Source organism: Panthera uncia (assembly GCF_023721935.1).
Source record: "Panthera uncia isolate 11264 chromosome A3 unlocalized genomic scaffold, Puncia_PCG_1.0 HiC_scaffold_12, whole genome shotgun sequence".
Classification (NCBI taxonomy): domain Eukaryota; kingdom Metazoa; phylum Chordata; class Mammalia; order Carnivora; family Felidae; genus Panthera; species Panthera uncia.
In genome coordinates, this window is record NW_026057579.1 from 23784182 (window position 1) to 23849598 (window position 65417).

Genomic DNA, 65417 nt, shown 5'->3' on the forward strand with positions numbered 1-65417 from the left:
AGATTGATATGATAGTCTCTATCCTTAATAAACATAATTAGGTATACTAATAAATTATATTGCATTCTTAGCACTATCTAGAGTGGGGTAGGGTAGGACCTCAATTAATAAATGTTTGCTGAATGAACAGTTAATTGAGTCTCTTTCTTTGGTTTAGGGTGATATTCAGAATGTAAAAGAGGAGCCATTTTTATAATCAGGTAGATAATATCCAGCATGGAATTAGGGAACCTTCCCATAATGAGTTTAGTCTGGAGAACAAAGATATAGCAAGCAGATGGTCCTTTTTTTTTTTCCTTGCATTTCTGATCCAAGCAGTCCAGAGATATTTACAGGAAAGCTTACTGGTGCAAAGTCTCCAAATAAAACTTTTCTTGTTTCAGAATTCTGTGCCTGCCCCAAAGGTCCAACTTAGTTCAGATTCCCAACAAAAATCTCTTAAGTGGGATATAATGAACAAATTGCAAACATTTTTGATGACTTTGAGCGATCCCTGAAAATATCCATCACTACACTCTATAAAAAAGAGGAAACCCAGAGCACATTTATAGTAAGCAAAAATCAGGAGGTCAACAACAGGAGCTACCATAGATACAGAGAAAAGGAACCCTTCTTCATTTTGAGAGTGTAAATTGATGCAACCATTGGGAAAGCAATCTGATAATGTTTTCTGAAACTAAGTATGCCCACACTCCTACAACCCCATTCATGGTCAAATACACTATAGAATGTTAACTTTAAGTTAGGACTAAAATAGAACTGTATGATGAAAATCCCAAAGCATAAACAGAAAGTAAAATACATGTTACATAAAATGAATCCTTTTTGTACAATGTAGTTCACTACCAAGCAGAAGATATTTACAGTGTCCCAAAATGACAAAGAAGTAATATCCATGCCTGCACTAATCCAGTACAGGAGCCACTATTTGCATGTGGCTATTTAAATTTAAACTAATTAAAATTTAAAAGTCAACTCCACAATCCAGTAGTTACTATGGCTCAATAGTTTACATATAGCTAGTGATCCTTGTAGTGGAAATACCAGAATAACATTTCCAACATCACAGAAAGTTCTATTGGATATTTCTGATCCAGAGTATACAAGAAACTCCTGCAAATCAGTAGGGGGTAGGGGGTAGGGGGAAGCCCAATAGTAAACTAGGAAAAGGACATGTAGGTTAACAAGAATTTTTTTTAATGCTCAAAAGTAGTAATAACACAACTAAAACCTAAAATACTGTATCATTATTATACCATTAATACTAAAAAAAATCAAAGTTGGGCAATGTCAAGTATTGATGAGAATGTGAAGGTACAGGAACAATCATGTAGAAGCGTACACTAGGGAAGCCATTCTGGAAAGCAATCTAACACTTCTCAAATATATGTATTCCTTCTCAGAAATCCTATTCATGACATATATTAAAAATTATCACCAAGATCCATCACTGGAACATGTAGGATTCATTAAAGAACTGTGGAAAAGGAAGAGGAAAAAGGACATATGAGGGAAGGGAGGCAGAGGGATAGAGAGTCAGGAAGAGAGATGGATACAGGTATCCATCATCCAAAATGATGACATTTGTCATCAGTGACAAAACTGAATGGCTTGGTTTTAACATCTGACGAAAGAATTGATGATCAAAAGTCACTGCTAGAAACTATCCAGAACACACAAAGAAGTTAAAACCATAGACGGTGGTTTTTAAAAGAAAACGGGTCTAGAATGAGAATATCTAATTTGTATCTAAATGAATTTCCTAAAGGAAGAGAGAATGGAGAAGAAATACTGGAAGAGAATATGGTGAGAATTTTTCAGACTTACAAATGACACCAATTTACAGATTCAAGAACACCAATGAATCTAGAAAATAACTGCAATGCAAATTAAGAAGTATTAGTATCCAAGGGTCACTGGGGTGGCTCAGTCAGTTAAGCATCTGACTCTTGATTCTGGCTCAGGTCTTGATCACACAGGTTCATGAGATTGAGCCCCGCACTGGCCTGCACACTGACAGTAAGGAACCTTCCTGGGATTCTCTCTCTCTCTCCCTCTCTTTCTCTGCCCCTCCTCCCCTCACACTCTCTCAAAATAAATGAGTAAGCTTTAAAAAAAATGTATTAGTATCTAAAATCAATACAAAAAAGACAACACAACTAGAAGGTGGGGGGCAGTGGGGGGAATAAAGGAACAGGGATTTTATTAAGGCAGTAGCATAAATAGGCAATAAGCCAAAGGTGTAACTAATTTATTATCTAAGAAATGCCCACTAAAACAACAGTGGGAACACAGCCATGGTGAGAAGATGGAGAGTTGGGCCTTTGTGGCCACCGTATCAGAAGAACTGGGGTGGTGAACATGACCTGCTGGTCAAGTGATTGGTTACTTAAAATGGGAGTGAACAATTAAGTAAATATACTGAGAATTAGTGGAGGCCGGTATCTCATTACAATTATGAAAAAGGGGAAGGTATAATTAGAGTTCAGTAAATACTTGGGACTTTCAATATTTAGAGAAGATATATGTAGAAGTGCATATGAATGTATATGTAGACATATACATGTTAATACAAATATAACTACCAACTGAAAGGGGTAGAAACAAGACAGACAGTATAAATCAACACACAAAAGTCCAGATCTCAGTTTATAATTATTATTCACTAAAAGATAGCAGGACTCCTTGAAATGGCTGATTCTAAGGTTAAGGTACTCTATGGTAAGGAAGGGTTCAAAGTATTATGGGTACATATTAAAATAGAGCAATCAGTTCAAAGGAGTTCACACTGGCCAGTCCTGTGACAATTTAGGGATCAAAATGCATAATGATAGTAATGAATTATAACTTTTAAAATAAAATAGAAATCCATGAGTCATTACTGATATGAGTACAGGAATGAATAAGTTAATAATAAATCTGTGTATCTAGAAGGAATGATGGAATTAGAAAATCATTTGGCAACCATTATAGTCATATTTGATTAAACAAGAATTAAGGATTACAAAACTAGTAGGTGAATGATGAATAAGAGGCTATTTATACAACCTTATAAAATAATTACAGCTACTCATTAATCAAACATAAAAATTACAGATAAATCTGGGAGACACTACCCTAGGAAAATGATATTAGGAAAATGATATAAGTTGACATCATCAGTAAGGGGACAAACTAATATTGTGTGCTTCCTCATAGAAGTACAGAAGAACAGAGCATCATTCCTATGGAATTCATGCCATGCCAAAATGCATACCAGAAACCTAATCACAAGAAAACATCAAACCCAAATTCAGAGTCATTCTACAAAAACTGGCCTGTGTTCTTCAAAACTCTCAAAGTCATGAATGTCAAGAAAATTGAGAAAGTGCTCCAGAATGAAGAAGACTAAGAAACATGACTACCAAGGGTGACATATGACTTAGATTTAATCCAAGATCAAAAAGAGAGCAATTATAAAGAACACCATTAGAATAATTGGCAAATTGTGAATGTAGGTCTATGGATTGGATTGTAGGGATTACATGTCCATTTCCTGATTTTATGCAGTGTCCTTGTTTACAGGAAATATACACTGAAGCATTAAAATTAACCATTTGAGAATAGGTTGCATATCTAAGTATATTTATATACATCCATATGCTATATACATACACACAAATCCATATATGTATGTACACATATACATACATACATATACAAACTCAGAAATATAGGGCAAGTATGGTAAATTGAGAAATCTGGGTGAAGATTTAAAAGGAAAAATTTGTAGAAGTATTTAATTTTAAAATTTCAAAATAAATTATGAAATTCATTTTACATCCAAATTAGTAAACATTAAATACCTATCAATATTAAGTGTTGGTGAGCATATTAAGAAATACCAATTTTCATAAACTGCTAGTATAATTTTAAAAATCTGTAAAATATCTGGCAGTAACTAATAAAATTGAACATTGCCACACAGTATGGCTTGGCAGCTACAGTCCTAGGAATAAACTCTAAGACACTCTTGCATATGTGCAGAGACCTATACAAAAATATCTTATGGCATCATTTGTAGAACACCAAAACTAGAAAAAAAAAACAATGTCCAAACAGAAAAACTGTGGTATATCCATATAGTAGGGTATCATACAGCAATTAGAATGAATGAGCTCTTCGGCAAATGGTGCTGGGAGAACTGGACAGCAACATGCAGAAGAATGAAACTGGACCACTTTCTTACAACATAAACAAAAATGAACTCAAAATGGATGAAAGACCTAAATGTGAGACAGGAAAGTATCAAAACCCTAGAGGCGAAAACAGGCAACAACCTCTTTGACCTCAGCCACAGCAACTTCTTACTCAACCAGTCTCCAAAGGCAAGGGAAGTAAAGGCAAAAATGAACTACTGGGACCCCTCAAGATAAAGAGCTTCTGAACAGCAAAGGAAACAATCAACAAAATTAACAGGCGACTGATGGAATGAGGAAAGATATTTGAAAATAACATATTAAAGAGTTAGTATCCAAAATCTATAAAGAACTTACTAAACTCAACATCCAAAAACAAATAATCCAGTGAAGAAATGGACAAAAGACATGAATAGACACTTTTCCAAAGAAGACATCCAGATGGCTAACAGACACATGAAAAGATGCTCAACACCACTCATCAGGGAAATACAAATTAAAACCACAATGAGATACCACCTCACACCTGTCAGAATGGCTAAAATTAACTCAGGAAACAACAGATGTTGGCAAAGATGTGGAGAAAGAGGATCTCTTTTGCACTGCTGGTGGGAACGCAAACTGGTATAGCCACTCTAGAAAACAGTATGGAGGTTCCTCAAAAAATTAAAAATAGAACTACCCTACAACTCAGCAATTGCACGACTAAGTATTCATCCAAGGGATACAGGTGTGCTATTTCGAAGGGGCACATGCACCCCTATGTTCTAGCAGCACTATCGACAACAGCCAAAGTATAGAAAGAGTCCAAATGTCCATCGATGAATGAATGGATAAAGAAGATGTGGTATACATGTATGTGTGTGTGTGTGTGTGTGTGTATACAAGCATATATGTGTGTGTGTGTATATATGTATGTGTGTATATATGTATACACACACATATACGTACAATGGAGTATTAGCAATCAAGAATGAAATCTTGCCATTTTCAACTATATGGATGGAACTAGAGGGTATTATGCTAGGCGAAATTAGAAAAAATAAGTATCATATGACTTCACTCATGAGGAGTTTAAGATACAAAACAGATGAACATAAGGGAACAGAAGCAAAAATAATATAAAAACAAGGAGGGGGACAAAACACAAGAGACTCTTAAATACAGAAAACAAACTGAGGGTTGCTGAAGGGGTTGTGCATGGGGGGATGGGCTATGAGTAAGGGGAATTAGGGAGGACACTTGTTGGAAAGAGCACTGGGTGTTATACATAGGAGATTAATCACTGGAATCTACTCCTGAAATCATTATTGCACTATATGCTAACTAACTTGGTTGTAAATAAATAACTTTTAAAGATAAATAAATAAACAAGTGCTTAAGAACAAAACAATGGGATTATGTCAAAGGAATACAAGAGGCAAGTGAAAGAGGGTTCAACAGCCAAAGCCGGAACAATTAGAATAATAAAGTACACAGCACTGGAATATAACCTAAAGTATGAAGTAAATATCCATGAGCCCACACTTATAAAAAGGAATGATGAAATATTTAAATGGGGGAGAAAAGACAAATATCTTCTACAGAAAAAAACCTTAAAAATTATAACACTTAATATATGAATACACCTAGAAATGTCTATTTAAAGATGTACAAGATTCTTTTGAAAATTATAAAATATTTTTAGAAGATTTTAAAGAAGCTAAGTTTAAGAACATACCATATTCACAGACTTGAAAATTCAATATTATGAAGCTGTAATTCTTCTCTAAATGATCTAGAGATTGAATGAAATTTCAATAAAAATCACAACAGTGTACTTTTATAGAAAATTAAAAAGCTAGGGGCGTCTGGGTGGCTCAGTTGGGTGAGCATCCCACTTTGGCTTGGGTCATGATCTCCAGGTTCCTGGGTTTGGGCCCCACATGGGGTTTTGTGCTGACAGCTCAGAGCCTGGAGCCTGCTTCAGGTTCTGTGTCTCCCTCTCTGCCCTACACCTGTTCATGCTCTGTCTCTGCCTCTCAAAAATGAATAAACGTTAAAAAAATTTTTATTTTAAAAAAGAAAAGATTAAAAAGCTATCATTAAAATGTTTATGGAAATGCAAAAGCCAACAAGGGCTAAGGCAATCTTTAAAAAGCTAGTGAATACAGGCAGCTTTCAAGATTTAGTGTAAGGTTACAATAATTAAATACAGTAGGGTCCTTAACTTTATGGTATTGTCAATGAAAGAAACACAAAGTCCAGAAACACATCCAGGATAGTAAACACTTGATTTATGTTCAAGAGGATTTATCAGTTCAACAGAGCATGTACAGCCTTTTTCAATAAATGCTATGAAGTCAAATGAATTTCTGTATGTAAAAAGTGAATATTGACCACTTTCCCATAACTAACATCAAAAATTTTAAGTGAATTGTAAATTGAACTCAATAAAATTCTTCTAGGAAACTGTTTCATTAATTTAGGGTATTTTAAGATTTCTTCAACAGGACACAAAAAGCACTAAATATAAAGGAAAATAAATGTAGAATTAAGAGCTTGCAATAATCATAAAATATGTACACCCATAAGAAGTTAAAAAAGAAAAGGATGACCAAAAGTGGAAGACAAAGGGCATGATTCAAAATATATAAAGAATTCCTATAAATCAATAAGAAAATGTCTGCCTAATAAGAAAGTGGCCCAGAAAGAACAATGAACAATTCTTAATTTAGTGACCACTGGGCATATGAAAAGTTGTTCTACTTTATCAGAAATGGAAACCAAAACTACAGTCAGATACCTGTAACCACCCATAAAGACAATGCTAAGTGTTGGTGAAGATGTGAAATGGAATTCTTACTCACTAGTAGAAGAATAAACTGGTACAATGACTTTGGAAAACTTCTGAGACAATAATTACTGACCTACTGAAGCTAGAAATCTACATGTTCTATGAGCCATCAGTTTCTCTCTGAAATATATATCCAACTGAAATATATGCACAAAGGCATCAAGAGTAATGTTCAAGAATGTTCATAGCCATATTCCATGTAGCCATTCACCGAAAAAGAAATCCAAATATCCATCAACAGTGGAATAATTACATATTCATACAATGGAATACCACACAGCAAGAACTGCTGCACACCACAATGTAGATCTCCCAATGAAATTTTAAGAAGACATCGAATATGAAAAATACACATTGTATTAATTTATATTAAGGTCAATGAGCAAAAAAACAACTGTAATGTTTAGGAATCCAGTTTAGGAGGCAAAAATAGGAACAAAATCAGGAAGGCAATGATCATAGATATCATGACAAGGATATCGAGGATAATGCAGTTTTAATAATTACAAAGAGACAAGAGGGGCACCTGAGTAACTTGTTTAAGCATCTGACTCCTGGTTTGGGCTCAGGTCATGATGTCCTAGTTTGTGGGATCTAGTCCCGCTTTGGGCTCTGCAATGACAGCACAGAGCCTGCTTGAGACTGTCTCTCTGTCCAGCTCTCTCTGCCCCTCCCCCACAAGAGCCAACACACGCATGTGTGCTCTCTCTCAAAATAAACTTTAAAAAAAAAATACAAATTATTCTCAGTGACTGGCTGGTGATTACATGGGTCTGTTTACTTTGGGATAATCCTTTAATACTGTACTTTGCTGTGTATATGTTATCTTTCAATTTTGAAAAGTTTAATAACTCCAGATGGATTAAGATTTAAACTTAAAACTCAGACAATAAAAACTTTGCAAAGTGAAAAAAAGGCAGGGAAGGAACTTGGAATATACAATCCATGTGTGAGAGAGACTTTAATTACATGCCTAGGAAATTCAGTGCCTGAAACAGATACACCTGTTTAATTGTATGAAGTGTTAAAACTTTGTTGGCTTGTGTACAAAATATTTGTAAACCGAGGTGATAAACAAGGGGTTAACATCTTACAATATACAAAGTGCAAGCATTAAAGTCAGAAAACTCAGAAAAATTCAGGATCAACACACATGTAAAGTTGTTCAAATTCTCTAGTAATCAGGAAATTAAATAATCATTTGACCTTCTTATACAGGCAGAAATGTTTAAAATGCTATAAAATGTATTAATGGTAATGTAGGGAAAAAGGTATTCTCATACACAGTTTTTAAAAGCAATATAGTAACATCTATTCAAACACGTATTCGATTAAAAATGTTATTTCACCCAGCAATCTCACTACTAAAAAGCTATCTCAGAGAAACAAAGTTACCCCTATATAATGATATACATCCACAGATATGTATCACAGTCATGTTCAAGGTGGCAAAAAAATGTCTATCAAAAGAGAAGTTGCTGAAAACAAAATTAAAATACATCTGTACTTTTTAAAATCACGCACACATTTAACAGAACTGCATTACTTCTTAGGTTTTTGATGTGCTAAGAAAAGTAACATGCAGAAAATTACGCGTGATCTTTTTTCTAAAACATAACAAAAGCACATACATTGTGTTTGTTTACATAATTATATTCATTCATTCACTGAATTATATGCACATGAAGAAAACCTAGACTTATGACCTACCTTAGGGCAGGAGTCAGAAATTCTATGGATGGAAAAATAAGGGGAACCCAAGCAAATGAAAATAAAGTGCAGGAAAAAAAAACATACCTAAGAATGAATAACATGGTCATATTTATTCATTTATATTAAATATATATATATATATATATATATATACATATATATGTGAGGCTTCTGTAGAATACAATGTTTCTTCAAAAAAATCTATCGTCTGTTTAGGCAGCTGAAATATATTTTTCCTTTAAAAGAAAAGTCTTAAGTATTGAGAAAATAATCCTAAAAGAGGAGTAGAAATAAAGCTAAAAGGAATTTAAACCACAGAAATGAATGCCACTAGATGGCAGTAAAACCCTCAAATTATAGAAACATTTTTATCTGCTAGAAAAACTTGCTTTTATCTTCATCTCATAAAAGTGTTCAAGTTATGTATATATAGATCACGAATAAAGTCCCTTAAAATATAGACTTTAACCCTTATTAATAAAAGAGGTTAACATTAATATATAATTACCTATATCCTAGGTCATCTATAAGTCATTTTCATTTTTTAAAACTCATGAATAATGCCCTCTAAAAAGTTGACAAAATATTTAATATGTATTCATCTCAAATCTATGTGTAAAATATTGAGGCAAACTGAAGGAATCATATTTATTGAGTTTTAAATCAAGTAGAACACAATGCAAACTAAATGGAATGTTTACAAATAAACTAGTACAGTGGCACATCTACTCTCTGGAATTCAGATAGCCAAAGGACTTAGCATCCCAAAACCAAATAAATGAATAAGCAAGCCATTAGGCAATAAAATGTGTCAGACTTTTTCACTGAAATTCACTTTACTCATTACCAGGCCTCTTTACTCTTACTATACACCAAGAACGCTGATGATTCTTTATAACATGGTTTATAAGTTATCCAGTTGTTCCAGTTACTACCTCGAGGCTTAGTGTATAAAACACAACTATTCTATTAAGTTTATGGGTCCTGAAGCTTAGGAATTTGGGTATGAACATGATGGAGCTGGCTTGTCTCTGTACAATACCCATGGCTTCAGCAAGGAAAACTCAAATGGCTGGGCTCTGGAACTGTTGACAGGAGCCCCTACACATTGCCTCCCCACATGGCTTGCGTTTCCTCACAACCTGGATGTGGTATTTGGATTTCTTGCATGATGGTCCAAGACACCAGGTACAAGTGTTCCAGAAAATAAGGTGAAATCTACGTTACCGTTTGTGAACTACCTTTTTAAGATCACACAGCATCACTTCTACTCTATGCTTTGGTCACAGCACTCATAAGCCTGCACAGATCCAAGGGAAGGATAATTATATTCCCCTTCTTGATGGGAACAGCTAAGTCAAAGTAGATGAAAGCTTAGAAAATATTACCGAGACAACCTTTGGATAATAAAGTGTGACGCAGTTTGCCCTCTGGCCCCAGTTCATATCATTCCCATATGTAGAATATACTACACCCTCCCCCAAGACCTCCAAAGTCTCAATCCATTATGGCATCAGAACAGTCTCAGACCTCATCATCTAATTCAGGTCCAAGTGTAGATTAGGCTCCCAGAAGTAGTTCCCCAAGGACAATCCTCTTGATCTGAAGACCTATGAAACAAAGTGGCATGTTAGCCCACACACATCCAACATACCACTGTGGGGCAAGCATAGAACAACTTCTATAGCACACTCATTCAAAACTAAGAATCAGAACACATGCAGTAATTGCTTGGAAATCTCTTGAATTTCCAAATTGCTTGGAAACTAAATCCTCAGTTCATTAGATAGATTTTCATGTTTTCCATACTATGGCAGTGGCAATTTTGCTAGATTTTCTTTAATATATATAACAAAGATTTCCAGTCTCCTTTCCTCCAGCTTTCAACATTTTCCTCAACTTCCTTAAAGCCCTCACAGACAGCCTCCTTGAGGACCTTCAGGTTTCCTTCCAGTTTCTGCCCACTCTTCAGTCCAAAAGTTATAGCAACATCTCATATCTGGTACCAAAGTCTACTCCATTTATTATTTATTTCCATGTAACAACTTATTCTGAAACCCAGTGATAAAAATAATAATATTATGTCACAGATCCTATGAGGCAGAAATTTGGAGAAAACATCGAAAAGTTGGCTTATCTGTGTTCCACAATGTCTGGGCCTTATCTAGGGAGACTCAAATGGTCCTACACTGGAACTATCAAAAAAAAAAAAAAAAAGATCTAAACATAACCTGTTCATGTAGCTTCAGTTCCCTCAAAGCATGGCGGCCTCAAGGTAATTGGATTACTTACATGGCAATGCAGCATTGAGCGTAACTATTCTAGTGAACAAGTCAGAGGTACATAGCCTAATATGACCCAACTTCACAAATCAAGCACCATCACTTCTCCATACTCTTTGAAGAGTATGGAGACAGGAGATAGTGTTGTGGCCAAATTCAGAAACTAAAATCCTCTCTGTCAGTTTATCTAGAAATGAGTGATGAAAACAAAGTACTACAGGCAATACGCACAATGACAGGAGGGAACACGAATGCTTGTAACACATGTGTTTTTTCTGTCTCTCAAAATCCTATTAAAATAACATGGAAAAAATAACATGGGAAAAAAAGCCACTTTGGGCTCCTCATGCACTGAACAAAGAATAAGAGTTGTATATATTGACTGAGGCGCCTGATCCAGCTTCTACTAGAGAACTAGGGCAGAAATTAAACAAGAGATGAGAAGACTATGCCCAGAATCCAAATGATTGCCTGTATTACCTCCAAGTGCTTCCTTATTGAATGCTAGAAGTTTAGTGACAAACTAGGGAAGTCTTGTCTTGGCTGCAAAAGTAACTGCCCTATGATAAACAACTGGACCCAAAACCTAGAGAACATATAAAACTGTTTGCAGGCGTTGCACAGCACCCATGGAAGGGCTACAATCCTTGAGAAAGGTAACATGCGTGATTCGTCCAAAATTATTTGAACCATGGGCAGGAAGTGAGGTCAAGCATGGAGCAGTTTTACTGAATTAAGGATGCAGAAATCAAAGGTCAAGGCTATTTATAGCAACTGGGATTTGTGTGCCACAGTTAGAGCCACAGAGAATGAAACCCAGAAGCTTGCATGGTAATTCTCCAGGTCCTCAGCGAACTCCTAGTCCACAAAGCTACAGGGCAAGACTCCATAGTTAGTGTAGCTATGTTAAGAGGTTGAAAGCTGAGAAGAGATTCTGGAGGCAACAGAGTGCTTGGGAGATTTTGCAGTTTGGGCCAAGCCAGAATAGAAGCACCCTGGAAAAACAACCCAGGCATTCAGTGGAGACCCCAGAAAAGTTATGCCATAGAAGATACAAAAAGCATGAGAACAAAATTAAATAGATGTGCCCTTAAACTAGATCTTGATAAAATCCAAGTGATCCATTAGCAATTTAACCACCTACCAGAACAAAAATTTTAAATCTTAAGAGGATAACATAATCCAAAACTACAATATACATACACAGTGTCTTCCATGTAATTAAAAAACAGGGGAAAAAAGAGGAAAAAGCGACATATAACCAAGAGAAATTATTAAAGTAGACATTAGTGATAAAAACTCTCAAACTTGGACTAGAAAATATCTTCCTCAACCTGATTAAAGGTTAAAACACCTATCACAAATATCATAATAGTGTAAGACAGAAGGCCTTTCTCCTAACATGGATGAGACATGGATGCCTGCTTTCACCACTTTTCAACGTTATACTGGAGTACTCTCTGCCAAGAAAAAAAAAGGGGGAAAGGATCCAAATGGAAAGGGAAAACTTAAATTTTACTTGCATCCAACATTCTATATGCAGAAAATCCAAAGAACTATACTCATACACATATAAATTAGAATAAACAAGTACAGAAAGGTTACAGAATACAAGGTCAAAATCCAAATCAATTGTATTCCAGTAAACAATGAACAATTAGAGAATTAAATCAACAATATATTTCATGCAACAAAGGAAGAAAATATCTAGAAATAAAGAGTAAGAGTTTCAAGACTTGTGCACTAAAACTTACAAACATTGTAGATGGAAATTAAAGATAAACACACGATATTCCCTGTTCATGGATTGGAAGATTCAATATTGTTAAGATAGCAAGTCTCCCCTAAAGAATCTATAGATTGAATCAACTGCTGTAAAATCTAGCTTTTTTGTATTTTTTAGAAATAAAAAATGATCCTTACATTCATGTGGAAATGTAATAGACCCAAAACAGCCAAAGCAATATGGAAAAAGAGAGAGAGAGAGAGAGAGAGAGAGAGAACTTACCCTTTGATTTCAAAAATATTCCAAAGCTAGAGTAATCACAACAGTGAAGTACAGGCAAGAGACTAGTCCCATAGATCAATGGAAGAGAATTAAGAGTCCATAAATAAATCATTTTGGGTCAAGTGATTTTGCCAAAGGTTCCACAACAACTCAGTGAACACAGAATAGCCTTTTAAAATAAATGGTGATGCCAAGAAGCATAAAATACCTAGGGATAAATCTAAACAAAGATGTAAAAGATCTGTATGCTGAAAACTATAGAAAGCTTATGAAGGAAATTGAAGAAGATATAAAGAAATGGAAAGACAGTCCGTGCTCATGGATTGGAAGAATAAATATTGTCAAAATGTCAATACTACCCAAAGCTATCTACACATTCAAAGCAATCCCTATCAAAATTGTACCAGCATTCTTCTCGAAGCTAGAACAAGCAATCCTAAAATTCATATGGAACCACAAAAGGCCCTGAATAGCCAACGTAATTTTGAAGAAGAAGACCAAAGCAGGAGGCATCACAATCCCAGGCTTTAGTCTCTACTACAAAGCTGTAATCATCAAGACAGCATGGTATTGGCACAAAAACAGACACACAGACCAATGGAATAGAATAGAAACCCCAGAACTAGACCCACAAATGTATGGCCAACTGATCTTTGACAAAGCAGGAAAGAACATCCAATGGAAAAAAGACAGTCTCTTTAACAAATGGTGCTGGGAGAACTGGACAGTAACACGCAGAAGAATGAAACTGGACCACTTTCTTACACCAATCATAAAGAGAAACTCAAAATGGATAAAGGACCTGAATGTGAGACAGGAAACCATCAAAACCCTAGAGGAGAAAGCAGGAAAAGACCTTGCTGACCTCAGCCATAGCAATTTCTTACGTGACACATCCCCAAAGGCAAGGGAATTAAAAGCAAAAATGAACTACTGGGACCTTATGAAGATAAAAAGCTTCTGCACAGCAAAGGAAACAACCAACAAAACTAAAAGGCAATCAACGGAATGGGAAAAGATATTTGCAACTGACATATCGGACAAAGGGCTAGTATCCAAAATCTATAAAGAGCTCACCAAACTCCACACCCGAAAAACAAATAACCCAGTGAAGAAATGGGCAGAAAACATGAATAGACACTTCTCTAAAGAAGACATCCGGATGGCCAACAGGCACATGAAAAGATGCTCAACGTCACTCCTCATCAGGGAAATACAAATCAAAACCACACTCAGATATCACCTCACGCCAGTCAGAATGGCCAAAATGAACAAATCAAGAGACTATAGATGCTGGAGAGGATGTAGAGAAATGGGAACCCTCTTGCACTGCTGGTGGGAATGCAAATTGGTGCAGCCACTCTGAAAAACAGTGTGGAGGTTCCTCAGAAAATTAAAAATAGACCTACCCTACGACCCAGCAATAGCACTACTAGGAATTTACCCAAGGGATACAGGAGTACTGATGCATAGGGGCACTTGTACCCCAATGTTTATAGCAGCACTCTCAACAATAGCCAAATTATGGAAAGAGCCTAAATGTCCATCAACTGATGAATGGATAAAGAAATTGTGGTTTATATACACAATGGAGTACTACGTGGCAATGAGAAAGAATGAAATATGGTCCTTTGTAGCAATGTGGATGGAACTGAAGAGTGTGATGCTAAGTGAAATAAGCCATACAGAGAAAGACAGATACCGTATGTTTTCACTCGTTTGTGGATCCTGAGAAACTTAACAGAAACCCATGGGGGAAGGCAAGGGAAAAAAAAAAGAGGTTAGAGTGATAGAGAGCCAAAGCATAAGAGACTCTTAAAAACTGAGAACAAACGGAGGGTTGATGGGGGGTGGGAGGGAGGGGAGGGTGGGTGATGGGTATTGAGGAGGGCACCTTTTGGGATGAGCATTGGGTGTTGTATGGAAACCAATTTGACAATAAATTTCATATATTGAAAAAATAAATAAAAATAAAATAAATGGTGATGTAAAAACTGGAACTCCACCTGCAAAAAAATAAAGTTATATCCCACCTCATACCACAAACAAAAATTAACTCAAAATAGATCAGAGACCTAAATATAAGTTAAGATTTTAAAACTCTTAGGAGAAACTTTTATAAATATTCACCATCTTGGATTAGGTAATGACTTCCTATGTATGACACCAAAAGCAAATGCAAAAGCAACAAAAATATGGATACACACTGGACTCCATCAAAATTAAATAATTTGTGATTCAAAAGGAGATCAAAGTGAGAAGACAACCCAAAGTGGGGGAAAATATTTGTAAACCATATACAGGATAAGGGACCTGTATCCAGAAACAAACTCTTACTACTCAACAATAAAGAGACAAAAAAAATATTAATGGTAACAATTTTTGAAAACTTTTATTTAAGGAAGATATACAAATGGCTAAGAAGCACATGGAAAGATACTCAATATCATTAGTGAAATGCAAACTAAAACCAAAAGATACATTTTCACATCCACTAGGATGGCAAGAATGAAAATGACAGATGAAGAACCAAGAGATGGTTCTTTGAAAATATAAGCAAAACTGATAAATCTTTAGCCAGACTCATCAAGAAAAAAGAGAACTCAAATGAAATGATAAATGGAGAAATAACAAACTACACCACATAAATAAAAGGTAAGACTATTATGCCAACAAATTGGACAACCTAGAAGAAATGGATAGATTTCTAGAAGCATAACCTTCCAAAATTGAATCAGGAAGCAACAGTAAATTTGAACAGACCAGTTACTAGCAATGAAATAGAATCAGTAGTCAAAAAATCTCCCAACAAACAAAATCCAGGACCAGACAGCTTCACAGGTGAATTCTACTAAACATTTACATGATTTAAAGGATTTAAATTTGAAGAAGAATCAGTACCCATTCCTCTCAAATATTCCAAAAAACAGAAGAGGAAGAAAGCTTTTAAATTCATTCTAGCAGGGCAACATTACCCTGATACCAAACCAAACACTACAAAAAAAGAAAACTACAGGTCAATATCTGTGATAAACATAAAAAATTCCTCAACAAAATATTAGCAAACCAAATATAATACATTAAACAAAATCATTCACATCAAGTGCAATTTATTCCAGATATGCAAAGGTAGCTCAATATTCATAAATATATTCAAAATGATATACCACATTAAGAAGAGAAAACATCTCAACAGATTCAGAAAAAACATTTGATAAAGTACAACATCCATTCATGATAAAAAATGTTCAACAAAGTCGATGTAGAATGAACACACCTCAACGTAATAAAGGCCATATATGAAACATGCACAGCTAACATCATACTCAATGGTGAAAACTGGGACCCTTTCCTCTAAGATCATGAACAAGACAAGGATGGTCACTCTCACCATTTTTATTTGACATAGTAGAAGTCTGTGCACAGCATTTAGACAAGAAAAAGCATCCAAATTGGTAACGAAGAAGTAAAACTTTACTATTTGCAGATTATATTAAAATGTGTATAAGAAACCGCTAAAGACTCCAGAAAAAAAAAAAAAAACTACTAGAACTGTTAAATGAATTCAGTAAAGTCACAGGATACAAAATATATAGAAATCTACTTAATTACTATACACTAATAATGAAATAGCACAGGGAAATTAAGAAAACAATCCCACTTACAATTGTACCAAAAATAATAACTAGGAACAAAACTTAACCAAGGAGGTGAAAGACCTATATTCCAAAAACTATAAAATGTTGATGGAAGAAATTGAAGACACAAATAAATGGAAAGATGTTCCATGCTCATGGACTAGAAGAGCCAACATGGTTAAAATGTTCATACTACCTAAAGCAGTCTATGGATTTACTGCAATCCCTATCAAGATAATCAACATTTTTTACATAACTAGAATAAATAATCCTAAAATTTGTATGGAACCACAAAAGACCCCAAATAGCCAAAGCAGTCTTCAGAAAGAACAAAGCTGGAGTATTATAATCCTAGATTTCAATGTATGCTACAAAGCTATAGTAATTAAAACAGTATGGTATTGGCACAAAAACAGACACACAGATCAATGAAACAGAATAGAGGGCCCAGAAACAAACCCACACTTATATGTTCAATGAATCTACAATGCAGAAGGCAAGAATATATAATGGGGAAAAGATAGTCTCTTCAAACGGTGCTGGGAAAACTGGAGAGCTACATGAAAAATAATAAAACTGGGTCATTTTCTTACACCATACAGAAAAATAAACTCAAAATGGATTAAGGACCCAAATGTGAAACTTTGAAACCATAAAACCCCTTGAAGAAAACATAGGCAGTAATTTCTTTGATATCAGCCATAGAAATATTTTTCTAGATAGGTCACCTTGGGCAAGGGCAACAAAAGCAAAATTAAACTACTAGGACTACCCCAAAATAAAAAGCTTTTGCACAGCAAAGGAAACCATCACAAAGCAGACCACCGCCTATTTACTGAATGGGAGAAAATATTTATAAATGACATATCTGATAGGGGCTAATATCCAAAATATATAAAGGACTTCTATAACTCAACACCAAAAAACAATCAAATTACAAATGAGTGGAGGACTTGAATAGAATTTTTCTACAGACAACATACAGATGGCCAACACACGAAAAGATGATCAACATCACTAATCAGCTGGGAAAAGCAAATTAAAATCACAATGAGATATTACCTCACATCTGGCAGCCAACATCAAAAACAGAATAAATAACAAGTGTAAACAAGGACGTGGAGAAAAAGGAACCCTCATGCACTGTTGAAGGGTATGTAAATTGGTTCCACTACTAGGGAAAATAGTATGTAGGTTTCTTACATTAAAAACAGAATTACCATATGATCCAATAATTTCAGTACCAGGTATTTACCCAAAGAAAATAAAAATGCTAATTTGAAAAAGATACATGCACTCCTATGTTTATTCCAGCATGATTTATAATAGCCAAGAAATGGAAGCAACCCAAGAGTCCATCCATAGATGAATGGATGAAGAAAATCTGGTACGTGTATTTGCAATGGAATATCAGTCACTCAAGAAAAAAAAAAGGCAAGGCAGCAATCTTCCCAGGTACACAAATGGACCTAGAGGCTATAATGCTAAGTGAAATAGGTCAGAGATTAAGCCAAAATGAATTTAAAAAAAAAAAAAAAAAAAAAAGACCTTAAGTGGAGAGAAACAGTGGTTGCCAGTGGGGGGTGGGTGGATTTTAAAGACACAACATATTGACAAGGATAGAAGGATACAGAGAATCAGCAAAACCTCCATATAGTCAACAGGAATATAAAAATGGTACACTCACTTTGAAAAACAGTTTGGATTTTTTAAACATTAAACATGACTTTACCAAAAGACCCAGTAATTCCACTCTTAGGTATATATCCAAGAGAAATGAACACATTCACATAAAGGTTTGTACATATATATTTTTAGCAGCATTAATCCTAACAGTCAAAACTTAGAAATATGTATATTTATTCAATGAAATACTATTAAGCAATAAGAAAGGATGAACTACTGATACACACTATGATATGGATGTAGCTCAAAAACATTTTACTCAGTGAAAGAAGCCAAACACAAGAGACCAAATATCACGATTCCATTTATATAAAAAGTCCAGAAAAGAGAAGTGTTAAGGACAGAAATTAATGTTTGCCTGAAACAGGGAGTGGGGGTAGAAAAGGATATGGGAATTAACAGTAAATGTATGTAGGAATATTGAATAAGATGTTGTAAAAGTTTTTAATGGGGATAGTTGCACAACTTGTGACAAATACCAAACACTGAATTGTACATCTGAAAAGAGCTTATCAAAAAAAGAAAGAAAAGAGCTTATCATATGATATGAAAATATGCCTAAAGTTAAAGATATTCAGAGGAAAACAAAAGCTGAGAAAATCACTGTTATTGGATCCAAATTAATATAAATAAAGGGGCATTAAAAAATAACCTAAAAAATGGACACACTTCAAAATATATGGGCTGCACCTGAAGAACACTTAAAAAGTTGTTTCTGGGGGTGCCTGGGTGGCCCAATTAGTTAAGTGTCCGATGCTTGGTTCTGCCTCAGGTCATGATCTCACAGTTCATGGGTTTGAGCCTGCATCAGGCTCTGTGCTAACAGTACAGAGCCTGCTTGGGATTCTCTCTCTCCCTCTATCTCCACCCCTTCCCCACTCTTCCTCCTCTCTCTCACTCTCTCTCTCAACATATAAACTTTAAAGCAGTTTCTGGCATTAAGCACTTCTATTACAAAAGACAAAGATCTAAAATAATAGCTACTTCAAGAAGCTAGAAAAAGCAAATCAAACACAGTAAAAGTCAAAGCAGAAATGAAACAGAAAATGGAAGAACCATGGGGAAAAAATGAAATTTCTTTCAAAGGAGAAATATAATCCTACATAAAAATTTTCAGATGATAGAGGAGACCTTTCCCAACTCATTCTGTTCCCGATACCAAATCCAGAGAAGACATAACAAAGTGGAGAAAAAAGAACCATAGACCAATATTCCTTATAAACAAAATTCCTTTAATAACACTAGCACCAAATTTAGCAAAACATTAAAAAGACTGCATAACATGCCTACATGAGACATCACAAAAATGCAAGGGTGTTTTAACATTCAAAAATCATATTTTGGTCTTCCCAGGAAGGTTTCCTATGACCAGCTGACAGAGGATATTTTAACAATCAAGTATGATCCATAAATTGGTCAACACAGTATGCCACGGCAAGCCAGCATGCACTACTGCCTGACTACATGCCCATTCAGGGACATCCCTGAAGGAACAATGCTAAGAAGAAACTTTCCCTTTGGGCACACCCTACATCCTTTCTGAATGGAAATGGAAGAAACCTAAGGTAACCACATATAGACTGCCACACAGTGGTAACTGGTTAAGTTGGTTGGCTGGGGCTCAGAAGGTACAAGTATGGAAGACAAAGATAAGGAAACCTGCAGAAGAGGCATTTGGATGAGCCAGTGGTAATGACCATGTGAATCTTGGCATATCAATCTTGGTGATTCATCTCAATGCTTATCATAGGCATCCTCCACAGGAGTAACACTCAACCAGATGAAGAGAATTACCCATCCAGAGGGTTTCATCCTACCTCTATTCTCTACCTCTAGTGTACAATGACCCAACAATTCCAGCAATGAAACCCAGACACATCCAACAGAAATGCACATACGTGTTCATGAAATGACACGCAGTTATTTCCCTTATTATCTGCAATAGTTGAAAACTAAAAAAATTGTCAAGAATAGAATGAATAAATTTATACCCTATAATAAAAATTATTTATTCAGAAATGAAAACGAATGGGGCACCTGTGTGGCTCAATTGGTTAAGTGTCTGACTCAGTTTCAGCTCAGATCATGATCTCATGGTTCATAAATTCAAGCCCACATAGGGCTCTGTACTGACAGCACAGAGCCTGATTGGGATTCTCTCTCTCCACCCCTCCCCTTTTTGCTTGTGTTATAAATACATAAATACATAATTTTAAGAAATTAAAATAAATGAACCATAACTACACACACACACAAAAAGGATAAATCTCGTACTTAAAAATTGTGCAAAAAGAAACAAAAACATACTACTGGAGTGCCTGGGTGGCTCAGTTAAGTGTCTAACTCTTGGTTTTGGCTCAGGTAAAAACTTAAAGAAAAAAAAAAAGCATACTATCAGTTCCATATATAACCATTAAAAGAAAAAAGCATTATTTCTTGGTTGTTGGCAAAATTAGGTGGTAAAACTACTTTAAAGACACAAAAAGAAAGGAACATAGTGCCACAAAAGTCAGGGTAGTAGTTCCTTTGGAGAGAAGGGCATAAATACTTGAGAGGACAGGAAAAGAGCTTCTGGAGTCCTGGTAATGATCCATTTTTGCACTGTGTAGCAGTTACACAGGTGTTTTATCAGAAAGCCTGTAGCTATATATCTTGGTTTTGTACACTTTTAGGTCTACACTTAAAAATAACAAGGTTTAGGGGTGCCTAAGGTGGCTCAGTCAGTTAAGCATCCAACTTGGGCTCGGGTCATGATTTCACAGTTTGTTAGTTTGAGCCCGGTGCCAGGCTCTGAGCTGTCAGCACAGAGGCTCAAAGCCTGGAGCCTGCTTCAGATTCTGTGCCTCGCTATCTCTCTGCCCTCTCCCGCTCACACTATGTCTAACATAAACATTAAAAACATTTTTTAAGAAAATAACAAGGTTTAGGGGTGCCTAGGTGGCTCAGTCAGTTAGGTGTCCAACTTTGGCTCAGGTCATGATCTTACAGTCCATGAATTCAAGCCCCACATCCGGTTCTACGCTGACAGCTCAGAGCCTGGTGCCTGCTTCAGATTCTGTCTCCCTCTTTCTCTACCACTCCCCCACTTGCACTCTGTCTCCTGCTCTCTCTCAAAACTAAACATTAAAAAAACTTTTTTTACATAACAAAGGTTTAAAAATGCTAATAGCTAGTAATAGCTATTATTATGACCAATAGCTAATAATGACATGCATAGAATGATCTAGACTAAGGATGCCATTCTCCCCACCCTAGCAATCTCCTTTTTCATTTATTTTTTGGTTCTTGAGGTTTGAGATTTTATTCCCTTTAATTTTGAAATCCCTAAACTAGATATCAGAATTTCATTACACTTCTCTGTTCTTCTCTAAACAGTCTCAAGGAATAGCTTATTGAATTCATAAGCTATACATAAGCTTCATACATGTAATTTTTAAGAAGCTTTACTGAAATATTCAGGGGTCATAAAATTCACCTTGTTCAAGTGTACAGATCAGTAAGTTTTAGTATATTCAAAGAATTGTGTAACCACTGTCACCATTTAACTTCTGAACATTTTCAGAGCCCCAAAGAGAAACTCCACACCCATGAGTAGTCACTTTCTATATTCCCAACTCCCCTCAGGCCTTGGCGATCAAAACAAAATAGGGTGATTGTACTGAGTCAGTTGTGCGTGGCTGTACCATGTGGCCTCTAATTTCCTTCCTTGTAGGTCTAAGTTCCCTAGCATATCTTTGAAGAATCAGGCTCACAGGTCATTTTTTAAAATTGTTTTAGTGTATATTTATTTCTGAGAGAGAGAGCACAAGCAAAGGAGGAGCAGAGAGAGGAGGAGACACAGAATCTGAAGCAGGTTCCAGGCTCTGAGCTGTCAGCACAGAGCCTGACGTGGGGCTCAAACCCAGGAACTGTGAGATCGTGACCAGAGCTGAAGTTGGATGCTTAACCTACTGAGCCACCCAAGTGCCCCATCACAGGTCATATTTTTAAAGTCTTTTTCCAACTGGTCCCCCAATCCCAGGAAGTAAAGTGCAAGGTCTTCTGTGGTCCTAAAGCACCTTATTATATACCTTTATTACATACCATGTACCATTCTTTGTGATAATTATTAATGTGCTTCCACCACTATAATGTAAGTATCTTAAAAACCAGAATTTGACTCATTTTTGTATCTCCTATATCTAACACAGTTTGATGAATGAATGTACCATATAGAAGACTGTAACAAGATTATAAAAGATAAGGTTTTAGTACTAAGGAGAAGATTTTCAGAGATTATCAATATGTTCAAGGACACAGAGACAAATGTATTATGAAATAGCATTATAACATTAGTCAATAACTGATCACTTTGTGATTAATGAAAAATTATGAGAAAACTAAGAAAATACATTAAAAACCATTACATAGAGTTCACACTAAGATGTTAATGTATCATCAAAGGGGAACTTCTATAAGAATCTTAAATACTCTTAGTATGGCTATCATGATATAACCTAAGAAAAATTCTAGAAGTCAAATGTAGAAAATAAATATAATGCGGGAGACTCTTAAAAAGTTGAGAAATATATCCAAATTATAGGCCAAATAAAAAGATTTATAATTTTTAAAACTCCAGCATTCCTTCAAAAGTGAAAAAAAATGAAAAATTAAAAACTGTTTTGAGAATTAGAAATACCTTTAAAGAGAAAAAAAATTGTGCCGAGTGTCTGAGTAAGGACTAATTTTGGTTAAAGGAAATGTTAAAGTGAATTCAATTTTTCATCACTATAATGCACAAGGTATGATTCTGTTAATGCTATATTGCCCTTTTAAAACATACTCATTGAGATTTTAGCAAACTATATTTATAATGTTTTACTGTGAAAAAGTAACTCAAAATACTCAATATACAAAACAAAAATAATTTCCCTTGAATGTACACAACTAGAACAAAAGAAGTTTTTAAGCAATAGCAGAGTTAAATACACATATAAAAGTCAGAAAAAGTTATAGGGGTGTCCGGGTGGCTCAGCTGTTAAGTGTTCAACTCTTGATTTCAGCTTAGGTCATGATGTCACAGTTCATGAAGAGTTCGAGCTCCACACCGGGCTTCCAACTGACAGCATGGAACCTGCTTGAGATTCTCTCTGTCCCCCCACCTCTTCCTGCCCCTCCGCCACGCTCAAAAGAAATAAACTTAAAAAAAATAAAAGGGGGCATCCGGGTGGCTCAGCAGGTTGAGCGTCCCACTTCAGCTCAGGTCACAATCTCGTGGTCTGTGAGTTTGAGCCCCACATCAGGCTCTGTGCTGACAGCTTGGAGCCTGGAGGCGCTTCAGATTCTTTGTCTCCGTCTCTCTCTGCCCCTTCCCCACTCATGCTCTCTCTCACTCTCAAAAATGAATAAATGTTTAAAAAAAAATTGAATACACACACCCATTTGAATAATGCATACGTGAATATTTTTTTAAAAACCAAATCAATTATCATTTCTAAAGAATACTTTTTCTATTCTTATAAAATTTTACATGAGTTCAAAAAATAACATTTTTTAATTTATAGGAGTAAAGCAAAATTACAAATGAATTTAGGGGTGCAGTCAGTTAAACATCTGACTGGATCTCAGCTCAGGTCATGATCTCATGGTTCATGGAATCGAGCCCCACACAGGGCTCTATGCTGATATCATGGAGCCTGCTTGGGATCCTCTCTTTCCCTCTTTCTCTATCCCTTCCCTGCTTGAGCATGCACAAGTGCTCTCTCTCAAAATAAACTTAAAAAAATTATCAAGTATGTTTCTGAGAAAAATTTTTAAAAAATAAATTTAAAAAGTAAAGCTTAGCAATCCTCAACTTTGAAATATTTTAATCTAAAAATGTAAATGTGCTACTACTTCCCAAATTTTGAATCAATAGTCTATTGCCAACATTCATAAAATAACAGCTTCTACTAACTTAAATTCATACAAGTGTTTTAGAGTAGGAAAAAGCATTATTTTAATATTGACTTATCTGTAAAATCTAATAAAACTTAATCCTAAGAAAATATAAATTTTAAGATGAATACACTATTTGTTTTTGCTTGAAAGTACTCTGAATAACTATATTACTATACGTCCTCCATGTTGTAATTTTACAGTATAACAAACTAGCTAATGTAGAACAAAAATAATAATGTAGCTCCATAAAAAAGAGGAAAATGGTTTTAAATTAAGCTCTTTTTATCTTAAAAGGAAACAATTTTAATCCTTTCTTCAGTTACTTTCTAGATTGGGCTTCTGTCTAATAAAAAATCAGTTAGGAATTAACTGAAACGTAGTCTTGTAAAAACATTTTCTACAGTATTTAATAACATAAATGCTATAAATAAATTTGTGAAGTTTGTCTATTTCTAAACATAAAATACTGTACCTCAAGACACATAAATGAAATTAACAGAACTCTGAAAAACTGAAGAGGTATGAGGCCCTTCATGATAAAACTGGTACCAAAAAACACCCATTAATACTACTTTATCTTACTTTATTCATTTCTTTTGTTTACTTATCCAAATCATTAACTTTGCCATGTTTTATGGTAACAAAACAACAAAAGCAACCCAGTATTAAATAGTCACAGAAGTTGTATAAAGTGAATTCATTTTCTAATAGAAGTACTTTTCCAAATTGCACAAAATAATCTGTGAGATCTGGTGAGGTTTGGAGGAAAATGACACAAAAGTATTCAAAGAAATTCGATTACAAAGAGTAAATATTAAATTCTCTGCTCTAAAATAATCACAAGCCACAGATTAATTTGGAGCGTAAAAATATGAAGCCTCCCTGCACTGAATAAACTTTCAAGATACCCAACTTAAACTCCTATATATTCATAAACAACAGCATTTCTGGAAATTACTTCCTAACCTCAAAAAAATGACAGTATTAATACATTCAATATACATGTACAATGATAAACTTGATTCTCCATACCTAGCTTAGGAAATTTCTAAATTTCCCCAAATATTCTCTAAATCACCAAATCTCTAGTTCTTCAAAACTATTTGGTGGACACTGACTCAAGTACATTTGCATGATTTTATGGTTCTATCCTGGCATCAAAACAATACTCTAAATTTGCTCAATAAATGTTTACTTGAAAAATAAATTCTAATTCACAGTTAAATACACTGACAAAATATCTACCCCCCCCCCCCAACCAAACAGCAGTGTTCTTGAATGGCACAAATATCTACAACTAATGAACAACCAAAAGTGTAAAACCAAATTTAAAAAAAGGCATGACTGCAAAATAAAATGAAAGAAAACTCCCACTGTATGATCTAAAGAAAGGGAAGAATAGGATTAACTCTGACTTCTCTTCCATATCCTATTAATAAGTGCCAGTCCTAAAAGCACCCATATTTTCCTGGGAATGCAGTCCTATAGCCTTAACTCTCTATGTATTTTCCATGATTTCAATGATGTCCCTACAAAGCAGCAACTGAAACAAAGGTTTCAGTCAGGAAAGACACTTGAAAAATACAGATAATGGTAAAATATTATCTAATGACTGTGGAAACACAAGCAAAGAATGGTTTGTCAAATGTTTAAAATACTTTAGGAGTGAACCACATTTCCTAAGTAATCTTCTACAAACAAATCATCACAATTCCTGGTCACATAGAATTTCTGTAGCATTCTAATCATTGTCTCCTAGGGAAATAATTTGAACAATCTAGATGCCTTGAAGATACCTTTAATATTAGAAATTGTCATATGCTTACCACTTTTATTATATATTTGGAGCATCTAGAACAAAACAGTAATTATTCGGTATCCTATGTATTATTTGTTGCCAAACTGATACATAGAGGATCTGAGCTTTCATCTCCCTTCACTGAAACACAAGCAAAAACAGTAATAATTAATATGCTGTAATATAATTTTCCAAGCATTATGGGTCTAATTCATAGTCAAGATTTTATTTTGAAAATACCTTCTATGAACAGAATTTTAGTTAATTTCTAAAAGTCACAATTGAAAAAGGTAAAAGAGGAGTGAAGTATGGCATAATCAGATTACACATATACTATAATATATACATATAATTGTACATAACAACTGAAAATATCTTTTCTTAAACAATCACTAATACATACCCTTTTTGGAAAAAATACATATAGCCTGTTCTAATCTTTATTTAGAACTATAATTATCTCAATCATAAATCCTATCTTCCAAATAGAAATTTAACTGTTAATCTAACCATTGTACTATATAGATATAGATAGATACAGATACAGATATAGATATAGATATAGATACACACACACACACACACACTGCCCTACATATTTCAGTTTCTTGCAGAGCAACATCAGAAATTTTTCAAATTGCAATTTCACGAAAGATTTACAAAACAAATACATTAGAGCTTTATTGGGATGGCTGATATTTCTAAAATTTCTGAGCACTTACTCTGTACCAGATACTAGTGAAAAGGTTTTACACATTTTAACTTATTCAGTCCTCACAAGAAGCCAAATGCATAGTTATTATTTCCATATTCCAGATGAAAAAACTGAGGCACAGCCATGTTAAAAAGCTTACCTACAGTTTCACAGTTAAGAAGGGATGAAGCAGGAATTCAAACTCAAGGAGCAAGGGGCCTCACTGGCCTTACTTTTAAATACCATGCTACATCTGATGCAAGTGATTCATAAGTGTGTATCACCTACAAGTCTCGTATTTTCAAAATTCAGTCTAACATTTTACATGCCTGTCAGCCATTCCCCTTGGATGTCTAGGTGTATTATTTCAAATGTAAAATGTCAGACAAAATTCTCCTCTAAAGTTGGTTGCCATTCCAAATTTCTTTCAAAAATGTCCTCCGGTTAAATAAGGAAGCATAGGAAGGTAGCACAAATCAACATAACGCACTACTTCATTACCAAAGAGTGACTAGATACTTCTGTGCTTTTTGAAGGGTTGTTACATTCTTTAGTTCCCATAATTATCTATTCAAGGACTTCCAGGAAAAACAAACAAGCAACAACACAAACCTGCAAAAACATCCTGGGAAAAGACTAGTAACTTTTAAGAAAACAATCTGCAAACAAAAACAACTAGTTTGAATATTTTAATACTGATATGTTACAGTAGGGTGAAACTAGGGGAAAGTTAAGCCAATTTTCTAAACATAAGAGGCAGAAACTTCTATCATTAAAACAATACCTGGGCAAGGCAAAATAAATGTATTGTACTTTGAGGTCATTTCTAACATCGTGGCATTTTTACTATATTTACTTCAAATTAAGTTTAGCACAGAATTGCTGTAATTCACTATGTATAGTCTGGCCTCCAAATACAGGAGGAATAGATTTTAAGACTTTTCACAAAGTCCAGAATTGTTTTCTCTCACAAAATAATTCAGAAAGTTATCCACAATCGTCTCTAAAACAGTGGTTCTCAACCTTCTCTGTACATTACAATCACCCAGGGGGCTTTAAAATCCTCATGGAGGCGGTAGCCTGACCAATTAAAACAATCTCAAAGTGAGACCCAGGCATCAGAATTTTTTAAAGCTTTCTTAATGTCAGTGCAAAGTATAAATTCAACAGCATGGCCATTAGAGCCACTTTTCCAGTTTCCTTAATAGGCAACAATTTCAAATATTGATAACTTCAACCAAGAACTAAAACCATTTTGCCTTAGATTCAAAGCACGTGCAGGCAATAGTAACAAACAGCAGTGGCTACTACACTACCACTGTTGGACGAGTAATCGGGGTTAGGAATTTGGACAGTACACAAGGCAATGAAACCACTTGATGTTTTCTTATTTTTTGTTTTACATGGATCATGGCAAGTGTATTAGAAAATTCTTAGTCCATGAAACCATGGTTCTTGTATTTGTCTCACTCAAATTTATGATTTTTCCCTAGTGAAGATTTTTTTAATTTAATGTTTGGTTCTTTGTTTTCATAATAGCTACTTTTACTTAATTCACTTACTGGTTCACTCTGTACTAGGAATGCAGGAGGTAGGATAGAGATAGGGACCAAGAGTGGGTTCTTAAGGAAAAACAAAGACGGTGGAAATGAACACATGTAAAGTAACAACAGAAGGTATAGAAGTGCCAGAGTATATGGGCTGATGGTCAAAAGCTTATAGAAAACTCTTCCTCAAATATCTAACTCCTTTCCAAAAGGCAGTATCAGTAATTAATAAAAGACTTTGGATGTGGAAACATCAGAGTTGCTAGTAAACAAGGAACTGAGATTTTTCTCTTTAGAGCCGTTGGCAATTTACTTAATTTCCCTGAGCATCATTCATAAAATAGTGACAATAATTTGGGGGAGGGGTGCTTCTTCCCATTCCTGGGGTTTCCTTCCATGTACAAGTATTCACGGGTGAGGTATTCTCCTAACCTAATACTCTGGTTTGTTCACTCCCTTACTTACACTTGGAGTAGGGCCATGCAGGGCATACCTTTGTCCAAAGGTATAGGTCAGTTTAGTCTCTTCCTCCTCCCCTCCCTTTCTTTTTTGGAGATAAACGCCTCAACCTGTAAGTTTTACATGGGTAGACCCCCAATATGAAGAAATTCGCCTCTGTGGGTAAGTCTAAATTGTTGACTCGGTGTTGGTAAACCCCTTTCCCATTGATACAAACCCACGTCCATCAATACTGGTTTGGGGTGGGATTTTTTAACATTTTATTTTTTGAGAGACAGAGGCAGAGCACGAGCAGGGGAGAGGCAGAGAGAGAGGGAGACACAGAATCCAAAGCAGGCTCCAGGCTCTAAGCTGTCAGCACAGAGCCTAATGTGAGGCTCAAACCCACGAATCGCGAGATCACGACCTGAAGCTTCCGACCAAAGTCGGAAGCTGAACTGACTGAGCCACCCAGGTGCCCATTGGCTGTTTTGTTTTATTTTTAATGTGATATTTTGCTCATCAATGGTTTCTCTCCTTGTCCATCTCTAAAATGGTTTAGAATTCAGGCAAAGAAATGGGTACTAGTTATTGGACTCCATTTAAACCTTAATATCCACCTACTTCATAGAATTTGGTAAACTTTAAAAGACATAATACATCAAAAAATCTTAGCACAGTACCTAGAACATAGTAAGCACTCTACCATAACTGCTAATAACAAAATACTCAAAAATAAGAGGACCAATTTTAAAGCCTTTATCAATTAACTATAAAACACCTCAATATGAATTCAAATGAAATACTCCTTCTAAAATACAATAAAAACAAGATCCCTCCCCTCACTGAAAGAATGTAACCGGCTATAATACTAGAGATAATATGGAATAATAGATTTATAGTCAGAACAAACATTCATTAAAAGCAGGGAACATTTATAGCCTACGAAATCCTCAGTAACTAACCCATACAGAAAATAAAATATAATGTGCATAAGCAAAATCAGATAACATAAAATATTAAAATTTATTATAGAATCAGTTTGACATCTAAAAAATTTAACAGAAATATGTTCAAGTCAGTTTATACTATAAATTTAACTTTATTAGCAATATGCTAAAAGTACACTCAAAAAATCTAAATAAAGATATATTTCATCTGATAAACACATAACAGAAAATTGGTTCTCCAAAATGAGCCCAGGAGCTCACTAATAGCAAGATTTATTAACTAGAGATCTATGGGCCTTTAGTTTTGTGAAACCCTTTAAACTATCTATAAAATGTCATGTATGTGTACATGCACATATGGTTAAAAATTCTCTCCACTTTCATTACATTCTCAAAGGTTACCATTCAAAACAGGAAGATATCCTCAAGTATCATTTTATAATTAAGTAATCACTCCAAGTTTATCCATTTATTGATTGTCTAGTGAGCTTCTTGCACTATGATTTTTTCAATTTGGATAATCTTAGCATATAATAAACTTTCAAGGAATCAAAAACAATATACAAAAAAAGCTGTTTTTTTTAAATAGGTACCTACCTTTTAAGTGTTCCTCAGATATAATTTTTTCATTAACACGCAGTGCTTTTATCCTTGTTCTCAAATCCATTGTGTTATTTTCTTGTATTTCTTCAGTTGGTAGTTTTTCAAAAATGTTTTCAATGAAATTAGTGTTATTCTTCAAATCATTCAGTAGTTCCCAAAATGAAGCTGCTATACGTGTATCAAATGTGATGGTACTTCGGGGATTATGTTTTCCAATGTCAGCCTTTTTCAGAGTTAAATTTCTAGAATATAATCGCGTATTGATATTGCTTTTCCTTAAGTTCTTATAGACCTCTTTCTTTACGGTTTTCTCTTTTAGTTTTTGTTTCTCAGTGCATATACAGCTTGTATTTTCTCCTTTGTAACAATTTTGATCTAACAATGGGAAAACAGGCTTACTCTGTAATTGATACTGGATTTCAGCAGATCCAGTAGTACTAACTCCATCATTAAGATGATCTGAATCTTTAGAATATACTGCAAGACCAGATACAACCAACATATCTGCCAAACTGTTTTTCTCATGAATGACATCTACTTCCAGTTTTGTTTCAAAATTATACCTCCTCAACTGAAAAACTAAGCCTGGTTTACTTAGCTGATCTTGAAAAAAGCTTTTGGCTTCTTCACTCCAATGCTTCCCCTTAGCAGGTAAGATACCACCTAAGACACAAGGATAACTTAACCTTGGTAAATTCAGAAGTTCCACAGGAATAACTTTGAGATTTTTTGTATCTGAATAAGGTATGTAAACAGAAAATCCATAGTCGATCAACACAAGTAGTAAAGACCGATTAGAGACTTCAGAAATTTCTACTCGATTCCACTGATCTTCCAGTTCATATTTGAACAAACAACTAGCACCAGGAAATATGCACTCTTGAGGCACTGTTTGTAAGTTTTCTGGTAGATCAGAAAGCAACACAAAGAGAGATTTCATTGTGTCAAAGAAATCTTCTAACTGAACACAGAAATCTGATGGATCAGAAATAGCAGTGGCAATACCAGAATACTGCTTTCCATTTTGGAGTTGGGCCCAAGTATATGATCTTATTGTACATGACACAGGAGACTTAGATTCCATATTAAAAATCGTTTCTGAAGATCTAAGTTTGTTTTCAACACGAACTGTATTTAAATTTAAATATTCCAAAAGTAACAGGCCATCTACCAAAATGTCTACTTCCCACACAGAGTCTAAATATTTGAGGAAAAGAATATTTATTTCCAGATGAGCAAATAAACACACAATAGACTCAAATGACCGGTTTCTAAAATTTTCAAACCAAATCCATTTACAAGCCACAGCTTGTCTTGGAATATTTCTTATTTCATTACTAAGCACCTTGGTATTACCTAATGGTACTATTTCATACCTACCACGATCTACTAAAAAAACAAGCACTTTATCATCAACACACTTCTTTTCTACTTTTGATCGATACCATTTCAAGGTTTTTTTAGATTTTGCCAAGCACTCTAAGCCTTTTTTAATAGTTTCCGTTGATAAAGGTTTTTTTACTACTTTAGCGATTAATACTATTAAATCTGATAAGATTTTTTTATTTTTTGATAACTTCACATAAAATGTCCCATTTTTTGAGACATAAAATATTTCAGCCTTTTCCAGTTGGCCAGGTTTTAACTCTTCAAAAGGAATATTACCCAGCTGTTGGTAGGGTGGTTGAAGGATCATAGAACCTTCATATTCGTTTGATCTTCCTTTCTTAATTTCATTATCCTCACCAGAACTCGCTTTTTGAGAGACAACCGCTGGCATCTGCAATCCTGTTTGCTGAAGTTTTGAACATGCTGTCCATTTCAGTAGTTCATTAATAACAGATGTTCCATCACAAATGATATTTACTTCCCATTTCTGCTCATGCTTTTTCAAAAATTCACATGCAACTGTTTTGTTACTTACTCGTGATGCAAAATAATCCACAGTTTTGCTGTCCCATATTTCATCAGGCTCATTCCACCTGACTCCACTAAGAAAAGAATGGATTCCTAGCTGAGGAATTGTTAAGAATTCCCTCTGAAATTCATAAATTTTTGATGTGCTTATTATCGCAGTGTTACCATAGTCAATAAATTCCACTTCAAAAGAATTTCCTGGCAAATTTTTCTTAATGACTGCTCTGTAAATGGCATGGTCACCAGAGTATTCGGCAACTACAAGGTCTCCCACCACAGGCTTAACTGATTTTCTCTCTTTCACTATCTTTGTTCTTCTTTCATTTAGAGCATCTGCAAGTCTGATGATTACATTTTCATTATCAACAAGCTGAATATGGAAACTTGCTGGATTACTGACACTAGAAACATATCCTTTAACTTTGGCATTCAAGCAAATTTTGGGTTGAGGAAGATCTTTGATCTGTGGTCTAGTAAGATTATACGGGTTTTGAAAGTCTGCTTGATTTAATTCTTGGATAAAAGATGGTGATACAACCCTTACTGATTTCTGGCCCACATCATTTTTATCAAGAGTATGTGCAGATCCAGGGACAATTTTTACACCTTTATTTTTGAATCCATCACTCAAAGACTTCACTTTGTTTTTTGACACAGGTTCAATTTTAAAACAGGCCGATGGTTTCAAAAGCTTGGCATATGTACTTCTGGGATTCATTAACTGATCTGTTTTGCTTTCAGAATATGCTACTACATGAGTTTTATTTATATTATTGGGATAGTGGTTTTCTGTTTTGCCTTTCAAAGAAATAGTAAGTCTCTTATTCTCACTTATTTTATGACCCTTTTCCACACAGGGTGCTTGATCACAAAGTTTTTTTCCATAAGCATGAAGCAACATTTTAATTTTCTGATTTATATGTTGATATCCATCATATAATTCTACACCAAGCTGGCCATCTGACTCCCTGGACAATATTATTGCCCTTAATCGTTTTCCCAAAAAATTATCTTTAAACCAGCTATTGATTTCTGCTGGAAAATCTACATCTCTAAGATCTGACAAAAAACACTTAATAGCTTGCATAGGTGTAAACAGCAACTCTGGAAACTGATCTGAAATAGCCTTCAATGTACTTTCTTCTACTAATTGCTTATTTCCAAAGTCCACAAAATAGACGAGAAAGTCAGTTAATGAATCTGTTGGCATTGTTAAAGCTCGATAAAAGAGACCATCCTCTACATACTTAGATATGCACAGTCTCATTTTACTAGGATCATACTTTGGACAATTTTTGAGATTACCAATCTCTGTGATTTTTGTTTCTATCATCTCCAGGTCTTTATTATTTCTACTAAGTTGGCAATAAAACCTTCTGGGACTATATATGTGAGATATGTATATTTCTTCCTCACTTCCAATTTTTATGTTAAAGGAAGAGTAACAGTAACTGTAAAGACTAACTGAAGATGGGAATGGCTTTGATAATGTAGTATACTGTGCAGAGCCATGATTCATAAGAAATTCTTTTGCACTAGTAAGTGGAGATTGCAAATCCACTAAGTTACATAAAGAGTTTCGATGTGTAAGAACTAAGGCATAAATGGTGCAAGTCAATCCTTTAGATGAAGAAATAAAATTCCCAAAGTCTCTGCATGCTTCTCTTGTCCAACTGAATGATTTACAACTAATGGGTTCAACTAAATGATTAAGACTACATCTGAAGGCTTGGCCTTCTAACATAAGAAAATGTGGGTTAATAGCACAAAGATCTTTAATTAAAACTCTTTCCTGGTAACCATAATCAACAAATACGATGTCAAATTCTTTTCGTGATACTCGAGTCAAAACAGCAGCTCTATACCACTTCCCATCTTTGGAATACTTAGCAACACAAGCAATCTGCCCAATCTGATAAGGATCTGAATGAATGCTATAGTAATTCTGAATTTGTTCCATTAGTAATTTTAGGTCTTCTAACTTACATTGAAGCTGGCATGAGAAGTCACCTGGGCCACAATAAGAAGAACACTTAACTTCAAGGACTGTTCCTGGTTTAAACATATATTCTTTATAAGGTCGTGGTGACTCAGTCCCCACAGACAAGGTGAAAGGACTTTTTAAGTCTGAGAAATTAACAGCTGGTGTTTTTACCAAAGACAAGCTACTTTCTTTTAGCTTATTTGAATGGTAAAGTTTAGGTCCTTCAAGAAAGGCAGATAGGACTTTAATATTAACTTTGTTTTTAAATTTTAAATTTAACACTGAATATTCACTTGCAGATTTGGGATAACACTCTGGTTCTACTTCCCAATATTCTGCATATCCAGCTTGTAACATAAGAGGGACAACATCAATATTTTCTGAGGCTTCAATACTCTGAATATTTACAATGTATTTGTCATCTTTTTTTGCTAGAACCTGCAGCAAAATTTCTTTGTTCAAGACAATTTTTTTAAAATAGTCAATTGCTGCCTTCACCCATAAATCTTCAATAGGAAATATATGTGCAAGTGAACAGCACATGGCTAAGGCAGGCAACTCACAAAACTCTGGAAGCAAAACTTTTACATCAAAAAATGGTATGGAATCAGTATTTCCATAATCTAAAAAATAAACATTAATCTTACAGCCATTAATTTCAGTGATGACAGCTCTGTAAAAATGTCTATCCTTGCTGTATCTAGCACAACAAAATAATCCAGGTTCTGGATTTCTTAGAATCAGTTCACTATTTTCACACAAATCATAAAATTTGTTTATATTTTTCATTATATCTTGAAGTTCATTCTGATGTTCATTAGTACGTACCCAGAAATTTGATGGGTTTAATACATATACTACAAAAGCTATATAGGCAGCCTTTATCTCCATCTCTACAGTTTTAATAGGAAAACCTACTTTCAAAGAGTTTTTATTTAGATAGTCTATTGACAATTCAGTATTTCCAACAAAACGCTCAACTGCAAAGCCATTTACATCAGCAGCACTACTCTCTTTAAACATACTAGAGATTTTTGATTCAGACACTGGACAGATTACTTGTGTGCCTACAGTCTTCAGCAGACACTTAGAATTAATTGTAGACTCCTGAGTTTGTAGTGTTACATAAAACAAATGTTCATCTTTATTGAACCAATCGATGTGTGCATATACTGTTTGTCCTAACAAGGCTTGTTTAAATACACTCAATTGAGATTTTCTGGCATCTCTATCTGGACTGTTTAAATATGTCAGAGAACATGGAAATGAAAATAATGGTACTAAAATAAAATCCTGTTTAAGTTTCTTTACGTGGATCGAAGGTATAGCCTCAGTACTGCCATAATCCATGAACCAAATTTTCACCTGATTATTGGGCAAGAGCTGCTGAAGAATTCCTCTATACCACTGTCCATTTCTTCTTTTGGCAACACAAAGTAGTCCAAAGTTATCACATGTGGGACTACTTACTTGACTGATAGCATCATAATGCAAAGTCATACACGCTGTTAAATTTTCTAACTCTGGAATCCATTTAATTAGTTGACAATAAAATTTACTTGGGCTCAATGCAGAGGATACCTTTATACTTTCAATACTGCCTACTGACAAAGATGGCTGCAAATTATCCAGAACATGTTGAACATCAACTGGAATATCATTCTTACTTAACAATTCAGGTCTTCTATGTTGTAGTAAATCGGGCATTTCTTGTGGGAATTCTTTTAACATTTCCACAATAAGACGAAATGAATCCCCATCAATAAGTCTGCCTAATTGTAACTCAAGAACCTGGGATATAATTTTTGGTACTTCTAGAAGAGTCCTTTGAAGAGGCAACACAGCTTGTACACAACCTTTCACTTGTAGTCCAACTAATGACTTAAAATAATTCAAAGCTTTAAGAGGCCATCTTTCCCCATTTGGTAGTATGTTGGCAAAAATACCAAATATTACCCGTGGTGGTAGCTCAAATAAGTTGCCACAGGCTGAAGCAACCTGTGTACTATCAACTCTTAGTTCTTCTCCGTGATCTATGAGGAGCACTGTATAGAGTTCGTTTTTCTTTTCCATGACTCTTCCTCTCTGCCATTCTCCAGATACTCTTTCTTCCACCAAACAAAATTCATCAATGTCCACATTAGCTTTTACTTTTGGAATATGCTGAATTTCCCTCTGTAATATGTGGTAGTCAAACTCACATTCAGTATTATTTCTGCCTTGAAATTTCACTAGAATGTCCTTAGGAAAACATTCTATATGTGATATTGTCAGATCCATGTCTAAAAACATTGGTAACAGAGATGTGGAATCCATTTTCTAAAAAGCAAATAATAAGTACTAATTAGCTTCTGCACAGGCAACTGTCACAACTAAATGAAATTTGCCACATAGAGACCTGAAACTAGCCTTATATAAATTTGGTATGTAGACATAAACCGTAAAATCATTATATGCCTGTATTTATCAAATTGAACATGTTGGTTAAAAAAAAAATTTCGTTAGACAAGATGGAGACAAAACATAACTTCACTGCCTTCTGCTTTTAAAAAAGTCTACTGAAATAACTGAGAACATGAAAAAATAGGAAATATGTGTATATATATATTATAAATATATTTATTTTCATATATTTTATATGTAATATGTAATATATATTATATAGCATACTATATATGCTATGTATATTATGTTATATATTTTATATATATATTATATATACATATTATACATATATATACACACATACATACAATCACTGGAAAAGACAGGAGTGCAATGTTTATTTTCTAGAAACTTAAGTTTCTACTAGATATTGGACAGATGTGGTGTAATAGAAGGAAGCCAAATAAAGTCCTCCTTCTACTCCTGTGAGAAAACTACCTTCCCTCATGCAGACTTCTTCCAACAACACAGAACTCAAAGGGGTGAATGCCACCAGCAAGGGCAGATGGTGAACCCACAGGACACATGATGTTTGCACTCCGCATTCTATCAATTAGTAACATTTGGACCCTATCAGCGTCATTATACAACTCCTGGATACTTCTTTGATGGAGGGCAATAGGCTAAGTCCTAGACACCATTAAGGAAAGCCAGGCCTATTAAGACCCTAAGGCAGGTTAAGTAAATCCAGACCTTTTCCCTGGTATGGCTGGCCACAAAAAGTGTGGAAGGAAAAGAAATCTTTAGCCCAGAGGTAAAGCTGTAACTATGGCTCCAGCTAATTTTCTCTAGATTGTTACAATTCTAAAAATAGTAAAACAAATATTCAAGGATAAAATATTCCCCAAATTCAGGCAAGAACCAACACTTATTGTGATAGGTCACAGCTCAGTTCAACTTCTACTTGACTTGGAGTTAACACTTCACAACTATCAATCTCTTTCCATGATGAGAAAAACACTGGACCTAACAAAAAAGAGAGAAAACCACTTAAAAGAAACCAAGGAAATGCTCCCCTAAGGAATAAATATGCTGAAGGAAACAGAAAAAAATTGCTTTTCAAAAGTCTGATTTGTTTTCAAAAGTCCAAAAGAGAGCACTACACTTATAGGACTAAGTAATCATTAAGATGCAACAACTGAGATTACAAAGAAATACATGTAAGAAATTTAAGACTGCAATGGGGAAAGTGAACACACAATAAAGATAAATGGACTAGAATTTTGAGAGAAAGCCCAAAACTCAGAGGAAAAAGGTAAAAACATGAAAGAGAAACATATAGGACAAAAAAATAAAAATCTTATCCAAGTATAAATACGATCTCAAAGATAAACAGAAGCCCTTTCTAACCTTTAAAACCCAAGTCCAAAAATTGAAACAGGCCACTGCAAGGCTAGAGAAAGAGTTAAGATTTAGGAACATCTGGGTACAACTATGGTTTTTATTTCCTCCTAGATAATTAATTTGGAGGTAATCATCACGGTCTGATCTATAAATTATAGCCTATGCTTATTTGATCCTGGAGTGTCTAGGAATAAAAGAATCAATGGGCAATACACTAAAGACTTTCATTAGAATAAACCAATAACAAGAATAAACTTTGTCTTCAGGACAAGAAAGGCCTTAAACCACCTTAAACCTTTAAAGTCACAGGCCTTTACCCAATTCCCAGACTTAAGTCAATTTATAGGCTTATTATTCCTTACATAAAGGGAAGACCAAGTACTCAAGAAAGGATCCTGTGCTAGAACACAAGAACATTCTTCCTGGCATGCACCCAAAGGGTGATGTGACCACTCACCTGAGAACATAGGAAAAGGAAAAAAATACTTGTCTTTCAGGAAACATACCACTCTTCAGGTATAAGAAGCAGATTTGCCAGGATGCCTTCATTAAATGAAGGCGTATATACAGTATAAGCCAAAGAAAGCCCAAACACACAAAGAAGTTGAATAGAATAAACTACCAGAAGCCTAACCCTCCCTCAAACAATACAAATGGCCTCATGTGGAGTTTCACAGCAGAAGGCAGGAGATAAAAAAAAAAAAATCTGAGCCTGGTTTGCATATGCTCTCACCCAATGCCAGGAACATCTAGAAACAGATTGCTGAAGCACTTGGGGAGGCCTTGTCTGAGAAACAAATAGTCACAGTTGACAGAACTAACAGTACATCTACTTTGCCTGAAGAAATTGCTGGCCATAAGAATCTATGCTAATTCTGCAGGAGAAGACAGGATTTATTACAAAGAAATCTCAAGAGGAGAAAGGTGTTTGGGCCCCAAAGAACTGACACGTAAATTCATAGGTCCTGTGTGATGATTACCAAAGTGCACTACTTTGGGAAAGATTCTTGATCACGTAGACAGAATAACCTGTTCTGGGGGTGTCAGTCTCTTTCACCTGCCTCTTCAATACTTGCTCAACAGGATCATGAAGAAAGTTTCCAATGTCACGGATAAAGCTCCTACCCTTGTGTTTCTGAAGGTCAAACTGTAACAATTCAGAGAAAATTACATGATTGGTTTTAAACAATGGTTCTATACAATGGACCTTTAAAGACCTAATTTAAATTAAGTTCTACATCCAACAATCTTTACTCAATATTCTATTCTTTAGACTATTACCATATTCATGGAAAGTACTTTTGCGTATTCAAGATTAAGACATCAGGAAAGGAGTTTTATGAGATTCAATTGTGTGAGATTTGGGGAACTGTTTCTTAGAATCATACCAAATCTTTAAAGTGAGAGGGTTGAATTAGGACTTTCAAACTTTTTTTTTTTTTGGCAGCAACAGCAGCAAAAATCCTTCTTAACCTAATATAAGATGCAGGAATAGAAAACATAAAACTTCTATAAACTGGATTCATAAGTGGTTTTCTAATAATTTCATAAATTGATACAATTATAAAACCAACAAATGATAACATTATCACTTGCCTTATAAGGCTATACATACATATAAAATAATTTGCCTTATTATCGTGTTTGATAGCACTGTATTGAGAAAACCAAGCTCAGACATATGTAATAGTTCCACAACATATGATCAGATACAGACAGGCTCAGATAAAGAAATCTACACCTTAAATAATCAAATTTATCTGATGATGCTAATTAGTGCTTGTATCTGCTTTTAAATTTATCGTATTTTAATGTTTTCTTTTTTAAAAAGGCTATTTTTAAAAACTAAATTCAAAAGTTCAAACTTCTGAATTAAATTTAAAAATTCACAGCATCACCATTCCCGTAGGGTTTGTGGAAAATACTATCTATAAACACTAAGAAAATAGATATGGAAAGCACTTTCCACACTAGAATTCCCCAATTCTATAGAATAGATCTTACAGATGTCATTCTGACCATTTTGGCAACTGTCTTCTAGGAGTTCACATCCAGAAAGTCTAGACCAGTGGAACCTGATAGAAATATAGTTGATCCATATATGTAACTTTAAATTTTTAAGCTTTAAATCTTCTAAAAGAAATGTAAATGTCTTTATTTGTATTAATAGCTCCTTATTGTAACACTTTAATATTTTTAGAGGTTTTCAGTACATTAGTTTAACCGAGATTGCCACTTTTCATTTCAAAACAGTGAAGACAACCTGGGTGCCTAGGTGGCTCAATCAGTTGAGCATCTGACTTCAGCTCAGGCCATGATCTCACAGTCTGGGTTCCAGCCCCATGTTGGGCTCTGTGCTCACAACTTAGAGCCTGGACCCTGTTTTGGATTCTGTCTCCCTCTCTCTCTGCCCCTCTTCAGCGTGCACGCGTGCTAAGTAAGTAAACTTAAAAAAAAAAAAAAAAAAAAAAAAAACAACAGTGAAGATAAAAGGGATTCAGGAGCTTGAATTTAGGTTTTGATTCAGTCCAGTTCTCTACATACACAACTCCCACTGTTTCACACTGCTCTTTCAACTAAATCACATAATTATGTATAAGAACTAAAAGTGAAAGACACAAATCCAAAACATACAAATAAAAATAGGTAAAGCACCCTTGTGATAGAATCAGCTTACTAATTGTCCCTTTTTCAAAATTTAAGATCATTCTGATAAAACTCTGACTAGTACCCTGGCAAAGTTACCGTGTTGCAAAAGACTGGTTCAGATTAAGCATCTGTGCCCTGGTTCTCCTCCTCTCTTTTCAGACTGATTTCTAGATTCAGGTCTTTTAGGACACAGATGCAGTGGAAATAAAACAGTATTTTTTTAATCTGCATATTTCAAACTCAGAGTTTCCATTTAACATTCTTTACTGAATTAGTCCTCAACCATGGCCCTTTTTTGTCCTACAGTAAATAAACATTTGGCAACGTCTAGAGATAGATTTGCTTGTCATAACTGGGCAGGGATGAGGGCAGGGGTAGCTACTGGCATGCAGCACATGTAAACCAGGTGCTAGGCATTATCACAGAATGCACAGAAGAGCCCCCCACAAAAAAGAACTCAGTTCCAGCCCAAAATGTCAATAGTGGGAAGGCTATGAAACATGGCTTTACTAAAAGCAAAACTACCAGACAGATAAAAGAATTTTTTAAAACTACCTAAAAGAATTAAGAGGAAATAGAAATTTTGTTTTGCTAAAGAAGGCTTTCAAGAGACAAAACCTAGTTAAACATGTATAAAATCACTGGCAAAAAAAATGAAGCTTGAACAAAAGTAAAATCAATATAATCTACCACATGTAAGATTTGCTCAGGCCAACTATCTTCAATCATCCTAGATTCCACTTTTTTGCATCCTACACACAACCCACCAGGAAATCCTACTGGATTTATGTCCAAAGCACATTTAAAATATTATACACACACACACACACACACACACTTTCTTCCATCTCTGCAGATACAGCCTAGATTCCTAACTTGTCTTCTGTTTCTATCCTTAACCCTACCCCTCCATGATGATTCTCAGTATTGTAACCAGAATGACCTTTTTAAATCACTTAATCCTCACATCAACCTTGTGAGGTAAAGTGACATTTTTTTCTCTTTATTTTTGTTTTGAGAGAAAGGAATACACGAGAGAGCAGGGAAGAGGGGCAGAGGGAAAGAGAGACAGACAATCTTAACCAGGCTACACACTCAGCGCAGAGCCTGGATGAAGACCTGAGCCGAAATCAAGAGTCAGACATTCAGCTGACTGAGCCACCCAGGTGCCCCTTCCTTTTTAATTTAAATTCTGGTTAGTTAATATACACTGCAATATTGGTTTCAGGAGAATTTAGTGATTCATCACGTACACACAATACCCAGTGCTCATCACAAGTGTGTTCCTTAGTACCTGTTACCCATCTAGCCCATTTCGCACCCCACTCCCTCCATCAACTCATAGTTTGTTCTCTATCATTAAAAGTCTCTTGTGGTTTCTTCCATCTCTTCTCTCCCCCCCATATGTTCATCTGTTTTGTTTCTTAAATTCTACATGAGTGGGATCATAGGACCTGTCTAAAATATAGGATGCCGCATGCACTACTATGTTCAAAAACTTCAGTAGCTATTTTCAAAGTGAAAACTAAAGCCATCAGAATGGCTTAGAAGTCCTACAACATGTAACCACTACCACCAGGACTCCCCTTCTCCCTCCACACACGTTCTTCTGTTACCTTATTCCTACTACACTCATTACACCTGTTACAGTGCCTTTCCATTTCTTGAACTTCCCGAGTCTGGGTTTTGGGTTTATTGCTCTCAGAGATCAGCGTGCTTCCTAACGGCCTTCAAGTTTTTGTCAGAGGTTTCCTTTTAGGTGAAGCATTCCCTGGCCACTCCATTTAAACTATAGCCTTCCCCTAATTTAGAAGTTTCTAGACTCCTCCCTAACCTCTCTTTCTCAAACACCAAAAACAGTTCTATTAAACCAATGGTTTTCAAATATTTGGTCTCAGAACGCTTATATTCCTAAAAATGAGGACCTTCTTACGGACTTTTTTTTTCCCCCCCCCCCCCAGTTATATTGAAACTCTATCTCCCAATGTGATGGTATCAGAACATGGGGCCTTTGGGAGATAATCAGGATTAGAGGGCATGAGTATGGAGCCTTTGGGAATGTGATTAATGCCTCTATAAGAGTCCTAAGAGAACTTCTCTCTGCCATATGAGATCACAAGAACATGGGCATCTGAGATCTGTTAAGTCAGGAAGTGCTCACCAGATCTGCTAACACCTTGATCTTGGACTTCCCAGCATGCAGGACCGTGAGAAAGAAGTTTCTGGTGTTTACTAGGTCATCCAGCGTAAGGTGTTTTGTTAGAGCTGCCCAAGACAAGACAGACCCCAAAGAGTGTTTATGTAGCTTCTGACAATGTTTACCATATTAAGAAAACATTTTTAACTTAACAGGAACCCATGGGGGAGGGGAAGGAAAAAAAAAAAAAAAAGAGGTTAGAGTGGAAGAAAGCCAAAGCAGAAGAGTCTCTTAAAAACTGAGAACTGAGGGCTGATGGGGGGTGGGAGGGAGGGGAGAGTGGGTGATGGGCATTGAGGAGGGCACCTTTTGGGATGAGCACTGGGTGTCGTATAGAAACCAATTTGACAATAAATTTCATGTATTTTAAAAAAAAAGAAAACATTTTGAAAGTATTTATTCATTTCAAAGCGTAATAAACCCATTAAATATTAATGTTTTCATGAAGGATATTTTTCAAAACCAAAAAATATAGTGAGAAGAGGGTCATGCCTTTACAGTTTTTGCAAGTCCTGATGTCGGTATAACAGAAAAATAGCTGGATTCTCACAGCTGTTTCTATAATGTGTGTAGCAATAGGCTGCTTTGGGTAAAGTATGTGAATAAAATCTGGCCACACACAGATGCCTAATTAGAGAAGCGAGTAGTATTTTAATAGCTTTTTCACATAGCCGAAGAGACTCTTCTTTGATAGTCACAAAAACTCAATGAGGGGTGACTTCTTAGACATTACTTACAGTATGGAAATACAATACAGAAAACCATGTAAGTGAGCTTTTTGTAATTTTACTTTAAAATCCTTTAATCTCAGGGGCGCCTGGGTGGCTCAGTCGGTTAAGCGTCTGACTTCAGCTCAGGTCACGATCTCATGGTCCGTGAGTTCGAGCCCCGCGTCGGGCTCTGGGCTGATGGCTCAGAGCCTGGAGCCTGCTTCCAATTCTGTGTCTCCCTCTCTCTCTGCCCCTTCCCCATTCATGCTCTGTCTCTGTCTCAAAAATAAACGTTAAAAAAAATTTTTTTTAAATCCTTTAATCTCGAACTTTGAATGGAACTTTAAAACACGAATGATTTTAAAGGTACTACATTGATTTGTTTGAAAATACTGGTTCAGAATTATGCAGAACTTCTGCATACTGACATACCGCAATTACCCAACATTTCAAAAATCAAGTATCACAACCAACCTCATCAGAAAACCGATATTGGGGGGGGGGGGGGGCGCCTGGGTGGCGCAGTCGGTTAAGCGTCCGACTTTAGCCAGGTCACGATCTCGCGGTCCGTGAGTTCGAGCCCCGCGTCAGGCTCTGGGCTGATGGCTCGGAGCCTGGAGCCTGTTTCCGATTCTGTGTCTCCCTCTCTCTCTGCCCCTCCCCCGTTCATGCTCTGTCTCTCTCTGTCCCAAAAATAAATTTTAAAAAGTTGAAAAAAAAAAAAAAAAGAAAAGAAAACCGATATTGGGAAGCTCTAAAGGTTGCAGTGACAGGCACAAGTTTTCCAAGTTTATAATTTTGGCTTTAAAGCATGAATTTTATCATCAATAAATATTGTCCATTTTCCTTAACATATCAAGCTTGTTTCACTCACTTTTGCAGAAATGTCTATAAAATACTCAAATCTGAATAACCACAGTTTGTCTCTTATCAAAGTGGAACCATACAATGGTTGTAGGACACACAATGGAAAACGATCACCAATGAAAGGGGACAAAGTATTGATACAACATAGACGAATCTCAAAATAATTATTCTGAGTGAAAGAAATCGGAGAAAGAGAATGTATACTGTATTCCATTTATATGCAATTCTAGAAAATACCAACTATAGTGACAGAAAGCAGATCAGTGCGCCTAAGGGCAGGGACCAGAAGAAACTGTGGGGGATAACGGAAAGGTTTATCATCCTGATTACAGTGGTTTCATGAGTACCTGTTTCAAATATCATCAAATTGGATACGTCATGTGTGGTTTGTACCACAATTATACTTCGGTAAAGCTATAAAACACACACACCACACAACCTAAATGTATATTAATGGTGGAATAATTATAGAACACCTCTTATCCTTTCAATTATTATTTCAAAAATAAATCTACCTCCATTGGCTCTGGTGAATAGGTCTTAGGAATCCTGTAAAGTTGGGGGGCGGGGAGGAGGGTCAGAGTAACATGTAGAGAATACTAATACGATATCCTACAGGGGTACATGAATACGTGCTTGCAGGTGCCCAAAAGGCATGAAGGGTAAACGAGGAGAGTGGCATGGAAGAACAGAAGGGGGGTTAATTTTACCTTCTACTTAGCGGACACGCTGCAAACGGTCTGCATTGGTTTTTCAAAATTCCAAAAGTTATTTCTGAATGTGTATTAACGTATTACAACTACGTGACTCAGTAAAAATAAGCTTCTTCAAGAGAGCACTTCCATGCTCTTGGCGTCTTTCCGGCTCCACAAGTAAAAACCCCTGGCCATAGTCTCAGCCATTATGGAAACGACCCTGAGAGACACCCTCCCTGAAAACGGCATTTTGTCACGGCAAGCTGAACAGCTGACGCCATTAGAGGACAGGGAGGGCAGGGGGGACTGGAGGATCCCCCACAGGAGGCAGGGGGCCACTGCTCACTCCTCTGGGACCAAAGCGCCGACAGTTCAAAGGAAAAAGGTGAGGTGGGTGTCAGCAGGCTAACAATAAAAATGCAGACTTACAAAGAAGCGCCAGCCAGGCTGTTCCTCCCACGGCTCTTAGAAGAGCGCCAGAGCCCAAGATGGCAGCAAGCTTGACGCCTGGCGTCCCCCTCCCCGCCCCAGCCTTATAGGTCTCAGGGCGCATGTGCAGAGCGTGGACGCTACCAGGAGAGGAGGGGTGGGAGACTCACAGGTGGGTACAATTCCTCCTGCCCCAGGGCAAAGCAGAGACTGCTGCGTCGGGCCCAGGAAGGGCAGTGCCCAATCTGAGCTACAAGCTCCACGTGGACGACCTGCCAGCTTTATTTATGTGGGATAGGCTAAAAGCCTCCATGACAGCCTCGTAGGGGGTCTCAGAGCCAGACTAAGGTGGTGTAGAGAATGTAAATTTGTCATGAGGGTGTGGCACATTGGGGTAGGATCACCCCACTTCTCTAGTTGTGTAAGGACTGCGGAGTACATGGGCAGACCTACCCTATGGCTGCCCAAGAAAGACACTCAGGAGCCCCTAATGAATTTACAGATTAGTGAAAGTAATGGCCATTTATTGAGCACCTATTAATCACTTACTTAGGTATATTATTGCATTTAATTATGTATCTCTGTTTTGGAGAAACTTGAATTGGATCTCTGATTAACTAGATAGTAGTATTCTATGGTGTTAATTTCCTGATCTCAATGAATGTTATAGGGGTGATGCAAGGAAACATCCTTGCTGGTAATAAATAAATGCTAAAGTATTGGGGGTGATTGGGTTATGATGTCAGCAATATACTTTCAGATTATTGGGTGGGGAGCATGTTCTTTCTATTCTTCTTGTATCTTTTCTGCAAATTTGAAATTATTTCAAAAGAAAAAGAAAAATCTAATTTAAAAAATTATACTTAACTTCATAAAATGAGCTATGCAACTGTCACTATTTTTCTGTATTCTGTACCACTTTATATTACACAATAATTAACAGTTCCTTGAAAGAATAGGAACTCAGCTGTAAAATCATTTAGGTATGGGTATTTGGGGGAAGACAAAATCTTGAGTTCCGTATAAATTCTTTTCTGCAGGTTTAGTCAAGTTTTCTATTCCTTGCATGAATTTTGTCATTTTATTTTTCTATCAATTTTTCCATTTCCCCTAGATTTTCTAATTTATTAACATAGTCTTTGAATTTTTTTAATGTTTATTTATTTTTGAGAGAGAGACAGAGAGACAAAGTGAGAGTGGGGGAGGTGCAGAGAGAGAGGGAGACCCGAATTCCGAAGCAGGCTCCAGGCTCAGAGCTGTCAGCACAGAGCCCCTTGAGGGGGCTGGAACCCACGGACTGTGAGATCATAACCTGAGCTGAAGTCAGACACTCAACCGACTGAGCCACCCAGGCACCCCTAACATATAGTCTTAATAATACAACCACATTATTTTAAAATCTGTGTCTGTCATTTCTCCAAAGAAGACATACAGACGGCCAACAGCATATGAAAAGATGCTCATCATCATTTGTATCAAGGGAAATGCCGCTCAAAAGTACAATGAGCTATCACCTCACACCTGTCAAAATGGCTAAAATCAACAACACAAGAAACAAGAAGTGTTGGTGGGAATGTGGGGAAAGAGGAACCCTCATGCACTGTTGGTGGGAATGAAAACTGGTGTAGCCCCTGTGGAAGACAGTATGGATGTTCCTCAAAAAAATAAAAATAGAAATATTATATGATCCAGTAATTCCACTACTGGGTATTTACCCAAAGAATACAAAAACCCCAGTTCGAAGGGATTACATGGACCCTTATGTGTTCCAGTTAGTTAACATACAGTGCGATGAGCACCTTGTGATATATGGAATTGTTGAATCACTATATTACACACCTGAAACTATCATAACACTGCATGTTAACTAACTAGAATCAAAATAATAGCTTTAAAAAAGAGAAAAAATAATATAAAATCTGTGTCTGTGACCATTTCCTCTTTTATTCTGTATCTATTTATATCTTCTCACTTTTTTTCTTGACAGATCTTGTTAATCTTTCTTGGATTTTCTTGTTCTAATTATTCTCTAGTTCATATTTCTTTTCTATATCATATTCTTTCCCTTTTAAAAATTTCTTTGAGTTTGTTCTATTAATTATTTTAGCTTCTTGTGTTGAATGTTTAGTGGCTTTATTTTAACCTCTCATTTCCTAAAAAATGTACTTAAGCTATAGAATTTTCCTGTAACAGCTGTTTTAGTTATATCCCTTAAGTTTTTATGGTAATAATATATGGTAATGATAAAATATGATAATTTCATTATTCTGTTTAAAATTTTTCTAATTCCTATTGAGACTTATTTTGTAGTCTATGGGGCAAAGATACTTTTTTTTAAATTTCTAGATAACATGAGGTATATTGTTATCTTTTTTATATAAATTTATAACTTGTATTAATTGCATTGTGGTCGAGATTATGGTCTATATAATACTGATTACTTAAAATTTCTTGGTACTTGTTTTATGGCCTAGTGTCTGGTCATTTTAAAACATATATCCATTATGGGGCGCCTGGGTGGCTCAGTTGGTTAAGCGTCTGACTGCATCTCACGTCGAAGTCTCGGGGTCTGCGAGTTCGAGCCCCACGTCAGGCTCCGTGCCCATTGATCTGAGCCTGTTTCAGATTCCGTGCCTGCCGCTCTGACTCTCTCCCATCCGTTGTCTGTGCCAAAAAAGTAAATAAAGGTTAAAAAAAAATTTTTTTAAACATATATCCATTAGAATAGTTGTTAATTTTGCCCAAATATAAGGTACAGAAAGTGATTTTTTTGTCAGCTTCTTGTAAATCTGCCAATATTTTCTTATTATATTTTGAATATATTTTATAAAGTACATAAACGTGTAAAATTTCTTTCTGAGGAATCTACCATTTTATCAATTTTAATATACTTCTTCAAGTCCAGAAAGTTTTGCCTTAAAGTTCATTTTGCATGGTATTGATTTAGTCATGCCAGCTTTCATTTAGTTGTTATTGCTTTGGTTCGTTTATTGTTTTCTCTCCTTTTTCCTATTAATCTTCTGTGTCTTATGTTTTAAGTGTCTCTTGTAAATAACATGTAGCCCAATGTTTACTCGTTTTCTGTTTGTTCAATGTTTATTCAGACTTAGAAGCTTCTTTTTACCTTTGGTCTATTGACATTGATTGTGATTTCTAATATTATGTGATTCATTCCTACCATTTTAAGTGTTAAGGTTTTTATACTTTTTCTAGGTTTCTCCATTAATGTTTTCTTTGAGATTGGTTGAAAAAAAAATTAACTTATCCTTCTCTACCCCACCCACACCCACACCTGCCATTTTCTTCTCTACCACTTGGGCAGTTATTCACTCTGGTCCTATCTGTTAGTGTTTGCCCTACATTTTGTAACATTTATTTAATGGAATGAATTCTGAAATGAGCCAATTCCTTCATCCTCCTCTTAAATGATACAAAGACCTGGGGGCATTTTAACTTCAATTATCACCCCTCCCTTTCTAACTTATATGATTTTTCCTGAGATCTGCTGGGAGGAATTTCTGTGAACATCTGACAGACTATCTACCCCCTGTACTTAAATTACTCCTACTCATCCTTCATTTCTCAGCTCAAATGCCACTTCCTCTCAGACTTCCCTGGAGTCTGGGTCAGTAGTCATCAAACTGGATTACTCTGTATTTAGAAATACCCAAAGACTTCCCAAGGGGCACTGTCATAATAGTTTTAGAGGATTCAATTTCTGGATCGTCACCTTTTATATATAGTCTTCCCTAATATTTATCTGCCTGAGAAACAAGCTACCCACAAGCCTGAATCAGATAGTTAGTTCCTAGATCTCTACTAAAAAAAAGGTATGTCTCTATTACCTCTATTTACCATAGTGTTTGGTTTGGCCCTTGAGTATAAATTCCTCTCAAGGGCACCTGGGTGGCTCAGCTTAAGTGTCTGACTTTGGCTCAGGTCATGATCCCACACTTTGTGGGTTCTGGCCCTACATCAGGCTCCATGCTAACAGTGTGGAGCCTGCTTGGGATTCTCTCTCTCTCTCTCTCTCTCTCTCTCTCTCTCTCTGCCTCTCCCCCACCCTACAACTCATGCTTTCTCTCTCTCTCAAATATAAATAAACTTTAAAAAAATAAATTCCTCTCAAACACCAGTCAGTAGTTCAAAATATTAGCATCAGTGAAACTTCCATGTTTGTCTTTCCCTGTGTTATTCATATTTTTCTGAAAGGCGAAGCATTAGAAATGGAGTGTTTTGGTGCATGTTATGTTGTTAATAAGCAGATATAATATGGAGTAAAACAAGAGTAGAGTTGCCAGATTTAGGAATTAAGAATACAGAAACCTAGTTACATTTGAATTTCAAATAGCAAAATTTTTTTAATATGCAGATTACCCAGATATACTAAAACACTGAAAAATTATTAGTCTCTGAAATTCAAATTTAACTGCACATCCTGTATTTTATCCAACAACTGTAGCTAGTATTAAGAACAACTCTCATTTTTTAGTTCATCTCTTTGACATTTTTAAATAATACAATGTTCCCAAGAGAGAGTTCTATTAGAGCAAAACCAACCCAAAAATGTAGGTAAGAAGTTTTAAAGCAGAGGCACTTTATTTCAACCAGACTACAAACTCGTGGCAAGGGTCTTTTCCTTATTTAGCAATCTGTCTTACAATTAGAATTACAAAGTAAGATGGTTATCATAGTGATGCTTACTAATATGTTGATTTGAAATGAAAAATAAAGTCAGACTTGTTCTGGTGGAAAAGAAGGCAGATTTGGCTAAATGATTTGAAAATGAGAACTCACTTTGGCAACTGGGTTACATGTGGGAACTTTTCAGATATTGAATTCACCAAATCTTCAACTCCAGGGTTTTATAGAAACTAACACATTATAAAAATAAATGTTATCAAAGATTTCATGGCTACCTGTGTCTTCATGTTAAAAATTCATTGGGGCGCCTGGGTGGCTCAGTCGGTTAAGCATCCGACTTCAGCTCAGGTCACGATCTCGCGTTCCGTGAGTTCCAGCCCCGCGTCGGGCTCTGGGCTGATGGCTCAGAGCCTGGAGCCTGCTTCCGATTCTGTGTCTCCCTCTCTCTCTGCCCCTCCCCCGTTCATGCTCTGTCTCTCTCTGTCCCAAAAATAAATAAACGTTAAAAAAAATTAAAAAAAAAAAATTCATTGATCTGGGGGTGTCTAGGTGGCTCCGTCCAACTTCAGCTCAGCTTATGACTTTGCGGTCCGTGAGTTCAAGCCCCGAGTCAGGCTCTGTGCTAACAGGTCAGATTCCATGTCTCCCTCCCTCTCTTCCCCTCCCCTGGTCATGTGCGCTCTCTCTCTCTCTCTCTCCTCTCTCCTCTCTCCTCTCTCTCTCTCTCTCTCTCTCCTCTCTCTCTCTCTCTCTCTCTCAAAGATAAACATTAAACAAGTTTTTTTTAAGTTCATTGATCTGTACAATTAAGATGAATGCACTTTATATATGTTATATAAAAATGAAATGAAAATTAAATGAAAAAAGAAGAAAAAGGCTTTGGAAAGCAATGTTAACATTAACAATGTATTTTCTAAATATGTTTGCTAAATGGGGTGCCTGGGTGGCTCAGACAGGTGTGTCTGGCTTTTGGTTTAGGCTTAGGTCATGATCTCATGGTTCATGAGTTTGAGCCCCACATCGGGCTCTGCACTGTCAGCTTCTTTCTCCTCCTCTCTCCCCGCTTCTCTCTCAAAGAGAGAGTCTCTCAAAATAAATAAACTTTTTAAAATGTTTTAAATGAAATAAAATAAAAAATAAAAATTTAAAAATATAAAAAATAAATATATCTGCTAAGTCACATTTAAATGAAAGAATAACACATATAATTTGGTAATTTATGATAAGGCCTTTTTGTTAAACTTCCCAGAAATTCAGAAAGTAGATAATTCTGAGAAGGCTAGGTAGGAAATCTTTTTTCAAGTCAAGCGGTCTCTAATTTTAGCACTAAAAATAAAAAGGACAAGGAGGAAGAGGAGGGGAAGGAGACTGAAGAATCTAGTCAGCCCCTCAATCAATCGTTATAGATATGAGAGCATTAAGAATATAAGAGCAATAAAGTTTAAATACCACTAACACCAAGTTATATTTTGTTATAGCAACATGGACTTTTTCCTTTGCTTATCATAATATATGAATATATATTCATTTGTGTGACTATTTGATGTCTGTTTATCCTACAACATCAAGTCTCATAGGAGACATACTGAGCAAATTGCTTTTCCTTAGTGAATCTTTTTTTTAGGTTTATTTATTTTGAGAGAGAGGGTACATGCATGTGCTCAGACACCAGTGAGCAGGGGAGGGGCAGAGAGAGAGGGAGAGAGAATTCCAAGCAGGGCTCAGGGCTCAAACTCACAAACCATGAGATCATGGTCTAAACCGAAATCAAGACTCAGACTTAGGAACTGACCCACCCAGGCACCCCTTCCTCAGTGAATCTTAAGGGAAAGATTAAATGGGCAAATGCATTACTGTACAGGTGGTATTTGAATTCCCCAGGCGTGGATGTGATTACCCAGAATGTGTGTGCAGAGCAGAGGATGGAACTCTGGAAAACAGAAGTAGGTTAGTAACTCCTTTTAGGGCCACACCTGTGTCATCTGCATTTTCAGCTCTCCCTTGTCCTTTCCTCCTTCATCCCTAATAGGGAGCATAGTGTCTTGCATACAGGAACAATACAAAAGTAAAAATGACCCTGTTTGCTAAACCAATCTAAGATCCAGAGTAGACAACTACCATTAAGAGCATTCTTTTAGTGAAACAATTACCTTAGAAGACTGTGGCACTGGGCAAATTTCTCAATCCCTTTGATCTTTATTGTCTTCACCATCCTATAGGAGAAATGGATGTTAAATGCATAAAATATAGGGGCGCCTGGGTGGCTCAGTTGGTTGAGCGTCCGACTTAGACTCAAGTCATGATCTCTCGGTCTGTGAGTTTGAGCCCCGCGTTGCGCTCTGTGCTGACAGCTCAGAGCCTGGAGCCTGTTTCAGACTCTGTGTCTCCCTCTCTCTCTGCCCCTCCCCTGCTCATGCTCTGTCTCTCTCTCTGTCAAAAATAAATAAAACATAAAAAAAAAATTTAATGCATAAAATATAGTAGCTCCCTCCTCCCCTTTAAGGAAGCTGCACAAAATGCCCCCTGACAACTTGCAATTTATTTTTTTTAATGTTTTATTTATGTTTGAAAGAGAGAGTACAAGCAGGGAGGAGCAGAGAGCGGGAGACATAGGATCCAAAACCAGCTCCACACTGACAGCAGTGAGCTTTTGTGGGGCTCCAGCTCACGAACCACAAGATCCTGACCTGAGCTGAAGTTGGATGCTCAACCAACTGAGCCACCCAGGCACCCAAGCAACTAGCCATTTAAACACTAATTTTCTTTTTCCATCATTCTTTTTAGCAAAGCATCTCTGAGTGCCTCCTGCGCATCAGACCACATGCTATATCATGTGGGTAAGAATTTTCTCCTCTGGTTTCCATATCCTCTAATATCCTAGAGTCAGGTCCATTTTTTTTCTATGTGTCTATTACCCACTTTCTATTACTTTAGCCCTAGATTAATTAACAATGATGAGTTGTTCAGATAGTTCAGTTTGACTGGGTTTTTTGCCTTGTCCAGGTCTTTCAGGTGCCACCAGGAGGCAGCACGAACATAGTGAAGATCTCCCATCTATATTCTGCCACTTCTTAAAGGAAGATGTCTTTTCTATTTAATATACAATTAAACCTGACCTTTTTATTTTTCAAATAATACCCAATGTTAATGAGGACATGGGGGGAGGAGACACTGCTAAGTACTTTCAATGGAAGTGATCTTTGGGACGATTTGAAAACTCCATAGTTAAAGTCTTAAAATTGTTAATATCCTTTGCTCTAGCATTCTCCTTTCCCACAACCACTCTCCCACCCCCTGTCATTTCATTTAAGGAGATTATTGTGGCTGGGAACAATTTTAGCTACCGGGACATTCAGGACAGCATTGCTTAAAATAACATAAACTAGAAACCATGTAAAGGTCTATCAATAAGGGATTCTGATTATATCATGGATTACTATATGGCTGTTAAAAATGATATCGTTGAAATGTTTTCCAAATAAGTGGTATATATATCGCAAGATGTGGTACATGGGACAATGTCAATGGTGTGTGGACTGTTTCCATTTCGCTGTATCTGCTCCCATTTCCCAGAACCATCCTGGTTCATCATGGCCTCCTCCTAAACAGCTAGAAGGCTAAGAATTCCCACACCAACCCACACTCTTCTTTTCTCCATCATCCTTAGGAGCTCTCTGTCCTGTTCCTGTTCCAAAGCCCAGGTTTCATCCTGTCATCATGGCTCCAGCATCATTTCCTTCCTGCCCAGCCCTTCCTCAGTCTAGCTGCCAGCTCTACCCTCATTGCCTTCAAGTTCCTTTTCACAATATTTCCTGAAGCCTCCACTCTGCCCCTTCTTCTAAGCTCCAGGAGGTGGCAGTGAAGTAAGCCTCAAAGGATATGGAGGAGTTGGCCTAGCAGAGAGAGAGGACATGGAGGTATGTCTGAATAATAGAGACCAGGGCAAAAAAGAGAAACGTAGCAGGAAATGCACAGAGAACTAAAATCAGGTCAGTGGCACACAAGAGTAAATTGAGAAGCTTGTTCAGAGATACAGCCTATGGGTAGCAGGGACTTGATTACGAAGGACAGAGCATGATGTTCTATAGAGTTTAAATTTCACCCTGGAACTAAGTTTAAGAACTGATGAAGTCAAATCACAAAGTTTTGTAGAAAATGGATTTGTAGGGAGAGAGGTTGTTGAACTAACAGATATGAGACATAAGGGCTTGAGCTAGACTAGAGCAGAGGTAGGAAATAGAGAGGGGTCAGATTCAACATTATGTAGAACATCAAACTGACAGGACCTTGTGACTATGGACTATAGACCCACTGTAGGTTAGGTAAGGACCAGAATCACATCTGTCTCACAGCTGGTGAGACAGCTTGTACCTAATACAGTGTATTGCACACAGGTACAAGTGTATCTCTTGTACCTAATACAGTGTATTGCACACAGGTACTCAATGCATATTTCTTAATGAAGGAGTAATGTTTTAATGAACACTTAATCAAGTGAGCTAAGTTGGCATTACTGTGTATGTAGCAAACTCATTTTTAAAACACCATCAATTTTAAGACATACCAGTGATTTCCTAACCTTTTGGAAGGCAAGTAAGTATCAGAAGAGTTAAAATGCAAAAAGAGTGCAGATCTTACCACTAAGTGGGAGAATTTTTTCCCTTCCCCTTAAATATTGGTTGGCCTTGTGATTTGATCCATGTTAGCCAACAGAATTCCTGATACCAGAAGGATTAAATGAGAAGAAAAGAATCTCTGCTAATTCAATAATTAGCATAAATTTAAATAATCACTGATGACACATCTGTGAAATAATATGTAATTGAGGATTCCTCAAAATAAAAGTAGAATACTATTTAAACAAATTTAATGATTATGTAGAATTAACACTGTTGACAATGCCAACATGATTTGAAAGAAAAGATTTAGCATAGCTAAATATGAAGTTAAAATCAATTAAAAGAATTATCTTATTTGGCATAATGAGACTATAAAATTGATTAGTTTCAGACAAAGTAAGCATATATAAGTACAAATAGGTTTATTGACTGATTTAGAATGTAAAGTTACAGACCATAGCTATAGGCAATATAAAAGAATAATATAAAATAAAATCCAGCTATATGAGACTTATAAAATACATACAAAAGGAGCACCATATGCACAGATTGAAATTGAAGAGATAAAAAATATATACCTTGTGAATCACAGGGCCAGCCCTGATTCAAGGGGAAGGAAAATAAACTCTTCCACTTGATGGCTAGATCTTCACAGTCATTTTGCAAAGTGTGTGGTATGGGAACGCATAAAGACAAGAAAGGGTTTTTGTAATTAATCTATCACACCATGAAAATTCTAGTTGAAATAAGTAGGTAAATAGGAAGAAAAAAAAACAGGAAAATAGGGAGAAAAAAAAAACATATGGAACATAAGAAGCAAATAGCAGATGGTTAGATATAAACCTAGCCATATCAATAAACACATTGAGTATAAATGGTCTAAACATTCCAATTAAATGCACAGGTTGTAAGATTGGATAAAAAAACAAGAATTGATTATATGTTGTCTAAGAGAAACCCACGTTAAATATAAAAACGCAGGTTAAAAGTGAAGTGGAAAATATATACTATGCTTAACAATCTAAAGAAAACTAAAGTGGCATAGGAATATGAGAGGAATCAGATTTCAGAACAAAGACCGTTACTAAGGATAAAGAGGGTAACTGCGTAATGATATAAGGGTCAATTCGGTAAGAGGACATAATATTCTTTAATGTGTATGCAAATAACAACAGTGTTTCAAAATACCTGAAGCAAAAACTGTGAGAAATGAAAGGACAAATGGACAAATTCACAATTTTAGTTGGAGATTTTAACATTAATAGACAAAGTAAAAAGAAAATCAGTGAAGGTGTGGAATACCTGACCATTATCATCAATCAACTTGACCTATTTGCCATTTAATAAAAATTCCACCTAGCAACAGCAGAATGCAGTATCTTTTCAAGTGCACACAAAAGTTACCAAGATAAGCCATATTCTAGAACACAAGTCTCTACAAATTTAAAAGAATAAATCATAAAAAGTATGTGTTATGACCGCAGTAGAATTAAATTAGAAATCAACAAACAGATATTTGGAAAAGCTCTAAGTATTTGGAAATTAAACACATACTTCCAAATAATAGTTAAGAAGAAACTATGGGGGAAATTAGAAAATACATTGAACTAAATGAAAATTATGAAGCAGCATATAATATATCATATAATATATATGATATATAGCATATAATATATGTGATATAATATAGCATATTATATATATGATACATGGCATATTATATATAGCATATAATATAGCATGTATAGCATATAATATATATGATAATAGCATATAATATATCAAAATTTATGAATCAAAGCTACAGCAGTGCTTTGAAGGAAATTTATATCATTAAATGGTTTCAATTTAATATTATAAACTTTTACTTTAAGATAATAAAAAAGTGAATTAAATGAATTAAATTCATAGGTATTAGGAAGGAAATAGTAAACATCAGAGCAGAAATCAATAAAACAGAAAATAAATAACAAAGAATAAGCAGTGAAACTAAAACCTGGTTCATTGAAAAGACCAATAAAACTGACAAAACTCCCACAAGTCTGACTCTTGATCAGTCAGACTGATCAAGTATATAAGAAAGAAGATACAAATAAGAAAGGATAGATGTGACAACACTACAAATACTACATATTTTAAAATAAAAGAATACTAAGAACAATTTGTGCCATTTATATGAAATTGACAAATTCCTTGAAAGACAAACTACCAAAGATCACTCAAGAGAAACTGATAGCATGACTAGCCCTAGGCCATGTAAATAAATTGCATTTGTAGATTAAAACTTCCCCCAAAAGAAAATTCTAGATCCATAAGTTTCCCATGGTGGATGATACCAAACATTTTAGTAAGAAATAATATCAATCTTGGGGCACCTGCGTGGCTCAGCTGGTTAAGCCTCAGACATTGTCTTAGGTCATGATCTCCTGGTTTGTGAGTTTTCTGCTATCAGCAGCAAGCCTCCTTTGGACAGGGGTGTCCTCGTCTCTCTGCCTCTCCCCTGCCCATGCTCACTGTCTCTCTCAAAAATGAATAACCATTTAAAAAAAATACCAATCTTACGTAAAATCTTCCCCCAAATAGAAGAGAATATGCTTAACAACTTATTTTATGAGGTAAGCATTACCTTAATACCAAAATGAGATAAAGCCATTAGAAAACAACTACAAATACAAATCCTTCACAAACATGAATGCAAAAATCCCTAACAAAATATTAGCATATCAAGTCCAGAAATATATAAAGGGAAACTGCCACATGGGATTTATCTTGGGAATGCAAAGTTGGTTTTAAAAGTTAAAAATCTATTGAGGCACCTAGGTGGCTGAGTCAGTTGATTGTCTGGCTCTTGATTGCTGCTCAAGACACAATCTTATGGTTGGTGAGATCGAGCCCCACATTGGGCTCTCTGCTGACAGCCCTGGAGGCTGCTTGAGATTCTCTATCTCCCTCTCTCTCTGCCCCTCCACCGCTCATGCACATACATGCTCTATCTCTCTCTCTCAAAATAAATAAATAAACATTAAAAATAAGTAAATATCAATGTATTTCACCAAATCAATAAATTAAGGTAGAAAAACCATATAATCATTTTAATAAAGGCAGAAAATCCATTGACAAAATTCACCTCCCATTCATGATGAAAACTCCAAATCAGGAATAGAGTGGAACTTCCTCAATTTGATAAAAAGCATCTGCAGCTAATATCATACTTGATGATAAAAGACTGAATATGTTCTTCATAAGGTCAGAAAAAAAAGGCAGAGACATTCATGCTTCCCATTTTTATTCAAGATTTTACTGCAGGTTCTACCCAGCTTAATAGAGCAAGAAAAAGAAATAAGTGCATCCATATATGGAAAAAAAGAAGTAAAGCTGTCTATGGAATCCACAAATGAACCATTAGAATTTAAAAAATCAAGTTTGGTGCTTCCACAGCAGGTGCCATTAAGGACTAGCAACCATGGCTCTGCACTATCCTATGGCCCTGGGCCTTACCAAGGGCCACAAGGTGACCAAGAACGTGAGCAAGCCGAGGCATAGCCACCACCACCAGAGCCTTACCAAGCACTCCAAGTTCCAGCAGCACAGGATCTTAGAGGTGTGCAGCAAGCCCCGTATGAGCGGCCATAGAGCCATGGAGCCATGGCCATGGAGCCATGGCGATCCATGAATCAGCTCAAGGTCTCCAAGGACAGGCTCTCTCTCAAGTTCATCAAGAAAAGGGTGGGGACACACATCCCTGCCAAGAGCAAGAGAGATTCGCTGTGCAAAGTCCTGGTAGCCATGCAGAAAGTTGCAGCTAAGAAGGACTGAACCCCTCCCATCTGTATGTAATAAAGCCTTTTTGGAAAAAAAAAGAACAATCAAGTTTGGCAAATATCAGAATACAAAGTCAATATAAAAAATAAATTCTGTGTATTAGCACTGAACAATTAGAAATTGAAAATTTAAATATTTATAGTAGCATCAATAATATGAAATACTTAGAGATAAGTTTAACAAAATATGTGTAATACCTGTATACTAGAAATTATAAAACTGTTTCTGAAAGAAATTAAAGACCTAAATAAATGATGAGGGGCACCTGGGTGGCTCAGTTGGTTAAGGGTCTGACTCTTGGTTTTGGCTCAGGTCATGATCTCATGGTTCATGAGATCAAGGCCCGCTGTGCTCTGCGCTGACAGTGTGCTCTGTGCTGAGAGCAATCAAAAAGAATGAAATCTTGCCATTTGCAACAACATGGATGAAACTAGAGTGTATTATACTAAGCAAAATAAGTCAAGTAGCGTATGATTTCACTCATGTGGAATTTAAGAAACACAACAGATGAACATAGGGAAAGGGAGCAATAAGAGACTCTTAAACACAGAGAACAAACTGAGGGTTGCTGGAGGGGAGGTTGGAGGGGATGGGCTAAACAGGTGATGAGCATTAAGGAGGACACTTGTTGGGATGAGCACTGGGCAATCTACGTAAGTGATGAATCACTGCGTTCTACTCCTGAAACCAAGACTAAACTGTATGTTAACTAACTTGAATTGAAATGAATTAATTAAAAAAAAAAAAAAAGAGGGTCACTTTTGACAATGGAATACTATTTAGCACTAAAAACGAACTACTGGTAACATGTAATAACATGGGTCATCTTAACTGAAAGCATCATCCTAACTGAAAGCAGACAAGCACAAAATATTATATATTGTTTATATTTACATGAAATTTTAGAAGAAGTAGAGCAGTAATAACAGAAAGCAGATGAGTAATTGACAGGGCTTATGGGTAGGAGGGAAGGAATTGACTGCAAAATGTCATGAGAATACTTTTGGGGGTGATAGAAATGTTCTTGATCATGTTTGTGGTTACACCACTGCATGTGTTTGTAAAAATTCATTGAACTATACATTTGAAACCAGTGAATCTTACTGTATGTGAATTGTACTTCAAAAAAACTGACAAAAAAATAAAGATGGAACCTTTTAAGACATTCAAAACTAATAAAGAACAAGAAGTAATGAAATAGAAAAAATAAATTGCTACAAATAAATAAATACCTATCTGAAAAAACTAATAATGCGGACAGACCTCTTGCAGGACTGATCTAGAAAAGAAAACCCATATAAAGAATATTCCAGGGAAAAGAGACCTAAAGGTGGAATGGATGGATTCCTGTCCAGCAGTGAAAAGGAATGAACTGAAGCTACATATACCTAAATATGTTGAAAAATATAACTTTGAATCAAAATAAGTTGCCAAAGGCTATGTACGATATTGTACACTTATATAAACACTAAACAAAGAACAGTATATATTGTTTATTCATGCCTACATATATAGAAAACTTTCCATTTTTCAGCTAAAAATTTTATTTTAAATTCTCATTTAATACATGAGCATTAGAATGCTAATTGATCAGCTTCAAGTTATTGGTCTCCTTGGGCAGGAAGAAAGCCTGAGGGAATGGGGGGGGGTGGTGCAAGGGGAGACTTTAACTATATCTTTAATGTTTTATTTCATTTATGTCACAGAGAAAATGACAGAGACGGAACTGAAGGCAAAAAAAAAAATGTTGTGATCTTTTAGGCATTATAGGGAGTATCTATAGTTATCTGTTATATTATTTTCGGTACTTTTGATGTTTGAAATGTTTTATAATTTCATATTATTTTGACATTGAATAAAGCCAGCACTACAAAGTGTCCAATATGGTAATCATATTCCTGAAATTATCTCACAATTGACACAGATTTCAGATTTACAGACAAGAGTCAATACATATTAGTTCTCTCAGAAACTTCATCAGAAGTATTAACAAACTGAGGATCAGTTCATTAGTTTCTTTTTTTTTTTCATTTCAGAGAAAGAGAGAGAGAGAGAGAGATTGAGAGAGCGTGAGCAGGGGACAGGAACAGAGGGAGAGAGATAATCCCAAGCAGGCTCCACACTAGGCGTGGAGCCTGACATAGGGCTCCATCTGAGAACACAGGGATCATGACCTGGGTTGAAACCAAGAGTTGGACCCTTAACCGACTGAGCCACCCAGCACCCAGGTCAGTAGTTTCTTAATTACACTTCTTTACTGATTCCTTGGAGGATGCCAGTCAACCCTAGTGATCCACCAGATCCTGACAGAATGTTATTAAATATCTGCTGCTGCGTGATTAAATTATCACTGAGGGTGAGTGAGCGCCCTATGATACTGGCCTTGCAAGTGAGGTCAGAGATATGTCTGTGCTTAGAAAGGAGGATTCAGTGTGATAAAAATCCAACCCATAATTAATTGTACCGCGTCCTTCCTTAACACTGATCACTTGGAATCATCATCACCTGTCTGTATGTTTGGCTCACAGTAGGGACACAATAAATAATTGTTGGCTGACTTATTAGCCTCCAGGAAATGAAACTCCATAAACAGACGGATTGTGCCTACTTATCCCTAGCTCCTAATATGGTGGACCCAGCATGAGGTAGGAATCCACAAACATATCGAATAAGTGAAGGGAAAGCTAAAGGTGCTGCTACTTCCATGAAAACTCCCCAGCTCTCTCCAGCCAGAAGGATCTCTTCCTCTCAAACTTGTATCCTCTTACAATATTTAACATCTATTCTTACAGATACTTGTGCTGATGTTTCATTTTCATTGCTACCTTTTAGGTTTAAGAGCAAGGACTGTTCCCTTTTTGTAATTTATTACAGAATGATGGAAAATAGAAAAAAAAAGTCTTACAACTAAAATTAATTTATTTTTATACTTTTCTAAGTTCAGCAGAATTATATTGACCTTAAAGTATACCACTTCAAACTGTTTAAAATGAAGCCCCACTTCCATGTATTTAGTCAGTTGGTAGCAAAGCAATGGGCCATGACACATTGCGCTGGACCGCCTACACGGCCAGTGTGCGTGTTTGCTCAGCTATTTTCCATTAAACACCAGTGAACAAAGACAGCTGCCAAACATTTTCTAGGTCATTTGTTCTGTTTGTAAACAGAAAGTGTACAATAATTAACAAGATGTAATCATTTGCAACCTGGATTTACACAGAATGAAGGAATTTTTTTAAAGAAGGGAAATTAATGCAAGTCTTAAGTGCTTAATGACCCCATTAATTGAGAGATAGGTAATTGAAGAAATTAAACAGAAGAGGTAATGGCCTTGGAGCCATTAATCTATTCTGGGAGTATTGCTAATGTTTACCAGGTGATTTTCATCTGAACTAAGAGCTGAGAGCCAGTTTACTTTCACGCAATGGTTCTTGGATCTGGCCAATCAGAAGAATCGCTTGGAAAGCTTTGAACAACACAGATCCCTGGATTCTCTTCATACATCCTTAATCAGAATCTTAGGGGTACAGCTCATGCACATGGATTTCTTAAAAGTTAAACAGGTAATTCTTTTGATTACTTTTATAAAAGGGCTAGCCAAGTTTGAATGTACAGTGCAGAATAGGGTTTCTCAACCTAGACACTACTGATATTTGTGGAAGGTTAATTGTTGTGGATGCTGCCCTTAGCATTATAGGATACTTAGCATTATCCCTGGCCTCTACTCAGTAGATACCAGTCACACCCTCCCTTCCATAAGTTGTAAAATAACCATGTGTCTCCAGAAATTGCCATATTTCTCTGGGGGCTGAAATCACCATCCATTTAAGAACCACTGCTTTAGAATAGCCCTGTCTAATAGAACTTTCTACAATGAGAGAACCATCCAAGATGGTAGCCACAAGCCACATGTGGTTATTGAGCACTTGAAATGTGGCTGGTACAACTAAGGACCTGAATTTTAAGTGTTATTTTATTTTAACTAATATAATTATAAAAGCCACATATAACCACATTGGACAGCACAACTTTACAAGATTCAGATCTACTCTGGGCAGTGAAATCTATATACAATGTCACCCTAAGTGCTTCTGAAACATACCATGTAGAAATAATTTACAAGAATAGAAAAATCTACTTACCTTCCTGTCTGAACCAGAATAACTCTTGGGATTTTATGACTAATGGAAAGTTTACTTGCAGCTTTGCTTTCTAAGTATTGTCTATGTAATATTTTCTGTTACTACCTTTCATATATGTATTATGAGACTTAAAGCAGTCTGGTGAGATAGCCCCCTTCAGTCCCAAACTTGATCTCCTTTTATTATCAGTCCTTAACATTTTCTTAGGAAAAATTCCCATTGCTGTCTGGTGTTCTCAGTTCTTAGCAGGTTAAACATAGAGTTACCATATGACCCAGCAATTCCACTCCTAGATGTATACCCAAAAGAGATGAAGACGTGTATGTCCATGCAAACACTTGAACATGAGTGTTATAGCTGCTTTGTTTTTTTTCCAGTTTTATTGAGATATAAATGAGATACAGAACTGTATAAGTTTAAGGTATAGAGTACAATGATTTGACTTACATATGTGGTTAAATGGTTACCATTATAAGCTTAGTTAACATTCATTGTCTCATATAATCACAAAAAAAAAGAACATGAGAAAGAAAAAATGTTTTCCTTGTGATGGGAACTCTTAGCATTTATTCTCTTAACCACTTCCATATATACTATACATTAGTGTTAATGATAGTCATCATGTTGTACATTACATCCCTAGTACTTACTTATAACTGGAAGTTTGTACCTTTTGACCTTCTTTCGATCCCCCTTCCACCTCTGGTAACCAACAAATCTTTCCTTTTCCTATGAGTTTGTTTTTTGCTTTTTCAGATTCCACATGTATCTGAGATCATACAGTATTTATTTTTCTCTGTCCGACTTATTTTACTTAGCATAATGTCCTTGGTTCATCCATGTTGTTGCAAATGACAGGATTTCCTTTTTTATGGCTGAATAAGATTACATTGTAGATTTACCACATCTTCATTACCCATTCATCTGTCCATGAGCAGTCAGATTGTTTTCATGTATTGGCTTTTGTAAACAACACTGCCTAGCTGCATTATTCATAATGGCCAAAAAGTGGAAACAATCCAAATGTCTAACAAACGATGAATGAATAAACAAATGTATATGCATCAATGGAATATTATCTGGCAATAACAAGGAATGAAGCCCTGATATATTCTACAACAGGATGAACCTTAAAAACATTATGCTAAATTAAATAAGCCAGTCACAGAAGACCACATACTATATGATTCCACTTATATGAAATGTCTGTAACAGACGAATCTATAGATACAGAAAGTAGTTTAGCAGTTATCTAGGGCTGGCGTGAAATGAGGACATTGGTTGGTTATAGCTAATGATTATGGGGTTTCTTTTTGGTGTGATGAAAATTTTTTAAAATTAGATTGTGGTGATGACTATACAATTCTGTGATTATACTAAATCTATTGAATTATACACTTTAATTGGGTGAATTGCATTGTATGGGAATTGTATTTCAACAATGTTGTTAAAACCTCTGTTGGTGTAATTCACTCCATAAGCAGATCTAACAAGAAAATCTGCACCATCATATCAATCAGTACATGATATTTATTATCAAACTGGAAGTGGCTTTAGATGTTATTATCTTATTCCAAAATAGTCTCTACACTGGTTACCAGCACTCTCATTTCCAAGGTAATTGAAGTGACCCTGCATTGCATCCAAACACGGGCTGGAAAACTTTAAGCATGGCCCTTACTCAATAACAAATCATTCCACACCCTGAGACCCACTGTAGGACAGTGAATGCATTCAGAGGATACACTACAAAATCCTAGCCAGCCACTAACCAAAAGGGCCCATCCTTGTAATTCCTGAGTTCCTCTCTAGTCCGTAGGAATAATGGACTCATGGACATTGCCAATGAGAAAAGACAAATGAATAAGAGGTTTTCAAAACTAACTTTGTCGTTAAGTCAGGCTGGTCAGACCCTGTCCAGGATGTAAAACGCTAAGTCATGGATGTTAAATAGCTCTGTCAGGCAATTAGAAGAGAACATTCACTTTTAGGGCCTTGAGTTTTCCCGGAAGCCCCAGATAGAGCCCGTTCTCTGATTTTCAGCTCACCTGACTCAGCTAACTTTACAGGAAATGAAAATGTGCCTAGGTTTTTCGTTATTAGGCGAGACTTGGTACTGAAAATAACTGTCAGTCTTCTTTAGCTTAAGCATGGACTATTCAGGAGGCCTCCTGGAAGAATGCAGAAGATGGGAAAAGGAAAACAGCAAATAGCAAGTGGGGTAAAATTTTTCATGATGTAAAACCAAAAAAAATCTATCTAAGGCAATTTTGCTTTACTCTTCCAGAAAAAATAATGTCAAATGAAGTTAAACAGTTTGTCTAAGTGGTTAGATAGAGATCTGTGAAGAATTATGTACAGAGAAGTAGGGGCTCAGACTGCAAGGCAGGAAAGGACAGACTTTTTAAAGAAAAATTTGTGTAGGGAGGAATATTAATTCAGTAACTCATTCAGTAGACAAGGCAGAAGACCTTAGGTTACAAAGCAGTGACACATTTCTGACCTTTCTTCCATTCACTGAGGATGGAGATGAATAAATACATAGAGCATTTATGGGAAGAGCTAAGTCCTTTGGAATGGTTCTGGGAAGAGTCTGAGTTATTTGGAGGACAAGTGTCACCTTCAAGACAAGATGCATTAACTGTACTCCGAACTTCTTATAA

General features: G+C 36.0%; 2 protein-coding genes across 2 annotated transcripts; one reads left to right on the plus strand and one right to left on the minus strand.

Moving 5' to 3' along the window:
- Window positions 1-9361: 9361 nt before the first annotated feature.
- Window positions 9362-38578, minus strand: TDRD15 (tudor domain containing 15). Its single transcript, XM_049651977.1, has 4 exons — window positions 38438-38578; window positions 30285-36510; window positions 26087-26199; window positions 9362-10337 (listed from the first exon to the last, which is right to left on the minus strand). The coding sequence occupies exons 2-3, from the start codon at window positions 36505-36507 to the stop codon at window positions 26141-26143; spliced, it is 6282 nt and encodes a 2093-aa protein (XP_049507934.1). The 5' UTR covers window positions 36508-36510; window positions 38438-38578; the 3' UTR covers window positions 9362-10337; window positions 26087-26140.
- Window positions 38579-58025: 19447 nt separating this feature from the next.
- LOC125937349 (60S ribosomal protein L36-like) lies at window positions 58026-58670 on the plus strand. The gene is given in 2 exon segments (XM_049652008.1): window positions 58026-58398; window positions 58401-58670. Coding segments are annotated over 2 exon segments (351 nt in total). The 5' UTR covers window positions 58026-58253; the 3' UTR covers window positions 58607-58670.
- Window positions 58671-65417: the final 6747 nt, after the last annotated feature.

Excerpts from the sequence above, each read along its gene's own strand:
- TDRD15 (XM_049651977.1), bottom strand. The coding sequence starts at position 36,507 with ATGGATTCCACATCTCTGTTACCAATGTTTTTAGACATGGATCTGACA. Across the intron at positions 26,200-30,284 it reads ATCTGAGGAACACTTAAAAG|TGAAGGGAGATGAAAGCTCA; the intron begins GTAGGTACCTAT and ends CTTGTGTTTCAG.